General features: G+C 36.4%; 1 protein-coding gene and 1 long non-coding RNA gene across 2 annotated transcripts; both read right to left on the minus strand.

Annotated features, from left to right (window-relative positions):
• Positions 1-33673: 33673 nt before the first annotated feature.
• On the minus strand, positions 33674-34193 carry LOC126700523 (uncharacterized). The gene is made up of 2 exons (XR_007647211.1): positions 34027-34193; positions 33674-33926 (listed from the first exon to the last, which is right to left on the minus strand). It is a non-coding gene; the product is annotated as an uncharacterized LOC126700523 (long non-coding RNA).
• Positions 34194-43666: 9473 nt separating this feature from the next.
• Positions 43667-46464, minus strand: LOC126701198 (uncharacterized). Its single transcript, XM_050399314.1, has 2 exons — positions 45264-46464; positions 43667-43977 (listed from the first exon to the last, which is right to left on the minus strand). Exons 1-2 carry the CDS (start codon positions 46462-46464, stop codon positions 43667-43669), a joined length of 1512 nt encoding a protein of 503 aa, XP_050255271.1.
• Between the last annotated feature and the right edge of the window lie 17168 nt (positions 46465-63632).

A 63632-nucleotide genomic window follows, 5' to 3' on the forward strand; every position in this document is an offset into this window, starting at 1 on the left:
TCTTATTTAATTTTTCGTTGTGCATGATATTGATGTTTGTTTGTTTTAACAAGGTTCAGTCATAATAAATCTAATTAACAACTTGGGATTAAAACTTGTTAATTCTATCAACCGGAGTCTAAATTTCTCATCAAATATGATGCTAAAGAGAATTAGGCACTTATGAAGATAATGGAGAACCTCTTCAATTTCGCTAAAATGCTAATTGATAATATATATATATATATATATATATATATATATTTATATATATGGGGGTAGCATACCATGGTAAACTTATGTTTGGAAAATTTTATTTTTCTTAGCCACACCTTAGAAATGATGACCAGATTGAGTTATGAAGCATTGCCCATTGCTGCATGGGCTGAGGTGGTGCCGTGACATTGGATTCACACGGGTGCCCAGGGAATGTGAAGATTTTTCTCTGCTAAAGTTAATAACCAGTGGGGAAAAGTGTTAATTCGTCTGAGGTGGGGCTATTATTATTAGACCATATCCATTTCATATCACTATCATCATTTGTTTTTCAACATATCTCTCTCACTTGTGAATAAAAGTTGTGATAGAGCTTCCGGTGAGAGTGTCCTCATTTTATCCCATCTAGTGTATTGGAAGATTAAGATTATCGAGCAAAAATAAAGATCATCTAGAATTTACACACCTATTGCACACTTACAAAAGGAAAAAGTTTGTTCTAAACATGTTCGGAGTTTTGGACTTCAACTTTCAATAGAAAGTTGATATTTGTCTTTATCATATGCATAAACATGACTTAATTAACCAAATTTAATACAACCAATCAGGTGAATCATGTGCATTGCATATGATGAAATGCGTGTCATCTTCGTATTGGAAGTTGAAATCTAAGGCTCCAAACATATTTGCAGGCAAATCTTTTTTCATATAAAATTAAGATTATTTGGAGTTCTTATGCAGTAATTAAGTTAATAAATTAGAACAAATATATATATATATATATATATATTTTTAAAATACATTTCAAATCAGTACATGTAACAAAGTGAAGGAAAAATAAGGTTTTGATATCATTGAAAGTTGAAACATAAAAATAAAAACTAAAAAAAATTTATTAAAAAAAAAGGAAGAAGAAGCCATAAATTAGAAGAAAACAATTGGGGTATTTCATACGTAAAAAAGAATTAAAAAGAAAAAGAAAAAAAAATTGGAATAAATTATTCATTTTTTTTTTTGTTTATCCAAAGAATTTGAAACAAATAGAGATAAAGTAGTTGGTAACAACAATTATATTGTTGTTTTCATCTAAAATTTACTACAAAGAAATGATAACGCAAATCTCAAAGGCTCCTTTTGCATTTTGGCCTAAACAAAAACATGAACGTAATAATGAGATACATGAAAAGTTTTACAATTATTTTTCTTTTTAAATTATCAATATTTGCAAAACTATAACACTTAATATGTCATAACTAAAATTTCAATTGAAGTGAAAGTGGAAATGTAATTCTCTCTCTAAGTCTTTTCTATTTGATTAAGAGAAGACATTCCGTCCGGCTGGGGTGTAAAACCCCCACTTTACACCACCCAATAAAAATATGTCAAATTAGTAGCTTCTCCATGGGATTGGACATTTGAGGTTGGCGTCTGTGGTGTTGTTCTCAATTGCAGCTTTTCCATGGGATCTAAAAATGGGGTTTTTTATTATTATTATTTATTTATTTATTTATTTTTTAAAGAATTTTTTGAAATTGGCTTTTAAGGATTTACTATGTGTAACATGTGTATTTTATTGTTAAGTGTAATGCTTATGTGGTGTGTTTCTATTGGATGGAGTAAAGTGGGGGTTTTACACCCTATCTGGACCAAACGTATTCTCTTTGATTAATATTTTTTTAATAGTTAATGCCATATGCCAAATTATAGCATCACTTAATATAATGAAACCTTCCAATAAACTAAGCACGTGCCTTGCTTGTGTCACCAATACTAATCATAAGAAAGAAGCATAGTTTATAAACTAACCACAATCTCTTATTGAATAGTGTAAAACATAAGTTTTACACCTCATTCTTATCAAATTCAGACTCTTATTAAAAACAAGCATAGTTTATTTTTGTCTATCATTGATAGAGTTCCCGAGCAAGGTGTGGAGTGGGAAGAACTTCAAGGGGAGTTGCCTTGGGTAAGGAAATGCCTAAGCCTTCAGTCATGTCAATTGGCATATTAAATGGTATCATGAACTCAAATCCCTAAAGAAATCGAGCTAGTGTCAAGGGAGATACTTGCAAGGCAAATGTGTAACCTGGGCAAGATCGTCTACCAAACCCAAATGTTACGAACTCAAAATGTTGCCCTGAAGCATCTATATTTGCATGTTTTATGAGGAACCTCTCTAGCAAGAACCTATCTGGGTCATCCCAAACCCTTGGATCTCGATAACTTCCACAAATTGACAAAAACATGAGTACCATTTGGAACATAATAGCCACAAACATGACAATCCTCCATGGCTTCATGTGGAGCTGATAGGGGACCTGGTGGGTACAAGTGCAAGGTTTCCTTCACTATCGCTTGTAGGTAAACTAGATCTTTGATATCTTGGTCATCCACCTATCTCTCTATACCAACCTTGAGATCAAGCTCTTCCTAGGCCTGCTTCAATGCATGCTTGTTGTTCAATAATATAGACAAGAGCCATGTTAAGTGAAAAGATGTAGTTTCGAAGCCGGCCAACATGAGATTCTACATGAAATTGAGACCACACTTAAAAAAGCAGAGTTTCTTTAAACTTTAAACTGTTCTCCCCCTTAAGATAGGCTCCCCCTCAAGAGCTACTCCATACTACTCCTCCTTTTTTACTGGAATGACCAAAGGGCTAAGGTTGGTTTGTGAAGCTATCAAACTTGGCTGTAAGCAAGTTGATTTGGTCTTGAATGGTGGTCAGCCTGTTGGAGTGCTTAGTTTGGACTTCCCTTAAGCCATCAATCCTCTCAAGGATGATCTAAAAAGCATCTAGAGGCACTGATGAAGACGATGAGGCTTTGCTCCTTCCTCTACCACAACCTCTTTGTGAAGAAGATGGTTGTCCTTCCGCTTCAGTCTCGGTGTCCATAGGATGTTCTTGTCTAGGATCATCTGCTTCCTCATCACTTGGAATACGAACTTTGCTCCTTAGGATTGTTTAAACGTTGGTAGCAGAAGGTACACTCATGAGGCTTATGTCCTGTGGAGTCTCTACACCTTTTTCATGGAGGAACCTCATGATTAGACTAGGGAGAACAAGCATTGGCCTTGAGGTTGTCCTTGTTTCTTTGGCAATGATGGAGAATACATGAGCACCAATGTCAATGTAAGTTATCTCCTGAAGTTCCATGAGGAAGATGGCTCTAGCATTGTTGATGGTGGTCATCTTCCTTACTGGATGGAGGTTGAACAACATGATGTAGGTAAGGCATCTCAAATTCGGGGGGAAAGTGGTTGTGTTGAGGGATTTCCCTTCCCTAGCACCACAAATATGGGATTGAGCCGTCTCTATAGAGAGCATCCTGTTCTTGAAGAGAGTGAAGACTTCATGATCTAAGTCTCCATGTCCAAGAACATCATCAATGTCCCCTACTTCAGGAGTGAATTCATTGCCTCTAACCCAACAATCGACGTAATCATTTCTGTGTATGGCATTGGCATAGAATTCCCTAATTAGTGGTTCACAAACCCCGAGAAGATTACCAAGCAGCTTTTCCTAACCTCTTTTTGCAAAACAGCTTGGGATGAAGTAGTCCTTGAGATCAACAAGATCCACAAATTGCTCCTAAATAATTTGAGCCTTCTCAAAGTGCTGGTTGTATCGCTTAAAGTGTTGGGTGGAGTGAAATCAAGTCGCATCCATGTGTTTCCTCTTGTCACCACGCTGAGCAGTGGTTTTTCCTCTTGCCATCTACAAAACAAAGCAACAAATAACACAAAATAGAGCACAAAATCCGGTAATAAACTTGATTAGTAACCAGTACCAAAGCAATAAACTTTGAATTGAAACCCTAAAAACTGAATTTAAAGAGTAATTCAAAAAGAATTGACATGTGAGGATGTGAATCATCAAAACATGATAGAATCATGGCATTAAACACTCAACATGTCAAAAAGTGTGTGTGTGTGTGCATCATAAGCAAAAGTGTGCAAACTAGGGCAAAGTGTAAAAAAACATAATCATTTGATGTTTCAAAATCAAAGAAACATGATTATCCCTACAATCTTTGTATTCAATGGAAAGAGACACACAAAAATATCTAAGAGACATTTTATCATGAACATGGTAACACAACACAAAACATAGATTCCAATTGAAATTCAATTTATAATCTAATTGGATTTGAACTTTTCGATTTTTACCTCAATAATTCACTTGGCACAAAATTAAAAAGTAAATGAGACATGTGACGCAAAATTGAGAATTCAATTAAAATCTTCAATTAAAATCTATATATAAAGGGATAAATGTGCTTGATTGTCTTGATTCTTAGCAATCCGAGCCGAGTATCACAAATGGTAAAGTGGTCATTTTGAAGATACCCGTGTTGCATTAAAACTAACAATTTAAGGGAGCCTAATGGGGTTTCCACAGAGAAACCACAGTATATATGTGGATGAGCGTATGTGTTGTCTTTATTTTATATTATATTTAACCTTCATCAAGTTTTGTTGTTTAAGGAGAGTATCATTTCATAAAATCTCAAGAGAGTGGGTAGCGAAATATTTTTTCAAACAAAAAATAAAAATTTAAAAGACAAAAGAGCTATTGAAATTTATTTTTAACTAGTCGCATACCCGCGCGTTGCGCGCGGTAATTTTTTTAGGATGGTCTCATTAAATATTTTATTAATACTATAATTTTAGTTATTAACCATTTGATTTTCATTAGTTTTTAAGTTAACAAAAACCTTAAATATACCTTTTTTTTTTTTTTTTTTTTTTTTTTTTTTTTTTTTTTTTTTTTTACCTTTACACACACATAGTGAATCTTTACACATACCTTTAAAAAAACTCTATATATTCCACTTTTTTGGATGTGTAAAATTGTAGACTACTACTCCATAATGATAGTGGCTAATTAATTTTATATTTTCTTTTAGTGATCTCATTTGTAACGCTTCTTACCATTATCATATATTTACTAACTGATGATTTGCATAACAAAGACGATAAATGAGAGGTAGCATTGTTCATTAGATTTTCGAAAGTAATAGTGCATGAAAATTATATATATATATATATATATATATATATATATATATATATATATATATATATTATAAATAAGGTTAAATGAAATGTCAAAAAATGGATTTTTAAATTTTCTAACTTTATTTCTTATTCAATTTCTACTACTATCAGAGAACATCTCTTTCTTATTTATGACTAATATGGTTTCCATAGTTAGAATTTGATTAGTTTTAAATTTAAATTTAGTACTATGATTGTATTTAATTATTAATTGTTGATTTAATTTTTTAAGTGAATTAAACAGTTTATGTTACTACACTGTAAAGTTTTTAATGTTCTCCACACAGTAATCTTTATTTTATTTTTTACTTCTTCTAACAACCTCTTTGTTTTCCAATCAATGATTACTAATTGACGTTTGGTTTTTTTTTTTCTTTATCTACTCTTTATTACTTTGTATTGGTTTTTTTTTATACCATCTCTCTCTCTCTCTCTCTCTCTCTCTCTCTCTCTCTCTCTCTCTCTCCACTGGCAACCTATCGTTTTCCAAAATTTGATGATGGTTCTATGACATTAAATATGCATTATTAGTTTTTTTTTTTTTTTTTTTTTTTTTAATTTAGTGTTTCTAACTTGATTTGTTTTGTATTTCATTCTTCCTTTGATGCATTGGGTGTGAGAATGAGTGTTTCCCTATCATTACTCCATTTAATGTGGACAATTTTATTTATTTATTTAAGGCAAAATATTATATTTAAAATTTTTATAAATAAAAAAGGAGTGGAAATATAAATAATTTAATGATATATATGGGGGATGTGGTTGAATTTAAATGTAAAATTAAATGATATGAGAAAAATAATAAAAATAAAATACATAACAATAAACACTAACTTATCCAAATAATTCTATGTAATATAATAATAGTACATTCTTATATACTATTTTTAATTATTTATAATGAAATATGATAATATTTAACAATCAAAGACATAAAAAATAAATAAATAAAACTTAAAACACAAAGCTAAATCCCATAAACCAAAATAGAGCTCTAAAGAATACAAAACTTTATCAGGCTAAAATAGAGATGCAAGAAAAATAAAAATAAAAATCTACCAAAAAATTGAGGGAGAAAGAGTGGGAAATAACCACTTTTCTGTGACATAAAATTATGTAAAGAATAGAAGAGTGAATGATAAATTTATATTAAGAGGATGATAATATAAAAAAAACAAAATAAAAGAAGATAAAAGGAAAGAGGAAGAGTGATATCAAGGTAGAATTTTTGGGGAGATGAAAAGGTAAAGAGAATGAGAAAGGTTGAAGAAAGTGTAAATGTTAAAAAAAAAAGAGTACAATTTGATGAGCACAATTTTATTTTATTTGAATTTAAGTAAAATATTACGTTTTTTATTTTTTTAAACAAAAAGAGAGAAAATATAAATAATTTAATGATAAGGAGGATGTGGTTGAATTTCAATATTGAGTAAAATGGAAGAGAAGAAAAAAATAAGAAAAATTAAAAGACATAACAATAAACACTAAATTATCCAAATTATGCTACGTAATGGAATACTATTTTATTTTTATCTACTATCTTTAATTTTTTATAATGTAATCGGATAAAATTTAACAATCAAAGAGAAAAATAATAATAATAATAAAAACTTAAAACACAAAACTAAATCGTATCAACATAAATTAGAGTTCTTAAAAATACAAAATTTTATCAACCTAAAGCGGAGATGCAATAAAAAACAAAAATCCACCAAAACATTGAGAGAGAGAGAGAGAGAGAGAGAGAGAGAGAGAGAGAGAGAGATAACCTTTTTGTGAGAGAAAACTATGCAAAGAATGGAAAAGAGTGACAAATTTATAGTAAGAGGGAAGGGATAAGAAGAGACAAATAAAGGAAAATGAAGAGAAGGATGAATAGCAATATTAAAGTAGAGGGGAGTGGGGAGATGAAAAGGTGAGGGAAGAAGAAAGGTTGAAGAAAATGTAAATATTTTAAAAAATAAGTGAATGTAAAAAAAAAAAATTATAGGAAAATTGGAAATAAAAAAGAAATATTTATAGATGTTAAAATCGACAAAGATGAATATGTAAAGTCAATAATCTATTTATATATATATATATATATATTTGTAAAAAAAATAAGAATAAATATTAATTATGTGGCGAATGACGTGGTGATGAGGTGGCGCAACAGGAGCTCAGCAGCTATAAATGCTACTATCTTTAATTTTTTATAATGTAATCGGATAAAATTTAACAATCAAATAGCAAAATAATAATAATAATAATAATAACTTAAAACACAAAACTAAATCGTATCAACATAAATTAGAGTTCTTAAAAATACAAAATTTTATCAACCTAAAGCGGAGATGCAATAAAAAATAAAAATCCACCAAAACAATGAGAGAGATAAAGATCCACCAAAACATAGAGAGAGAGAGAGAGAGAGAGAGAGAGAACCTTTTTGTGAGAGAAAACTATGCAAAGAATGGAAAAGAGTGACAAATTTATACTAAGAGGGAAGGGATAAGAAGAGACAAATAAAGGAAGATGACGAGAAGGATGAATAGCAATATTAAAGTAGAGGGGAGTGGGGAGATGAAAAGGTGAGGGAAGAAGAAAGGTTGAAGAAAATGTAAATATTTTAAAAAATAAGTGAATGTAAAAAAAAAAATTATAGGAAAATTGGAAATAAAAAAGAAATATATATCGATGTTAAAATCGACAAAGATGAATATGTAAAGTCAATAATCTATTTATATATATATATATATATATATATTTGTAAAAAAAATAGGAATAAATATTAATTATATATAGATGTTAAAACTGACAAAGATGAATATGTAAAGTCAATAATCTTTATATATATATATATATATATTTGTAAAAAAAATTGGAATAAATATTAATTATGTGGCGAATGACGTGGTGATGAGGTGGAGTAACAGGAGCTCAGCAGCCATAAATGCCACGCTTCAACTTTTAGTAATATATATATATATATATATATATTTGTAAAAAAAATAGGAATAAATATTAATTATGCGGCGAATGACGTAGTGATGAGGTGGGGCAACAGGAGCTCAGCAGCTATAAATGCTACTATCTTTAATTTTTTATATTGTAATCGGATAAAATTTAACAATCAAAGAGCAAAATAATAATAATAATAATAATAATAATAATAACTTAAAACACAAAACTAAATCGTATCAACATAAATTAGAGTTCTTAAAAATACAAAATTTTATCAACCTAAAGCGGAGATGCAATAAAAAATAAAAATCCACCAAAACAATGAGAGAGATAAAGATCCACCAAAACATAGAGAGAGAGAGAGAGAGAGAGAGAGAGAGAGAGAGAGAGAGAGAGAGAGAAAACCTTTTTGTGAGAGAAAATTATGCAAAAAATGGAAAAGAGTGACAAATTTATAGTAAGAGAGAAGGGATAAGAAGAGACAAATAAAGAAAGATGAAGAGAAGGATGAATAGCAATATTAAAGTTGAGGGGAGTGGGGAGATGAAAAGGTGAGGGAAGAGGAAAGGTTGAAGAAAATGTAAATATTTTAAAAAATAAGTGAATGTAAAAAAAAAATTATAAGAAAATTGAAAATAAAAAAGAAATATATATAGATGTTAAAATCGACAAAGATGAATATGTAAAGTCAATAATCTATTTATATATATATATATATATATATATATTTGTAAAAAAAATAGGAATAAATATTAATTATGTGGCGAATGACGTGGTGATGAGGTGGCGCAACAGGAGCTCAGCAGCTATAAATGCCACTCTTCAGCTTTTAGTAATATATATATATATATATATATATTTGTAAAAAAAATAGGAATAAATATTAATTATGAGGCGAATGACGTGGTGATGAGGTAGTGCAACAGGAGCTTAGCAGCTATAAATGCTACTATCTTTAATTTTTTATAATGTAATCGGATAAAATTTAACAATCAAAGAGCAAAATAATAATAATATTAATAATAATAACTTAAAACACAAAACTAAATCGTATCAACATAAATTAGAGTTCTTAAAAATACAAAATTTTATCAACCTAAAGCGGAGATGCAATAAAAAATAAAAATCCACCAAAACAATGAGAGAGATAAAGATCCACCAAAACATAGAGAGAGAGAGAGAGAGAGAGAGAGAGAGAGAGAGAGAGAGAGAGAGAGAGAGAGAGAGAGAGAGAGAGAGAACCTTTTTGTGAGAGAAAATTATGCAAAGAATGGAAAAGAGTGACAAATTTATAGTAAGAGAGAAGGGATAAGAAGAGACAAATAAAAGAAGATGAAGAGAAGGATGAATAGCAATATTAAAGTTGAGGGGAGTGGGGAGATGAAAAGGTGAGGGAAGAAGAAAGGTTGAAGAAAATGTAAATATTTTAAAAAATAAGTGAATGTAAAAAAAAAAATTATAAGAAAATTGAAAATAAAAAAGAAATATATATAGATGTTAAAATCGACAAAGATGAATATGTAAAGTCAATAATCTATTTATATATATATATATATATATATTTGTAAAAAAAATAGGAATAAATATTAATTATGTGGCGAATGACGTGGTGATGAGGTGGCGCAACAGGAGCTCAGCAGCTATAAATGCCACTCTTCAGCTTTTAGTAATATATATATATATATATATTTGTAAAAAAAATAGGAATAAATATTAATTATGAGGCGAATGACGTGGTGATGAGGTGGTGCAACAGGAGCTTAGCAGCTATAAATGCTACTATCTTTAATTTTTTATAATGTAATCGGATAAAATTTAACAATCAAAGAGCAAAATAATAATAATATTAATAATAATAACTTAAAACACAAAACTAAATCGTATCAACATAAATTAGAGTTCTTAAAAATACAAAATTTTATCAACCTAAAGCGGAGATGCAATAAAAAATAAAAATCCACCAAAACAATGAGAGAGATAAAGATCCACCAAAACATAGAGAGAGAGAGAGAGAGAGAGAGAGAGAGAGACAACCTTTTTGTGAGAGAAAATTATGCAAAGAATGGAAAAGAGTGATAAATTTATAGTAAGAGGGAAGGGATAAGAAGAGACAAATAAAGGAAGATGAAGAGAAGGATGAATAGCAATATTAAAGTAGAGGAGAGTGTGGAGATGAAAAGGTGAGGGAAGGAGAAAGGTTGAAAAAAATGTAAATATTTTAAAAAATAAGTGAATGTAAAAAAAAAAATTGTAGGAAAATTGGAAATAAAAAAGAAATATATATAGATGTTAAAATCGATAAAGATGAATATGTAAAGTCAATAATCTATTTTTATATATATATATTTATATATATATTTGTAAAAAAAATAGGAATAAATGTTAATTATGTGGCGAATGACGTGGTGATGAGGTGGCGCAACAGGAGCTCAGCAGCTATAAATGCCACGATTCAGCTTTTAGTAATATATTGATTAGTATTCTCAAGAAAAGAGTTGGTAATGGCAACCTAAACAACATGGATATATATGTTTAGATAAGGATAAAGATAGAGCCAAATCTTTATTTAACACTTCAACTAAGACAAGTATATTTCACAATAGTAAGTAACCTTCACAAAGAAGTAGCTTCAAAGGCATTAGTAGAGCTCCTTAGGAAGACGAGGCTTGAGAATAACATTTAGTGGATCTACCTTTGGCAAGTCAAGTCCTGATCCTTCACGCATTTCCACCTCTGCACCACCCACAGTCATGAAATCAAATCCTTAAAGCAAACGAGCCAGTGCCAAATGAACAACTTGCATGCCGAAGGTAAGTCCTGGGCATGACCTTCTACCAAAACTAAATGGAATATACTCAAAATTTTGGCCCCTAACATCAACATTTGCATGTGTTGTCATAAACCTCTCTGGTTTGAATTCAGATGGGTTGGACCACTCGTGGGTCTCGTTGTACCTTCCATATATTGATGATCAAACGAGTTCCCTTAGGAACATAATAGCCATCAACATTACAATCATCCATAGCTTCACGCAATCCTGTGACGGGTCCAGGCGGGTACAAGCGTAAAGTTTCCTTAACAATGGCTTGGAGATAGTTTAAGTTCTTGATATCAGATTCTTCCACCCATTTATCTTTCCCAACGTGCAAGTCTAGCTCTTCTTGGGCAGGCTTTAGCACACATGGGTGGTTTAAAAGTAGGGAGAGTACCCATGTTAGTGTAATAGATGTACTTTCAGAGCCTGTTAGGATGAGAATCTGCACACACAAAAAGTCTAATGTGTTAGGTTCTAAGACTTTAGGAACTAATGTATTAGAACTTCAATTTTTATTTTGTTGGCAAACCATGATCAAAACATAGAGTCTAGGTTTAGGCTTGCTCAAAGTATTTTTATTTGTAAAATTGGAATCAAGTGATTGCAAAAATTATTGGACTAAATCTACAAGGCTCGATTGATCGAAAATTCGACTCGATCGATTGAACCACGTGTAGATTAATTTTTCTGCAGAATTTCTAATTCAGCCCAAGCCTGGTTTGACGTGTAGGGTTTTATGTTTTATTCCAAGTATAAAAGGAAAAACCCAAGCTGCATTTGATGGAAAAATGTATATGCGCAGCAGAAAATTAATGGATCTATTTCATTCGCAATTGATAACATGTACTATGTAAATTTCAGAATTCAAGAACAAGAGAGTGTACCTTGGTGTGGTGAATTTCAAAACGAAGATTATAATCACTTGGGAACACTTTTAATCTTTACTCCAATTCCACTAACGCCCAAGATGTGTGGTCTCTTAATCAGTTATATGAAATGTTTAAGGGAGAATTAGAGAGTGTCCAACATTCACATACACCATTTCATGTAAGTTGTTCATTCCAAAATTCTGTATGTTTCTCTCCTTATAACTAATTATCTAATTGGGCTAGCCTTTTGGGTCTTTCCAATTGGGCTCTAGTATGTCGCTTGGAGTGGGACCAAAAGAGACCAATAGGACACTAGCTCCAATGGGCCTTAGGCTTTTCTATCAACTCTTGACAAGTCCAAAGTTACAATTAACTATATTTAATACCACTATATAGATATAGTTGTACTCTAGGTCTTATCTATAAATTATATCCCAAGACTTTATTGTACATACAACTCCTTTATAAAATGTTCGTAGTAATACAAAGTCATAAATCTAGACTTCCACGTTGTAGATTACTACATCTTAATCCTTTGAGTACCCAGTTTAATCATTTTAAGTTATTCATCATATATTTATGAAATCCAATTTCATAAATATATACTTTAGTAATTTTTTACCAAGGTGGTTAGACCTAACTCTCTGAATAACAAACCCATTAAACTTATCTCAAGAGAATATTTTGTATCTCCGTTACGAGAATATGAATTCCATCTTGAGAATACATGTTCCATCAACACTAAATGTGGCTGCCCAACATACTGATATATCTAAGCAAACTCACTTTATGATCAGGTCCATTATTCTCTCAGGATTAAGAGTTCATGTAAATATAAGTCGTGAGATTTATTATTTATTTGACAGTCGTTAGGAGAATAATAAATCTCACAATGGTCCAGTTCAATATGTCTTAACTCTTAAAACATATCTACATATCAACTAGAAGTCTCCACTTCCATGATCACGACAAATCATCGTAGTTGATATGTTATAGTCTTCGCAGATGAAATGCCCAATTTCATCACCGACTACGAACTAAAATTCTGAGTTTACAAAGAACTTGTGACTTATATCTTCTGTCACTAAATTACATAAATCACATACTATGCATCTTATAGACTATATATAATGTCCAAATATTCATGTTACCATTATTTCAGATAATAATAAAACAAATTTATTAATCATAATATTAAGTCATACATAATGTCATACTTAATATCATACATAGCATCATACAATAGGATTTAAGAGCACTAATCCTAACAATGTTTTAGAGGTCTTTGGTGTGTTGTGTGTTAAATCTTTTGTGAGATCTAGAGGTGTTTACCTTCATACACACTTAGGGTTATGAAGATCAAGATTCATGTCAAGAACTTGGTGATCTCTTCAGTTGCTACATAAAGAACTTAAAGAAGATCTAAAACCTATGAGTGGAGTCTCAAAGTCACAAGTAGGAGAACTTGTGGTTGTAGTAGATCAAGGAAAGAAGTTGTTTATGGACTCGGAGCTGTCACGTGGTCATGGTAGTAAGTTTTCTACTCAAACTAGCAATAGGATATTAAAGGTCTAAGTTATATTGTACAAACTTCAATCCTTTCATAGTAGATCTGTTTTACCTTGAGAATAGCTAGGTTAAATCCTCCCCAGGTTTTTTACCGGTTTGGTTTTCCTAGGTCATCATATCTGTGTGTTCTTTATATTTTCGCATTATATCTATTTTACACATATTGTTTTAACCTAGATCTTATTAATGAACTTGTTAATCAACTTGGCTAAATATTATGTTAAACAACTTGTGTTAAGGGGTCTAAAAACGTACAAGTGATATCAGAGCAGGTTATCTTGTGTTTTTAGATCTTTTGATCTAAGAGTTGATCCTTGACCCCTGTTGTCATAGATTCTTTAAAGTTCTTATAGCTAAAACTCCAACTTGTCTACTTTTGGTTTGTGTCACTTGTTGCATGTGTTAAGTCTTTCCTTGAGTATCTTAGTATAATTACATGTGATGATAATTATGTATGTTATACAGCTTTAACCATCTTAAAGGCACGTGATTCTTGTCTTTGGTATTTGGATAGTGGTTGTTCTAGGCATATGACAGGAAACAAAACTCTATTCAAGTCACGTTTAGAGATGGAAGTAAATATATGATCAAAGGCATTGGAACTGTGGACATTCCAGGGTTGTCAATATTTGAAGATGTTTGGTATGTTAATAGACTGAAGGCTAACTTACTCAGCATCAGTCAGATTTGTGACAATGGACTGAATGTTCTCTTTACCAAGTATGAATGTGAAATACTTGATAGAGGAGGTGACTGCATGTGTATTGGTGTTAGGACAGCTGATAACTATTATGGTATAACACCAAGTATAAGCAACAAGTGTTTTAGTGCGAAGATCAATCAAGTAAACTTATGGCATCAACGGTTGGGACACGCAAGTCACAAGCAATTAGAGAGGATTTCCAAGTGTGATGCAGTTATTGGTTTGCCCAAGTTTGAAAAGATAGAGAAGTGCATATGTGGACCATGTCAGATGGGTAAACAAGTGAAGTCCAAGCATCCGTCTGTAACTGAAGTTCAAACCTCAAGATCTCTAGAGTTGTTGCACATTGATCACCTAAGTCTTGCTAGAGTTTATAGTTTAGGTGGAAAGAAGTATATTGTAGTTGTAGTGGATGATTTCACTAGATATACTTGGGTTATGCTTTTGAGAGATAAGGCTGAAAAGATGATACACTTGTGCAAGAAATTGCAAGTTGAAAAAGGTACTGTGATAGCCAAAATTAGAAGTGATCATAGGAGAGAATTTGAAAACACAAAACTGGCTACTTTCTACAATGATCAAGGCACACATCAAGAGTTCTCATCACCCAAGACACCACAACAAAATGGAATAGTGGAACAGAAGAATAGGGTTATTCAAGAGATGGCTCGTGTCATGCTACATAACAAGAAGATGCCCAAGTCCTTATGGGGAGAAGCAATTAACACTGCTTGCCATACACTCAACCGAGTGTATTTCAGACCTGATTCCAAGAAAACTCCTTATGAACTCTGGAGAGAAAAGAAGACTGTTGTCAAATACTTCAGGATATTTGGTAGTGACTGTTATATTCTGTGTGATAAGGAGAACCTAGAAAAGTTTGATGCAAAGAGCGACAAGGGATACTTTCTGGGATACTGTTCTAGCTGTAGAGCATATAGAGTGTACAATCTGAGAACTAAAATAGTCATAGAGTCTTCAAATGTGGTGATCAATGATGAACTATGTTCAGAAAGTCATTCAGAAAACACTCCTTTAGTTCAAGAAAAGACTATGGAGGTTGATGATTCTATTCCTAAAGATTATGTTGGGAAGCATAGTGATGAAGAACTACACTTATTCAATGATGCTGTTTCAGTACCATCGAGTTCAAAACCATCCACACCTGTTCGTGAAATTCAATAAGAACAAAATGAGCCTAGTTCTACATCTGAACAAAAAGGTACCTCCACATCTCTGGTCAAAGGTCCATCTTCTAGAGTAAAGTTAAATCACCCTGTCACAAACATATTGGGTAGTCTGAATGATAACATGAGATTGAGGACCAAAACCTTGAATTGAATTACTCACTCATGCTATCTATCCTAATTTGAACCGAAGAAAGTGGATGAAGCACTTCAAGATGCTGATTGGGTTAATTCCATGCATGGACAACTTCATCAATTTGTTCGAAATGATGTGTGGGAATTAGTTCCTAGACCAAATGGAGTAAATATGATTGGAACTAAGTTGATTTTTAAGAACAAGTCTGATGAACATGGTACAGTCATTAAAAATAAATCAAGACTTGTTGCTCAAGGATACACACAAGTGGAAGGGATTAATTTTGATGAGACTTTTGCACTGATAGCAAGATTGGAATCCATAAGGATACTCTTGGCCATAGCTAGTCATTTGAATTTCAAGTTGTATCAAATGGATGTCAAGAGTGCGTTTTTGAATAGGATGTTGCAAGAAGAGGTGTATGTTGAACCACCAAAAGGTTTTGTTAATCTTCATAGACCGGATGATGCCTACAAGTTGAAGAGAGCACTTTGCGGGTTGAAACAGGCTCCTAAGGCATGGAGTGATAGGTTAATTGCCTATTTCACTAAGCATGGATTCAAAAGAGGATTCACAGATACTACTCTCTTCATATGAAAGGATAAAAATTATTTTGTAGTAGCTCAAATTTATGTTAATGATATTGTTTTTGGTGCTACTAATGATTTTCTTGCTTAATCTTTTGCAGATGAAATGAAGAAGATGTTTGAAATGAGTATAGTTGGTGAACTAACTTATTTCTTGGGATTGCAGTTGAAGCAAGTGGATTTTGGAATTTACATCAACCAAGCAAAGTATGCTAGAAATATTGTTAAGAGATTTGGACTTGAAAAAGCTGCACATTCTAGAACACCAATAGCTACTAATGCAAAGCTAACCAATGATCCTTCAGATGAGTCTGTTGATGTTACATTATATAGAAGCATGATTGGTTGTCTTTTGTATTTAACTGCAAGTCGTCCTGATATTGCTTTCAGTGTTGGTGTACGTTTTAGGTTTCAATCTAATCCTAAGGTTTCACATTTGAATGTTGTTAAAAGAATCATAAAGTATGTTAGTGGAACTTGTGATTATGGATTGTTTTATAGCAAAGATTCAAATTTGTCTCTTGCTGGATACTCAGATTCAGATTGGGCTAGCAATGTCAATGATAGAAAAAGCACCACTGGTGGGTGTTTTTATGTAGGGGCCAATCTTGTTGCTTGGATGAGTAAAAAGCAAAATTCTATTTCTCTGCCTACTTAGAAGCAAAATATATTGCTGCTGGAAGTTGTTGTTCATAGCTTCTTTGGATGAAAAAGCTTTTAAGTAATTATGGGATATCACAAGACACCATGGTTATCTATTGTGATAATTCTAGTGCTATTAATATCTCTAAGAACCCTGTTCAACACTCTAAGACTAAGAATATAGAGATTAGATATCACTTTATTAGGGATCTGGTTTAAAGAAAGATTGTGGTTCTTGAATATATCCTTACTGAATGTCAGAATGTTGACATCTTTACCAAACCTCTTGATAGAAGTAAGTTTGAGACACTTCATAAAGTAATTGGTGTGATTCTGTGTCCCTAGTCATCCTTGGCTCTCATGGTCCTTGTGCTCCATCTCAATACTCTTTATGACCATTCTTCTTTTGCTGTTTTGGTTTCTTTTTTATTTTAGGATTTGCATTGCATAACATTCATGCATTTCATGATAGGTTGTTTTTGCTATTGCTTTTGAAAATTAAAATAATAAAAAAAAGGAGGAAGGAAAAATGTGTTTTGTATTATATATCTTGGATTTATAATCAGGGTTAGCCATATTATTTTTACATAACATGCTTGTGTACTTTGTTTAGCTTGGATGAGCTTATTTTTATTGCACTTGGTAGTTTTAGCTATGTAGTGCATGTTGTGTGAGAGTTGTTTATAGTTTTTGATCACTTGATCTTGATTTTGAAGTCACATGCTTTTGATTGTTAGGACTAGAACTTAATGAGAAAGACATAAATAACCATCTCACCACTGTTTACTAGCTAATCATAAACACCTTAGTGCATATCATAATATTTTGTGCTCGAAAAAGTGTAGCACATGCAAAAAAAGAATATAAGGTATAGCCTCGGATTAATACTAAAATTGGTGTGTACATTATTGGGTTATAATAAATTCAAAATGCAATAAAATTGGCGTGTACATTATTTGACTAATCAAATACATTCACAATGAAATGAAATTGGTGTGTACATTATGAGGCAAAACAAAAAACTTACATGATTGAAAGCTTGTTTTCTAGGAGATGTAAGAGTTATTTGATGTAACTCTTTAGGTGATAGTCTCTTTAAACTTATGTGATAAATTTTGTAGAATTTGTGATTGATTACTATCTACATATCACCTCACATGTATCTCATGCTATTGCTAGTTGCACACACTATACAAGTTATTCTTTACTAAACTTAGTACATGATATTGTGTGTGAATTTGTTTTGGCCATCCAAGATTATATGGTCCTTGATTTTGATGCAAAATGTGTTTAATTTTTGAGTTTTTGGGGACAAATTGGTTGAAAATCTTGTTTTAGGAAGATCTAGGTTGAATTCAAGTGTTTTTGAAAAACTTTTAAACTCATACTCATGCATTTCATTCATGAAATATTGTGTTTTAAGGAGTTTCTGCATAAAATTGCTTTGTTTTTCAAAAATTTATGTTTGCCAGATTTCTAATCGATTCAAGATGTTTCTCGACTGATCGAAATTAAGATAAAAACATTGGTTTGAATCTGCCCAGCTTGATTGGTGCTCGATTGATCGAAGCTAAATTTCGGTCGATCGAAATTTAGTCAGTGAGTGTTTTAAAATGAACTTTTCTCATGTGTTCTTCATTTTATCCGAACTTTTCAAACACTCTTCTCACACTTTTCTTCCACCAATCCAATCTAAGCCTATTTTGTCGTTTTCTTCCACAAATCTCTTAAGGATTTTTCTCCTCAAACATAAGTAAGTCTCTTTTACCCTATCTTTTTTCAATAAAATCACATGTTTCATGCATTTTCATGCATTTTTTGTGAAAATTTCGAACCAAGCATTTTAGGGATTTTTGTTTATTTCATGTGTTTTTTAATCATTTTTCATCAATGGGTTTTTTTTCTTAGATGATATAAACATGATCCTCACGCATTAGCTGATCAATTTTGTGATTTGGGGAAAATTGAAATTTCTAGGGCTTGGAACTTTGTGAAATTGGGGATTTTGTTCAATTGGGCTATAATTGATGAAATTGACTTGTGTTATTATTCCATTTAATCATTATATGATGTTTCCTAACTAGTATGATGATTAATTGATCAATTTGTGTAATTTTTGAAATTGGATTTTTCAAAATTTGGGGTTTTTGAACTAAAACTCTTTGTTCAAGTCAATTGATGGTTTATAAAGTAAAATTGAATAGATTTCAATGCATTAGAGCATGCATCATATGTGCATTCATTACGTGCATCATATAGATTGTTATTTATTGAGTTTTTTTTTTTTGTGCTCTAACCCTCTCTAATGCAGTCTGCCCTTGGTTTTTCTTTCTTTGTTTTTGTTTCTTTCTTTCCTTTCCAAAACCTAGCATCATGGTTAGGAAGACTAGAGCCAAGAAGACCACCACTTCCTCTACCCCTGTGTTCGAGACTGATAGGTTAAGAACCGAGAAAATTTAGGGTTTTTCAAAATTTGGGGTTTTTGAACTAAAACTCTTTGCTTAAGTCAATTGATGGTTTATAAAGTAAAATTGAACAAATTTCAATGCATTAGAGCATGCATCATATGTGCATTCATTACATGCATCATATAGATTGTTATTTATTGATTTTTTTTTGTGCTCTAACCTTCTCTAATGCAGTCTGCCCTTGGTTTTTCTTTCTTTGTTTTTGTTTCTTTCTTTCCTTTTCAACACCTAGCATCATGGTTAGGAAGACTAGAGCCAAGAAGACCACCATTCCCTCTACCCCTGTGTTCAAAAGTGATAGGTTAAGAACCAAGAAAAACCCATTGCTAATAGGTATTGGGAACTCTATAACGAGATAGGAGGAGGGAACGAGTAGGTCGCTGCCAACACTTTCTGGTTGGGTCTCCCCGAGGATTCTGAGTTGAGGGACTCTTTAACCATGCAACCCCTTGAGAGCATGCATCAACTAATGAGAAGAATTGAAGAGTATAAGAGATTAGAAGATGATTGCTTATAGGGCAAAGGCAAGGCCCCAGCCTCCTCATAGTACCGTAAATAATATCACCTCGATAAGTTCCAACAGAGATCTAGAAAAGAGCCGAGGGTTCTTGGCGATGATTCGGCACAACGACCCGAAGGAGTTAACCTAACATTCAAGGAGCCCGTTTATAAGATCCTTGAACATATCAAGGGTAAGCATTATTTTTGGTGGCCCGGTAAGATGGGCGATGACCCAGCGAGGAGGAACCAAAGTTTATATTGTACTTATCATAGAGAGCAAGGCCACACCACTGAACAATGTCATGTTTTGAAGGATCACTTGGAACAATTGGTAAAGCAAGGCACCTCAAGGAGTTTTTGGTTGGTTAAAGGGGAGGGAATGTAGGCCAGGGGTTAGGTGGCCAAAACAACCGCGCCCTTCCCCCTCTATTAAGAATTATTGAGGTTATTCATGTGACCTCACAGGGCATAAGTTGGAGCAATCAGAAGGGGGTTTTAAGTGTGGTGTCTTCCTCTGCAGTAGACGACGAGGGTTGGCCAGAGAAGAAGCTCAGGAGAGCGATTGCCCCGATCACTTTTGGCGAAACTGATCTGGAAGGGAAATCCCAGGCACATGATGATGCTTTGGTGGTGATATGTAGGGTTGGTGGTTTCTTGGTTAAGATAGTAATGGTGTATCAGGGGAGTGGACCCAAAATTATGTACCCTGACCTCTATAAGGGGTTGGGACTAAAACTTAAGGATTTAAGTAAGTGTGACATGCCTGAAGGGGAAATAAAGCTCCCAGTACTGACCAAGGGAAAGGAAGTGGAGGTTAACTTTATAGTGGTTAATGCCTATTCACCCTACATGACGATACTTAGATGTCCCTGGATTCATACAATGAGGGCAGTTCCTTCAACGTTGCACTAGAAGATCAAGTTCCCCATTGAAGATGGAGTTGCGGTAATTTATGCCAATCAAAAAGTAGCGAGATTGTGTTTGGTAGCAGCAATAAACCACGAGATAAAGCAGAAAGAGCAATTGGATCGGGAGCAATTATAGCAATTACCGATAATTGAGAGTCCGGTAGGTGTGGATAGTTCAGAGGAGTTGGTCCAAGTTAGAATATTGTCGTATTCAGGTAGGTATTTTTGAATTGGTAAGAGTTTATCGGTGGAGGATCGAGTGGAAATCCTACTGTCATTAGTGCAAAATTCGTTAGAGCGCTTGACGAATTCTAGTAGCTTGTATAGGAGGGTACGCAGCCCAAAATTAGATGGGAGGCCCTTAGCTGACCGTCGTAGTGCACGAAAATCTCCTAGCATAGAATGAAGTTGACTCCTTCATACGCACCACTCTGACGTCTGGCTGGAACTTCTTAGAAACTGTAATCGGGGAAAAGGGAATATGTAAATGAAAGATAACGAAAGGTAATGAAATGAAACAAAAAGCAAAGAAGGGGAGAGGGAAAGGGAGACTTGGTTGGTGAATGCAAAGAGATCGGTAAAAAAGGTACCGACCTATCTGACGGGGAGAGGTCAGACAGGTCATCTCTCCATTCAGCCAGTTCCCGCTCACTCTCACATATTCTCCCGCCGAATTCCTTTTGGAATCAGGGAGTTAGGATATTAACCTAACCATGGTGTTTCGAGTTTGAAGGTAGTACCCGTGCTTCAGACTTCCCCGAATGGCATACAGGAAGTTGATGTCATGATGGGTCAAACTCAAGCCATACAAGTGGTTGAGACGCCCTACAAAGTTAACTACCCTATAAAAATTAGGTAGGCATTGATCGGGGCTAAGACCATAAAAACTGAGGGTCCTAAGCAATAAAGGATCTACGGGAAACCTAACCCCGTCCTCAAGGATGGACATTAAAGGAAAAACACAACATGGGGAAGCCTATGATCTGTTATCTCTCCTTTGTGACAATATGAAATCTTTACATCACGAGGGATGTTGTACTTAACTCTAAAGGATTCTATACCTTCCCTAGTTTTCAATAGGTATGCAAAAGGCATATTATCGAGTTTGACTAAGATAGGAAGAGATTGTCAAAGAGAAGAGGACTTACAGATTGATTTCTTGTAGAGGAGAGTGATCTTGTAGGGAAGTTAAGGACTCAAGAGCAGAATAAGACAATGTTTAGAACTTGACATGAACTAAAGAAAACGCAATGTTGATTATGGGTAGTATTTATAGGAACAAGGGTCATTAATCATAACTACCCAACTGCAATAAATACGCACCATCATTTCCCTTTACGCACACCTTAGTAAACGAAGCGTCAGGCCATCTGAGCCATCCGATATTTCAAATACTGCTATATGCGCAGAAAGAATGTGTTGTCTTGTCTGTTGCATTAACTAGTTGACCGTTGGCCTTTCCGAGGTGCAACCACTAGTTTTATCTCAAACACGTGATGAGGTGCCCTTGAGCATCGGGTGAAGAAACCTCAATCCCATCTTCACTTTACAGAAATAGGATTGGGGGGGGGGGGGGCAGGGGGGAGGCTATTGTGGGGTATGGGCCTAAAGGGATCTGGGTGGCCCGTCTGCAAGGGTTTGGACCTAAATGACCCAGAATAGCTCACATGACCAAAGCCCAAGATTGTTGGGCTAGAACTGTCCCATTGAGTGGCACGCAAGGATCAGGGCACAATGATCAGTAGAGCCACTTTAACTAGGGTCATGTCCGGCCCAGCAAAGGTACTGACCATTGGGCCCGCTAAGAAAATAAGGGTAGTTTGGGTCGGTGACCGAATGCTGAACAATGCCTTTGGGGAATTCACCGTCGAGCACTAGATGGTGTCTGGAACAAGTTATGAGGGAATCCTCTAAAGTCATGAGGATCCTCGGTGATTTACATGGACATGGGAGGACTTGTATTGCAGGAAAATAATGATGACCAAACCACTAACCAAGTGTTATAAAAGGGGGAAGAGGCAAAGAGTGAGAGGGTTGGAAAAAGTTGGGAGGAAGAAACAAAGGGAAGGAGAGAGTGTGAGCAAAGCGAGAGGGAAACACTTGGGAACTGAGGAAAGTCAGGGGGAGGGTCTCAAATTAGGGCTAAGAGAGGACAAACCAGACTAAGTTGAGAGCTCCATTAGTAGGATCGAAGTATAGCCCATGTATAAATTAATTGGGGGCCCAATTTTTGTCTTGCTAAGAGGTATTCGGTGCCCACAGAAGACATTGCTTGAATGTGGAATGGCTAACAAAGAATTTGTCAGATAGTTTCAGATATTACAAAAAAATAACTCAAAAATTCAAATATTAAAACTTTTGAAAGATAAAAAAATATTAAAGAATCAGATAATTCACTGCTTACAAATTATTGAAACAGAAAAAAAAAAAAAATATATATATATATATATATATATATATGACTAAACAATAGAGAAATATAAGAGAAAGATGGGTTACATTCGAAAGAATAATTTCAATTATTGCAGGCTTTTTTATCTTGTTAAAAATGGTTAAAGAGAGTTTGGTGGTTCATGTCCGAAAATTACTTTTTAAAAAAATACATGAAAAAACATAATATAATATATATATATATATTTATATATATATATATTTTTAACAAAGTAGAGGAGAAGAAAATAACATAAGAAGAGTTCATATCTCTACTTGACTTAAAAAAAAAAAAAATATATATATATATATATATTGGGGTTTGCTTTATTTTTATAGTGTTCATGATTAACCTCTTAAATTTGGAGGTAATTTACCAATGTTTGAGTTTGAACTTAAGTTGGACTTGTTAGAGAGATAGAGTTTCACTCCTTGTTAAGTTTGGCCTAAATAAAATGATAGTTTTATTTAAATATTGTGTTTATGTGAAAATTTGTGAGAGTTTTAGAGGTTTCGATTATATATATATATATATATATATATATATAGAGAGAGAGAGAGAGAGAGAGAGAGAGAGAGAGAGAGAGAGAGGTTGAATAGTAGATGACTAAGGAGTAGGGACTCTAAAGTTTAGGAGTCAAAGATAACTGATAAGATTTTAAACTTTTCGAATTTAATAAGGAGATCACTTCTAAATCTCTAATATAGCTTGGAAATTGATCATGATGAGTTGTGAATTGGATCTCTTCAGAATATTTTTCTTCTTCTTAGAAAGTATCTCTTCCGAATATTGTTTTGTTCTGTTTTTATTTCTTTTGATTTTTTTTTTGTTTTTTTTTTTGTTTTTAATAGTTTTTGGAGATAAATTATCAATGTTTGAGTTTGAGTTTAAGTTGGATTTGTTAGAAAGATAGAGTTTCACTCCTTGTTAAGTTCAAATTTAAAAAAAAAAAAAATATATATATATATATATATATATATTTAAATGATAATGATGAGTTTGAATTTAAGTTGGACTTATTAGAGAGATAGAGTTTCACTCCTTGTTAAGTTTGGACTAAACAAAAATAATTTTATTTAAATATTGTGCTGACGTGGAAAATTGTGAAAGTTTCAAAGGTTTCGGTTATATATATATATATATATATATATATACATATTATAAAGGATCCTTGGCTGTGTAGTTCCGCTACTGCAAAAGGCCATAGACTCTACTCGACTTGAGGTCTCCAAATCGGTTAGTTCATTTCTTAGCCTACAAGTGGGTTAATCACTTCAAATATTAACATGGATCCATTTGATCCACCAGTGGGATGACACAATGGTCACCCTAGATTTGCTTAACCTTGCATGTGTTTATGTTGTGATTTAAAGTCCATGCATGTGTAAGTGTAACCCAACAAGGCCCGCATTAAGAGTAAGGCATGAATTATGTAAGTAGAAGTAGAAGTTTCTTTTGTCCATACTAGAGTCTAGAGGATTTTTTTCTTTTCTTTTCCTTCAAACACCTCTAGGATATGGGTTGGCTACACATAAATTTGAAAGGTTGTTGTTTTTCCTGACATTAGTTTTTTTTTTTTTTTTTTTTTTTTTTTTTTTGGAGTCTACAAAACTTCTGTTCTGGTTTAGTGCTCTTTTATATAGTTCAAAATCCGAAGAGATTATCCATTGTTAGAAATACTGAATTTAATAGTATTGTATTTCACAAGGTATACATAAGTGCTTTTATGTAGAAGGCAAATTGTGTAGTACAAGTAAGTGGGCTCTACAAGTAGTGTGCTCTACAAGTAAACAAGGTTGGGCCTAAAGCCCACAATCCATTACACATTAACAGCTGCCTTCAAACTCAAGGTGGGTGTGAGACCAATTTGAGGTTGTCAACCAAAGTACGAAGGTGTCCCTTAGGATGTGAGTTGGTGAAGATATCTGCAAGCTAATCTTTAGACGAGACTGAGAACAGCTTGAGAGCACCATTTGATAATGGATAAAATGACAATTGATCTTGATGTGTTTAATTCATTCATGGAAGGCATCATTGTGTGCAAAATGAATGGCTCTCTGGTTGTTACAAGAAAAAGGAGTAGCAAAGGATGTGGACACACTTAAGTCCTTCAGAAGCAATCGTAGCCAAAGGAGCTCAGATGTGGTATCAGCAAGGGTACATATTTTGCTTTAGTACTTGAGTAGGCCACAAGGGTATGTTTCTTGCTTTGCTAAGAAATTAGGGAAGAACCAAGGAGAAAGCAATAACTAGTGGTGGACCTGCGATCAGTGGGATCTTCTGCCCAATCAGCATTAGAGCATGCATGGAGAACAAGAGGAGATTGAGTAGAGTAGAAAAGACCATGGAAGAGACTGCCCTCTAGATTTCGAAGAATGTGCAGAACAATAGTATAGTGAGTCGGTTATGGAGCAAACAGATACTAGCTCACCTGGTGAACAGCATAGGAAATGTCTAGATGAGTGACAGTGAGATAAACTAGACTACCAACCAATCGTTTATAGAGAGGGATTAGACAATGGTTCCCCTCTCGAGGGAGTCAGATGAGCATTAAATTCAACTGGAGTGTCAACAGTCTTGCTATCAGTGAGTCCAGCGCGAGACAAAAATTTAGAAGCATACTTGGCTTGAGTAATATAAAGACCATCTAGGGAATTAGTGCTTTCAAGACCCAAGAAGTAACTAAGATGTCCAAGATCTTTCATCTCAAATTGCTGACTGAGAAAATCCTTGAGTTCTTGAATGCCACTAAGGTCATCACCCGTTATGATCATATCATCTACATATAGAAGCAAAATGGTGCCTTTGTCAATGCGACAAAGAAATAAGTTAGAATCATAAGGACTAGCAGTGTAACCCAAGCGAAAGATGGTGGAGCTGAACTTGGCAAACCAAGCCCTTGGAGCTTGTTTAAGGCCATAAAGTGCATGTTGAACGCGATAAACCTTAGTTGATTCAATAGAGAGACCAATAGGAGGTTGCATATAAACTTCTTCACTTAAATCCCCATTAAGGAAGGCATTTTTTACATCCATCTGAAAAAAGTCCCATTTATTAGCAGCGACAATAGCTAAGAGGGCATGAACATATGAGATATGAGCAACAGGTGCAAAGGTCTCTTTATAATCAATCCCATACTCTTGTGTAAAACCTTTTGCAACAAGACGAGCCTTATAGTGCTTAATGGACCTATCAAAGCGAGTCTTGATCTTGTAGATCCATTTACAACCAACTACAGACTATCTAGGAGAGAGAGTAACCATTTCCAAGTATGGTTTTTGGATAATGCATCAAGTTCCTCTTTCATTGTAGTCTGCCATAAAGGGTCAGTGGAAGCCTCGCGATAGGTGTGAGGCTCGTGTAGTATAGCAAGGGTAGTGTAACAATGATAGTCAAGTAAATGTGTAGGAATGGATCTTACTCGAGTTGAGTGACGAGGTGGAATGTTTTGTGAAAGTTTGTCAAGTAGAGCAGGAGTAGGGGACCTAGGCTCAAAGTGGGATAACTCGTCATCGATCTGTTCATCTTCCACCTATTCATGAGAGGGTGATCTAGGAGAAGCATAAAAAATATCCAGTGGTTGGATAGAGAAATCCAAAGGAGGATCAAGAGTATTTGTAGAAGGAACATGTGACTCGTCTGGAAAGATTTCTAAAACAAAGGAGGTAGTTAGGGAAGAACGGAAGTGAGAGAGTTCAACAAATGAGCGGTGTTCCCAAAAGACAACATTACGAGAAACATAAAAACAATAAGAGACAGGTGTTAGGATTAGTGCCCTTAAATTCTATTGTATGATGCTATGTATGATATTAAGTATGACATTATGTATGACTTAATATTATGATTAATATATTTGTTTTATTATTATCTGAAATAATGGTAACATGAATATTCGGACATTATCATATAGTCCATGAGATGCATAGTATGTGATTTATGTAATTTAGTCACAGAAAATATAAGTCACACGTTCTTTGTAAACTAAGAATTTTAGTTCATAGTCGGTGATGAAATTGGGCATTTCATCTGCGAAGACTATAACATATTAACTACGATGATTTGTCTTGATCATGGAAGTGGAGATTTCTAGTTGATATGTTGATATGTTTTAAGAGTTAAGATATATTGAACTGGACCGCTATGAGATTTATTATTCTCCTAACGACTATCAAATGAATAATAAATCTCACGACTTATATTTATATGAACTCTTAATCCTAAGAGAATAATAGACCTGATCATAGAGTATAGGTTGCTTTGATATATCAGGAGTGAGATCTAAAGTAACGGTCAAAACCTCAGTATGTTGGGTAGCCACATTTAGTGTTGATGGAACATGTATTCTCAAGATGGAATTCATAATCTCTTAATGGAGATACAAAATATTCCCTTGAGATAAGTTTAATGGGTTTGTTATTCAGAGAGTTAGGCCTAACCACTTTGGTAAGAAATTACTAAAGTATATATTTATGAATTGGATTTCATAAATATATAATGAATAACTTAAAAGGATTAAATCGGGTACTCAAAGGATTAAGATGTAGTAATCTACAAAGTGGCAATCTACATTTATGACTTTGTATTACTACAAATATTTTATGAAGGGGTTGCATGTATAATAAAGTCTTGAGATATAATTTATAGATAAGACCTAGAGTGCAACTATATTTATATAGTGGTATTAAATATAGTTAATGGTAACTTTGAACTTGTCAAGAGTTGACAGAAAAACCCAAGGCCTATTGGAGCTAGTGTCTTATTGGTCCCTTTTGGTCCCACTTCAAGCCACATACTAAAGCCCAATTGGAAAGGCCCAAAAGGCTAACCCAATTAAATAATCAATTATAAGGAGAGAAACATACAGAATTTTGATATGAACAACTTACATGAAATGGTGTATGTGAGTGTTGGACACTCTTTAATTCTCCCTTGAACATTTCATATAACTGATTGAGAGACCACACACCTTAGGCATTAGTGGAATTGGAGTGAAGATTAAAAGTGTTCCCAAGTGATTATAATCTTCGTTTTGAAATTCATCACACCAAGGTACACTCTCTTATTCTTGAATTCTAAAATTTACATGGTACATGTTATCAATTGCGAATGAAGTAGATCCGTTAATTTTCCACTGCACACATGCATTTTTCCATCAACAGGATCATAACACCGATACTCCTTTTGAGTTTTGTCATAGTCAAGGAAACAACAAAATCTAGATCGGGACTCAAGTTTGTTATGCTTATAAGGCTGTAGAAGAATGAAACAAGCAGAACCAAAGGAGCGTAGGTGATGATAGACAAGGGGTGACCCAAAAAGGTGCTCATATGGAGTTTGATTATGCATGACAGTGCTTGGAATGCGATTAGTAGCATGAACAACATGAAGAGCAACTTCACCTGAAAATGGGGTAGGAACTTTGGCAAAAAGAAAAAGAGCACAAACAGTGTCAAGAATACGATGAAGTTTTTGTTCAGCTCAACCATTTTTCTAAGAGCTACTTGGACAAGTTAGGTGATGTGTAGTGCCATAGGAATGCAACAGAGCTTGAAAAGCATATTGAGTATATTCAAGAGTATTATCAGATCGAAATTTTTTGATACGTTTGGAAAATTGTGTTTCAACCATTTTTGCAAATTTACTGTAGATTGGTAATAATTCAGAGCGAGATTTCATAGGAAAAATCCAACTATAATGAGAATAATCATCAATTAAAACCAAATATATATATATATATATATATATCAAGATTCACCAATACTAGTAATAAGAGATGGTCCCCAAACATCAAAATGAATTAACTCAAAAATACTATTAGATATAGATTCACTATTATTAAAAGGCAAAGCTAACCATTTTCCTAATTGGCATAAAGTACAATCAAAATTATCTTTGGACATAGAACCTAATAGACCCCTAGAGGCTAACTGTTGTACCGAAGAAGAGGGTCCATGACCAAGATGAGAATGCTGAACTACAAGAGTAGGTAAGGAAGAAACTACAGCGGCTATAGCAGCAACTGAAATAGGAGCAACTGGTGGAAGATGGAGGTTGTCCACGGGAAACTTATGCCCAACTCTAGGATCGGTCCCAAGCTCCTGCCCCGTCCTCGGATCCTGCATAATACACTTAGAATAGTAAAAAATAAGGCGATATCCTAGTTCAGCTAATTGTCACATAGAGCATAAATTATAGGATAGGTCAGTTACATGGAAGACCCTAGGAACTGAGAGGTTGGAGGTCTAAACATGACCTAGACTATTACCATGCATGGTGGAACCATCGGCTATATGAATATTAAGAGGATGTGGTATAGGTTCAAGTTTGGTGAACAAGGACGAGTGAGGTGTCATGTGATTTCAACAAGCAGAATCAAAAGGCCAAGAGTGAAACTTACTAGGTAAAACTAAGAGAACAGTGGAAAGAGATGCATTACCAGCCAAAATAGCCTGAGTTATGATGTCTTGTAGTTCAGTGGAGAAGAGGTTGATAGTGGATCCAAAACACTAGGACTCAGCTGAGGCGGAAGACATTGGTGGAGTAGACTTAGTATTAGCAACAACAGCAGTAGATTTGTTGTGACGATAACAAGTCTCAATAGTGTGGCTAGGACGCTTGCAATAGTTGCAGAACTTTTTGTTGGTCTGTTTGCGACGATTGCCAGAGCTAGACGTATTAAACCTTAATTGCGGGGTTGCTCTATAGGTGGAGCAAAAGGAGCAAAAGCTAGAACATTAAGCTTATTCTTGGCTTGAAGGGTTGCAAGGCGAGCTTTTTCTCCAACCAACTCATTTACAGCAGTATCAAGAGAGGGAGGAGGACTGTGATTAAAAAGGCTAGCCTTAGTTGGGCTCATAGTCCTTGTGAAGTGACATCAGGAATTCATAGAGACAAGATTCATCTCTAACAATAGCATATTGCTGAGCATCCTTTGAGCATGCCCAAGTTGGATCAGAAAGGTCAATTTGGTCCCAAATGAAGCGAAGCTAATCATAGTAATCATTAATAGATTGCCCTAGTTCTTGCCTGAGTTGATGCAACTCAACCACTAACTGATATTTCATGGATCCGTGAGTAGTGGAGTATCTTTTGGCCAACATATCCCATGCCAATTTTGCATCATCAAAGCTGCCCAACAGATTAGAGATGGAGAAAATGGAAGTGTTCCGGATCCAAGGATCATGTGGTTGTGACTATCCCATTCAATCATGCGACTAATGAAGGTAACATCTTCTTCACTTGCCCCTTGACAAGAATAGTGATTGTACCAACACAATATTGCTAGAGCATGCGACCCTTAAGAAAACTACGCATAGTTTGAGATCAAGATAAGTAATTTTTATTCCCCTCCAATATAGTATTGATGGGGCAAGGAAGAAAAATATCATTTTTATCCATTTTAGAGACAAAATATGCAAAAATAGATTGCAAAAGTCAACTCTAGAGAAAAGTTAACGGTTTGGTCAAAGTCAATGGTCAAATCAACGATTTGGTCAACGGTCAAAGTCAACACAATGAACGATTAGCGGAGATGACATCAGCAAGATGATGTGGCCTAATATTAGCAGATGACTGGATGCTAACGTAAGCTAGGTTGATGTGGCACTGTTGACGTCATGGGTGACATTAACCTAGAGCTGTTGACGGCATGTAGGGCGCATGAGCTTTGGCACATAATGTTTAAGCGGCGCGTGTGGACTCCGATGGCTGCGAGGCTTCCGCGAGTGAGTAGATTGGCACAAGACGATCACAGTGGTACCTGCAGAAAATTAATCGGAGCAATATTCGCGGTGGTGATGAAAAGAGCAATGGTCTTGGTGGTGTGGGACTCCTCAACAACAGTGGCTGTAGGTTTGGAACCTAAGGACGACGGTTGGGAGACGTCGAAGGTTCAACAACGAGGGGCTATAACAACAAAAGCGATGTTGAGAATAGAGTAACACCAATAGAGACAGGATTGCTAAGAAAAGCTCAAAGCAATGGCTCTGATACCATGTTAGAAATACTGAATTCAATAGTATTGTATTTCACAAGTAATAGAATATATATAAGTGCCTTTATATAGGAGGTAAAGTGTCTATACAAGTAAGTGTGCTTTACAAGTAAACAAGGTTGGGCCTAAACCCCAAAACCCATTACACGTTAACATCCATTGTTTTGATCCAAAATTTCTAGAAACCTCTAAATTCTTCCTCTCTTATATCCATTGATCTCTGAAGGGATTTTTTTTTTTTTTTTTACCTTCCTCATGCTTATCTACAAAGGTTGTCCATCTTCCCATCAAAACACAAACATCTTACCTCTTTCAAGCCAAAAGTCTCTAAAACACTAAATTGTTACTTCATAACATGTTATTATTGCTAATAGAATAAAAAATGGTCCCCGAAAATCCAAAACATGACTCACATCTTTTTACCAAAAAAAAAAAAAAAAGACATGTACTAAACTATTTTAATTTGACGCACTTCATTTTTTATTTTTCCTTTTTAGAAAAAATAATATTAATAATATCGCATTGCACAGGTTAAATACTATTCTTAATGGTATTGCCAACATGTTATCTCATCATATATTTTCAATTGACAGGATATTGTTTATATGTACTTCTAAATAAGGAGTGCATTTCTAGCTTTAAACTATTCATAGCCTGTGAATTTCGATGATTCTATTCACTTAGAATTTTTAAAGGAAACATTGTTGAGGCAAATCTATTACTATATATAATGGAAGAAGCCTAATTCACAAACCCTCCCGATAAGACATGTATCTATTATAAAACACAGATTAAGCAAAACAGTCTAAATTTTAATTCTCATCCTGAACCATTTAAAACTTAAAACAACTATCAAAAGACAAAATCAAGATCTCTAAGAGTTCTTAGCATACTATACCACATAAAGTTATTTTAATCTTGACCTTTCATTTTGAAATAAGTGGTTCAAATTATACAAAGTCATTAATCCACTAATAAAAATATTAAAATAAAGGTGCCATGTCAGTTATTGGAGAAAAATAGATTGACACATCAGGTCACAACAGATGACCAGTCAAGACTTAACATTTATTTATTTATTATTTATTTTTTGTTTTAAGAAAATTAGAAATTTTAGAAATCCCAAAATCAGAAACCATGTCACCGCTGCCACGTCGATGAAAAATTACTTTAGAAATTAAAATGAAAATCCCAAGAAACCAAGATGGCAAGGTAAAACACAGCAACAAGAGCCATAGAATGCAATCACATTTTGTTTTTGTTTTTGTGGATTTGGTAACAGTATGAAGCATTGGTTTGGCTGTGCAGAGGTTTAGCTTTTTCGCATCTTTAGGATTGTTGGCTCATGACCGTGTGTTACGATAAAATCTCTAAGAAACCATTTTATAAGTCAAGTAGGTCCAATTTAATTTTTGATTTTGTGTTTTGATTTTTCTATGATAATTGATAATTGATTGTGGTATTAACCCAGATCTAGTAATCCCATATCACAAACAAAGCTAACAGATGGTCCAACTGGTTTTACCTTCATGTTTGCAAAGCCACTCTCACCACCATCCTTAATCCAAATCTTAGTTGTTTGAGTTATGGAAAATGAAAAGTGGGTTCCGGTGCAATAGCTGGCAAACCTGTGGGGGCCTAATAAGCTCGATGGAAGCCAATAACGGGAGTTCTAAACCTCTGAAAATTGCATTCAATGGAGGTCAAGTTCTATGCCATTCTCCAGCAAGATCCCAAGAAAAAAGAGGAGAGGAACGAAATTGGGTTTCAAATTTTGGGTATTCTAATTTTCTAAAAATTAAAATTAATTAAAGGATAAAATATCATTTTTATCCCTAAACTTACACAAAAGTTTGTATTTGGTCCCTAAACTTTACACAATGTTCTACTTTCGACCTTCTGTCAATGTCTGCTAGTTTATGTCCTATGTGATTTAGTGACTTAATAGAGTGCTGAAGTGGTATTTGATATTGAACAAACTAATTTATTTTTAAAAATTATAAACACGTGGCACACAATTATTGGCCCACATGAATTAAACAATTCTACTAGTGAGACAAATTTACCTTTGCACGACACCTAGACAACCCAATCCAAAACTCAACCATCCCAAAAATCCCTAAATCTAAAATGCTTTTAAACTCCAATGCCACAATCCCATGGCCTCAATCGGCAACTCTAACTGGAGACCCCAACCTAGAATCGGAATATTGGCGATGGAGCGTAATCAAATTTAGTCACAAATTAAAAGAGAACAACATAAAATAATAACAAACGTTTATATAATAATAATAATAATATTACATTTTCTTTTAAATGAAGAATAATTTTTCTTATAATGAGTCTACTTATAATATTTATAAATTAATAAATTAAAGAAAAAATCGTACAAAGCAAGGGCCAATAACTAGTTTTTGTTAGTAATTGAACGTTAAGTACCAAATAAGTGTCATTCATTAAAATATGTTGTCCATACTCCATATTTTACCAGGTGTCATTAGATAGTTAATGGAAATAGGCAATAGAAAAATGGATTCAAACATAATGGGCCAAAATTAAAATTTTAAAATGTAAAGAATTAAAATGAAAACAGCCCAAACTTTAAGACCAAATGTGTACTTTAGTCTAATTATTACATAACTATTCCCTAAATATAGCCAGAATGTTAGAAAACTATTTAGTATTTATGGGATACAATAAGCCAGTACACTCTTATTTCATATAAATAATAAATCTCATCATGAATCAATTTCATGTGAGAAAAATGAGTATCACATCCCACAGGTATTAAAGAATTACACAACCATCTTAGCAATGTCAAGGATGATGGTGAGAGTCAATTGGTGACGGCACATCCGTAGGCAGCGATTTAAGTTTTCTTTGGACAACAATTGCTCGTGGCAAGGAACTCTTCTTTTCTGCAAGCGTAACAAGAAATTGGATAAATATAAAACTAGTTCATAAAAAACTTTTAAACCACGCACGCGAGAACACACATAGATTAATTAAACGACTCACTGGCTGGTGGGACGACATTGCTTGGGTCAGCAATCACCTTTGCAGATGAGAGAAACAGAAAGAAAAGCATCGAGATTATGATAAGCCTAATGGAAGTCTTGGAATCCATTTATGGCTCAATGGCTATAAGAGACCAGAATTAACACTTCATTACTTCTGTGATATATATACACACACACACACGAAGGACAGCACTGTCTAAAGTCAAGAAAACCAATGTCAACACACGCTATTCTTTCTCTCCTTTTTATTTTTTTATTTTTATTTTTATTTTTGGAATAATCCCGAAACTGCATATTCGATTACTAAAAAAAAGGGGTACATACCAATAAATAACGTAGACAATTACAGATCATAAATAGTCATGATGTATGAGTTCTAACAAGTTTAAACGGCCCATATGCAAGTTTGGCTCCATAAGAAGACTTAGCGCGCGACCTAGCGTACATGTTTTACACCAAAAAATAGTATCCTTAGAATTTTCCTTTTTTTTTTTTTTTTGAAAACATAATTATCCTAATTATATTTAAATGTGCTTAGATTTTATTATTATTTAATAATATGAGTGGCTTAAAATACCCATATGATGAGCATTGTATCAGTAAAAGGGTAGATAACCGTTAAGAATAAGTGGTTTTGAACATTTATTTATTTATTTTTTTTGAAGATGCGCGTTTTAGCACTTTCAGTGGGTCCCGTGCATTGTTCACAGGACCCACAAACCTCATTTTTTTAATAAAACTTTCATTAAAAATAGGTCTCACGACATTATTCACACATTTAAAAATTATTTTCTTATAATGTTTTCAGTTTTCAGCAAAATAAACGGTATTCAAACGGACCCTAATTTGTTAATAAGCTCTTGGACACCCTCTCCTTCCAAGCCGGTTTTCAAAGGTGAGTTATACTCATGGGTTTGTAACGTCAATCAATGCAATACTCTAGAGTTAATAATCTATGCAGCAATGCTTTAGCATACTAGGGGATAAGTTGATGTGCTCAATTTATCTAATTATTTGTGATATTATTAACCGTAGAAACTCATTTCGATGCGTTTACTAAAATTTATAAATTGTGCATTTTTTGATCTAAATAACATAGTTCACATGAAAAGACAAAGGACCGCAACATCTAATATCCAATACATGATATGTAATCTGCTAATATCTTTCCACAAATTGTTTGCAGAAATTTTCAACAGCCTTATCTGTAACTTTGTCTCCATTAGGAAACTTAAGGTAGTTCACATGAAAAGAGGGCCCAAAATTTAGGGTCTAATCTCAAAGTCAGGTAAACCAAGCAAGTTTAAACGGCCCCGTATGCAAGTTTGGCTCAATAAGAAGACTTAGCGAGTGACTTGGCATCTATTACACGAAAATAGGATCTTTAGAATTTTCCTTTTTTTCTTTTTCTTTTCTTAAATCAAAATTATCCTAATTATACTTTTTTTTGAGAAGAATCCTAATTATACTTAAATGTGCTGAGATTCTATTAATTTGTTTAATAATGTGAGTGGTTTAAAATACCCATATATATGTTGAGAGGTGGTTTAAAGACAAAGGACAGCAACATCTAATATCCAATACGCGTTATGTAATCTGCTAATATTTTTTCCGCAAATCTTTTCAGAAATTTTCAACAGTTTTATCTATAACTTTGTCTCCATTAGGAAACATAAGGTATTTGCCATGAAAAGCAGGCCCTTAAATTTATTGTATCTTGATTTTTCTTCTTTGGACAGTACTGTCTAATCTCCAAGTCAAATAAACCATGCAAGTTTAAACGGCTTTGTATGCAAGTTTGGCTCCATAAGAAGACATAGCGTGCGACTTGGCTTGTTTTACACGAAAATAGGATCCTTAGAATTTTCCATTTTTTCTTTTTTTGTTTTTGAAAAAAAAAATTTATCCTAATTATAGTTAAATGTGTGAGATTTTATTTATTTGTTTAATAATGTGAGTGGTGATTTAAAGACAAAGGACAACAACATCTATTATCCAATACGCGTTATGTCATCTGCTAATATCTTTTCCACAAATCGTTTGCAGAAATTTTCAACAGTTTTATCTGTAACTTTGTCTCCATTAGGAAACTTAAGGTAGTCGTCATGAAAAGCGGCCCCTAAATTTATTATATCTTGATTTTTCTTCTTCGGACACTACTGTCTAATCTCTGTTATTGCACCTTTTTTTTTTTTTTTTTTACACCTAATTTTATTTGAATACCACCTATTTATACCGCTAATAAGTTATTGGGTTTTCCCAAATATTTTTTTGCTCTATCATTATATTAATTATAAATATTTCATATTTCATTATTTAAATTGGGTCATAATATAAACTATCACAAAAAGCTTAAAAACTCATATTTTAGCCAATTTTATTATCATTATTTAGCTAACTCAAAACCGACCCTATTATCTCAATACACACATCCTATTCTATTAAAGCCCAAGAATACTTGTGCTTGACAATATTTGAAAAGCCCATGATTCAAATCCATGGCAAAAGAATTTCATCAATGGAATTGAAATCCATAATCAAAGCCTATGGTTTAAACCCATGACAATTTATTTATACAAAACCCAATTCACATTGACAATATCAAAGCCCAGTTCTCACTGATAATATTTAAAACCCAATTTTCATTGGCAACATCAGAGCCCAATTCTCATTGGTAATATCAAAACTCAATTCTCGCTAACAATATTTAAAACCCAATTCTCATTGGCAATATCAAAAGCCCAACTTACGTTGGCACTATTAAAAGTCTAAGCTAATTACTTGGCATTATTTTTTCAAAAGCCCAAGGTTATTAATACTTAGCAAAATACTATATCATAGTTGTTTCACTTAAAAGTCCAATAATAAACAATACTTTAGATTCTTAAACCTATTACTATAATATTACAAGCTCATGGAATTTATGAATTATCTATTCTCGAAATCCATGACAATCATTTTATAAAAGTTCATGGAAAGTTATGATTATTAGACCTGTAGGGTCCGTTTTTGGGGCCCAGGCCCCGCAAGTAGGTGATTCTGGCCCAAAGAACCCTAGACAATGAATTTGTAGAGAGTGGGTTACAGAACTAGAACTTGACAAAGTGAATGTTAGTTAATTTTAAACCATGCAGCGATTTGGAAGTAAGAATACCTCTTTCATGTCCACTGGATACTCGGTCCGAGGAGACGTATAGGTGCGCCTCTGTTTCTGATTAAAGGCTCTAATCTTTTTCCCTCTCTCTATATCCTTCTTTCTTTTCTTTTTCCAATCCCTTCTTCATAGGGATGCCCTTCTCTTATATAGCCTCCTTAAAGTAATAAGGGCCTTACACTTGTTGATCATCTGGACCTTCACTTGAGTGCCTATCCCATCGAACATCCACCCTACCTTTCTGTGAGTTGCAGTGGCCAAGGTAACACTGTTCGCCTGTCCTCTCCATATTAATGCGGCCAGAAAAGTAGTTTCCTTGTATTTAATGCGGCAGTTGTGGTCTCCCCTTGGACATCCTATACTCTCGTTCTTCTGCTTGCTTTGTGAGGCTCATCCTTACTACCAATATTTGTTTGGAATGATTCCCCATTATGGATAGGGTGCACGTTGGGCCCATATTTGGCACGTCCGAGGAGACATTCCTCCTCGGACGTCTTTTTAAATAAGTTTGGACTTGTTAGGGTTGGGCCAGAAGTCCTTTTGGCGCCCCATTTTCTCCTCGGTTGTGGCTGGACTCTGCATGGGCCTAAGGCCCGTTGTTTAACTTGGGAATTTTACCCTTACAATAGTCTCTCAAAATTCCGGTTCTTTCTCTCTTATCCGAGAAGAAAAGGCAAGATTTTGACATTCATAGGGTCATTTATTATGGATTCCTGTTTCTCCCGTGTGGAGGTATGCTCCCCACGTGCCTCATTACTGCCAAAGGCGTTTTGTAACCCACGAGGCACTAATTATTGCGCTTTGTGGCTTTATACCCTTTCAATCCAACGGTGGGGTACCAGATCAACGGTTGATATTCTTTCCATTTCTCTAGACGGGAGTAAGTCCGTTCAGCTTCTCCCGGGTATATAAGATTTTTAAAGGAACTTACTCCCATTTTTTGGAAAAGCATTCGAGCACCCAGAGCACTCCAGTACCTTCTCTTTCAAAGCGTTCAAACCTTTGCAGACATTCCCTTGAAGATTCCTAGGGAGTTCCTCACTAGTAAGTGTTCATGTCCTTTCCGTTGCCTTTCCCGGCATTCTTCCTTAAGTAAATCGTCTTTGCGTCACCTAGGATTAGGGGGATGGGTAAGCTTGAGAAAATGGTAGGCTCTCTGACCGGTATGGAAGGCTTCAGGGCTAAGTACCGTATTCCACCGGAAGTAGGTCTAGAGTACTCCTCTTTGGAGGAAATCTTGATCAAGAGAAGGACGGGGCAGGTCGCCATTCCAATGATAGCCTTTGTGAAAGGAGGAATGACGATCCCTATGGAGAGGATAACTAGGGATTATTTGCGTGGCCATAGGTTGGCCCCTCACTAATGCGCCGCGAACATGTTTCGGATCCTGGGGTGCGTAGACGCCTTGAACGATCAGATGAACCTCGGCCTTTCATGGCATGAAGTGGTTCATCTATATGAATGCCATAGCCTCGGTGAATCATATTACCTAAAATCCAGGTCCGACGAGGTGAGGTTGATATCCTGCATTCCCAAGTCCAATAAAGGCTTGAAGGACGACCTTTTAATCGGCTCTGGACCATGGCATGACGGTATTCACTGCCCGGTCAAGGCAGGAACACTAGGTGGGGCACCGTAGAATTAGATCCCTTGGAGGGGACCTTAGCCTTAAGTTTTCTTTTCTTTGTTTTAGTTTTGGTTTTTCTTAGTTACCTCATCGGACTAACGTAACCCTCCCTTTGGGCTTTGCAGACAAAGAGCGAACGACTCCTCGGCTAAGTTTGGTCAACATTTCGACACTCAATTTCCTCCTGAGGTCTGAAATCTTCGTGAGCGTGGACGGGCAACTGCGGGCTACTCCTCTAATCTTGGACTACGAGCCCCTTTCGCGCGCTCTAGTTGACACTAGTCAAGCCATCAGGGCTGGTAGTCCGCAATTAGCACGCATTGATGTCTCCATACCAGGATTTCTAGCTTCGAGAGACTTACCTCCCGTCCAACTGCCCGCTCATCGCACTCTTCCCGCAGCAGTTGTCCCAGGGGAAGAAGTTGGTTCCTCACACTCATCCCTCAAGGATCAGATAAACCAGTTCCACTTCGCCGAGGAGGGAGAGGTGTCGGCCAGGCCAGTAGAGCTCTTGGACTCTGATTCAGATTTAGACTGCGCCTCGGCAGCCCCCAATCTTGGTTTGGTAATTGCACAAGTTGATACCGGCCAAGAGATTGAGGAAGAAGGCATGGATCTGAAACTAAGGTCTGGTCTCAGGGGCCTCCTTTCCAACAGAAATAAGGGGCAGTCTTCCAAAGATGCCCCAAAGGAATAACCGATCTCCAAGGCTCCTCCTCCTCTTCCTCCCACATCTGATGCAGCACTACAGCCTATGCCCAATTTGAGGTGGAAAAGGCCCGTGGAAGACTTGGAGGAGGGCGAGATCAGTCCTAAAAAGGCCAAGCACTAGAAGAAGGGCAAAGAGCCTAAGGAGAAGAGGACCAGGCCCGTTGACAGCCGAGACGAGGCGGTTATTCGGAGGGAACAGCGGACCTGGTCACCATAGCTTGAGTTGGACGACGCTCCGATTTCTTGGGACGCGACTCTAGGGGAGTCCTAACGAGGGCAGGTGTCATTCCTGACTGAGGCCCTACAACAGCCCCTTATTTTGCCTCACAATATAGAGGGTCTCCGGGCTACTCGGCAACCAGACCTTTTCATGTCGCTGAAAAGAGACATGGCTATGGTAAGTGAAGACTTCTCCTATCTAGTTTTCTGATTACGTATCTGTGTATTCGTCATTTTCTTTTAATTAGGCCTCTATTTTTTCTAGTGCAGGTCACTTAACAAATTTTTGTTGCCAAGGAGTGGGCCAAGAAGGCTCGTAAGGACCTGCACAGTAAGGCTCAGTCTCGCCTCGCTGCTGAGAAGGCTGCCGGCGCCTTTAGGCAGGAAAAGGATCGCCTGAGCAGCGAAGTGAAGAAGGCGCAAAAGAGTCGCGCGAGCGCCGAGGCTGGACTTAAAAACACTACCAAGCAGGCTGAGGATCTGCACCAACAGCTCCATCAGTTCGAGGAAAAACTTGCGACAGAAAAGCAGGCGATCTCAGATCTTAAGGCCGAGCTAGTAAAGGTCAAGGAGGCAGCTCGCGTGGTTAGGGAGGCGGTCGAGAAAGCAGTGGCGACCTCATATGATCATGGGGTCAGGGACACCGAGATTAGGCTGACTGAGGAGGTGGCCACCATATGCAGGGATTACATCACAATGTCTTGGGGTGTAGCCTTGGATCGGGCGGCAGTTCCAGCGGACTCCGATCTCCGGAAAGTTGAGAATATCTTTTTTCCGGAAGATATTCGTGAGATTCCGGACTCGGCTGCTCCTGAGAAGCCTCTCCCTATGAAGGCCTTAACTTTAGACTCCCATATGCCTAAAGCTAAGGACACGCAGCCGCCCGCAAAGGAAAAATCGCCTGAGGACAGTCTCTCAATCAAGGATGTTGTCGCGCAAGCTAAGGAGGCTGTTTCGGGACCTCAGGCAGAAGATGATCAACCTGAGCCTACTTAGGGTTAAGACTTAGGAAAGTAGTGTAGGACTTTATTTTTAGCTGCTTTCTTTTACCCTTTACATTTTGTTCTGTTAATGTTTGTAAAAGAACGCTTTTGGATTTCAATGAATGATGTCTTTTTCCTTTAAATTTTGTTGCACTACTTCCTTTTCTGCTTTCATCATGAATGAATATCTATTCTGCCACTAACTGTTGAGAACCAAGCATGAATGAATGTGTAAAAAAAAAAAATGATAGTCAATAATTAGATAAGACTGCTTCGAGGTTAATTTCCCCCAAGCTTGTGGTCCGATGAATCAGGCAGGACTTGGTTTCTGTTTAACACTTACCGAAAATGGTTGAGTTGTTAAATTCCCCCAAGCCTGTGGTCCGAGGAATCAGGCAGGACTTGGTTTCTGTTTAACACTTAGCGAAAATGGTTGAGTTGTTAAATTCCCCCAAGCTTGTGGTCCGAGAAGCTAGGCAGGACTTGGGTTCTGTTTAACACTTAGTGAATATGGCTTCGAGGTTAATTTCCCCCAAGCCTATGGTCCGAGGAGCCAGGCAGGACTTGGGTTCTGTTTAACACTTAGTGAATATGGTTTTGAGGTTAATTTCCCCCAAGCCTATGGTCCGAGGAGCTAGGCAAGACTTGGGTTCTGTTTAACACTTAGTGAATATGGCTTTGAGGTTAATTTCCCCCAAGCCTGTGGTCCGAGGAGCCAGGTAGGACTTGGGTTCTGTTTAACACTTAATGAATATGGTTTCGAGGTTAATTTCCCCCAAGCCTGTGGTCCGAGGAGCCAGGTAGGACTTGGGTTCTGTTTAACACTTAGTGAATATGGCTTCGAGGTTAATTTCCCCTAAACTTGTGGTCTAGAGAGCCAGACAGGATTTGGGTTTTGTTTAACACTTAGCGAAAATGGTTTCGAGGTTAATTTCCCCCAAGCCTGTGGTCCGAGGAGACAGGCAGGACTTGGATTCTATTTAACACTTAGTCCAAGTAGCTGTACAGTAATATGGCGCCAAGAATTATGTCTTTCATTAATAACAGTACATTTTCAGGTTATTTACATTCCAAGAGCGTGGCACTACACGTTCATCCAAATATTCCAAAAAGTAGGCTCCTATGCTGGCAATGGAGGTGATACGATATGGGCCTTCCTAATTTGGTCCGAGTTTTCCCTACGCAGGGTTTTTTGCAGTGCCCAGGACCTTCCTTAGTACCATATTCCCGGGCACCAAGGGCCTTAGCTTCACCTTGGCATCGTAGCCTTGCTTGAGCTTTTGCTGATAGTGGGCAAGCTGGACCATTGCGCTTTCCCTTCTTTCCTCGATGAGGTCCAAGCTTTTTTCCAGAAGTCCGTTGTTGGCACTAAGGCAGAATGCGGTGGTCCTTTGTGTTTGGAAGTTTATCTCTAGTGGAATAATAGCCTCGACCCCATAGGTCATCGAAAAGGGGGTTTCCCCTGTGGACCTGCGAGGAGTGGTGCGGTATGTCCATAAGACATGGGCAACCTCTTTAACCCACCTCCCTTTCGCATCGTCTAACCTCTTTTTCAGCCCATTCACTATAGTTTTGTTGATGGCTTCCCCCTACCCATTGTCCGAGATCAGTGTGTGAGGGATCCCGAATCTAGTGACGATATTTTTCCAAATAAATTTCTTAGCATCAACGTCCCTGATGTTTGCCAGCGCCTCAGCTTCGACCCATTTTATGAAATAATTTGTGTCGACAAGGAGAAATCTCTTGTTCCTTGCTACTTTGGGGAATGGTCCTAGGATGTCTAGGCCCCACTGTGCAAATGGCTAAGGGCTGGACAGCGGGTTAAGTTTTCCGCTAGGCTGGTGTATGTTCGGGGCGAACCTTTGGCACTGGTCACACTTCTTCACATTTTCCTGCGCCTCTTTCTGTATGTTCGACCACTAGTAACCCTGCGTTATGGCCCTATGGGACAGGGACCTATCCCCCGTATGACTTCCACAAATTCCTTCGTGCAATTCCTCCAGGATGAGTTCAGTGGCATCTGGGTGCACACACAGCAAGTACGGCTTTGAGAATGAGCGCCTGTACAGTTTGGAGTCCTCGGACAACCAGAATCGAGAAGCCTTCCTTCTAATCTTGTCGGCCTCGTTCTTATCGTTTGGTACGGTGTCGTGCTTTAAGAATAGCACTAGAGGATCCATCCAACTAGGCCCAGCCCTGACGTTGTGAACCAGTATTTTGTTGGCCCTCGTCATCGTTGGGTGGTAGAGATCTTCTACTAGAATAACCAGGGGAAATGGCTGAGCCGAGGAGGTGGCTAGTGTTGCAAGAGAATCAGCATGGGTGTTCCCGCTTCTGGACACGTACGCTAGATTAAAGTGACAAAAATGGGTCTGCAGGCGTTTAACTTGTACTAGGTACTCTAGCATTCTTTCATCCTTCGCCTCAAACTCCCCATTTACTTGTCCCACGACAAGTCTCGAATCCGAGAACATGTTTGCAGATTTTTCACCCAGTTTCTGGATCATTGACATTCCTTCCAATAGTGCATCATACTCTACTTCGTTATTCGTGGCCGAGAAACCAAGCCTTAACAATTTTTCAATGGTGATCCCTTCGGAGGAGACCAAAACGAGCCCCACACCTGAGCCCCTTTGGTTGGTTGCACCGTCGATATGTGCTTTCCATCAACTGGGCTTTTGCTGAGAGATTACGCTGATCAGTTTTCTGTCAGGGCTTAGTGACCCTCCCCCTCCTTCTGGTGTGGGCTCCGCAAATTCAACTACTAGATTTGCGAGGACCTAACTTTTCATAGCGGTGCGAGGCATGTACCTAATGTCGAAGAAGCCCAGAATCGTTCCCATTTTGCAATTCTACCCGTGTAGTCGGTGCTCCGGAGAATGGACCTCAGCAGAAGTTGGGTTAGTACAACTACAGTATGTGCTTGGAAATAGTGGGGGAGCTTTCACATGGCTTGTACGATTGCCAAGACGCCCTTTTCAAGGGGGAGGTAACGGGTCTCTGCCTCGTGCAGCGATTTGCTTACGTAGTAGATAGGCCGTTGTGTGCCATTGTCTTCTCGGATTAGTACTAAGCTTACTGCATGAGAGGCTACAGCGATGTAGGCGAACAGCATCTCGTCGGCCTCAGGACTGGACATAATTGGTGGTCGGGTAAGGTATTCCTTAAGCTGTTGGAAAGCTAAAGCACACTCCTCAGTCCACTTGAAGCCTTTCCACTTGTTCAATAGGAGGAAGAAAGGCTTGCATCTGTCCGCTGAGCGGGAAATGAAACGGTTTAAGGCAGCAATCATGCCGGTGAGCTTTTAGACCTCTTTGGGATTCCAAGGAGGCTGCAGGCTATGTATAGCTCTAATTTGGTCAGGGTTAACTTCGATACCTCTGTGGGTCACCATGTAACCTAAGAATTACCCGGACCCTACCCCAAATGAACACTTAGACGCGTTTAGTCATAGCTTGTACTTTCTCAGAATTCGAAAGATGTCGCCGAGGTCTCTGACGTGGTTGGCCACTAATTTGCTTTTTAATACCATGTCGTCTATATAAACTTCAATGCTCTTACCCATCTGCTATTCAAACATCTTGGTCATCATCCTTTGATAGGTCGACCCGGCATTCTTTAACTCAAAGGGCATCACCTTATAATGATAATTTCCAACAGGGGTGACAAAAGCAGTTTTTTCTTGGTCCTCAGCAGCCAGGGGTATCTGATGGTAGCCTTGGAAGGCGTCCAAAAAACTCATTCGAGGGTGTCCGACGGTCGAATCCACCAATCGGTCTATCCCGGCATGGGGAAGGGATCCTTCGGGCAGGCCTTATTTAGGTTCGTGAAATCTATGCAGACTCGCCATTTCCCATTCTTCTTTTTCACTACGACTATGTTGGCTAACCATTCGGGGTAGAATACCTCCTTGATAGCCCCCGCTTTCTTTAATTTTATGACCTCCTCTCTCACGGCGTCTGCATGTTCTTTCGACGGTTGCCGAAAAGGCTGCTTCTTAGGTGTTACAGCCGGGTTAACATTAAGGTGATGGCAGATGAAATCTGGGTCAACCCCAGGGGCCTCGTATGCTTCCCAAGCAAATACGTCCACATTCTATCTGACAAAATCAATTAGTGTTGACTTCTCTTGGGGCGGTAATTCTGAGCCGACCTGAAAAAACCTTTCTGGGTCTAATCTGACAAGTACTTTCTCCAGATCCTCGTAACTCACCTCCATGGCTGGTCCTCCACTACCCGAAGTTGGGACCGGGGTCATTAATTGCTATAAGCCGTTCTCTGCTGAGGTGGAGGGTTCACTATTTGGTCGTCGTGAGATTGCTGACACCATGCATTGCCTGGCCATCCCCTGGTTCCCTATTACTTCTTTCACTTGACCTCCTGACGGATACTTCACTTTTTGGTGTAAGGTTGATGACACAACCCCTAGTGCATAAAGCCACGGTCGGGCCATGATGGCTGTGTAGGGGGAGTATGCATCTACCACAATGAAGTCCACCTCCACCACGTCCGAATCTGTTTGTACAGGCAGCCTAATCATGCCTTTCGGGGTGACGGTTTTTCCTTCAAAACTGACCAAAGGGGAGTCGTATGCCGACAGGTCCCCTGGCTTCAGGTTCAATTCCTTATACAAGTCAGGATACATTACTTTCACGGCGCTGCCTTGATTAACTAGCACCATCTTCACGTCATAGCCTCCAATTCTGAGTGTGACGACTAGGGCATCATCGTGGGGTTGAAATGTTCCCTGTTTGTCTTCATCCGAGAATCCGATTAACAGCGTGGCAATTGCTCTGGCCTTCTTGGATTCCCTGTCGTCCGCTTTAGCCGGGAGCCTGCTCACTGACATTACTCTGAAAGGATTGGAACTGGTCTTTCCAGGTGCAGCAAGAATGACATTTATTATGTCAATGGGTGGCCTTAATGTGCTTTGTCTGGTTTCGGTGTTTGACTGTTCCTGCCATCCCACAGGGTGATGTAATAGATGCATCAACTTCCCTTCTCGGGCAAGCCAGTCTAAATGGTTTTTCAGATTCCTGCAATCATCGGTGGTGTGACCCGGCTCTCGGTGGTATGCACAATACAGATTCTGGTTACATTTCGAGGGGTCACTTGCCATCCTGCTTGGCCATTGAAAGAATGGTTCGTGCTTTACTTTCTCTAGGATCTTGTGTAATGGTTCTTGGAACACAGCGTGGACTGCTTGCACCCCAGTGAATCCAGACTGTTCCAAGTAATCTCTTCTCGACCTGTTACTATTGATAATACGATCCAACCTGAAGTCCCACCTCTCCTGAGGGACAATCTTCGCTTTGCCCTTTCCTGTCTGCTGGTCTTCCTCGACCCTTTTGTACTTGTCGATTCTGTCTATGAGTTGGCGCACACTAGTGACCAGCTTCCCAATTAGGGACTTCCTTAAGCCATGCTCTGTTGGCAGGCCCCTCTTGAACGTACTAATGGCGACGTCATCGTAATTTCCCTCTATCTCATTATACATTTCCCAGTACCTGTCTGAATAGGCCTTCAATGTTTCTCCTTCTTGCATGGACAAGGATAGGAGGGAATCTAAGGGCCGAGGGACTTTGCTGCTGGTAATGAAGCGGGAACCAAAAGCCTGTATCAGCTGCTTAAAGGAATTTATAGAATTTGGCTTAAGGCCATCAAACCATCTCATCGCCATAGGTCCCAGGCTGGATGGAAACACCTTACACATCAACGCCTCATCCTTGAAATAGACAGTCATCCTCTGATTAAACTGGCTTACATGCTTTACTAGGTCAGTCCAACCATTGTATATGGCAAATGTTGGTTGATGGAACTGCCAAGGAAGCTTTGCCCCCTCTATTTTACGTGTGAAAGGCGATTAGGAGATGCGATCCAGGGCCTTGCTCATGGCATCATTGGCCAGGCCTTGGTAAGATGGGCTTTTATGGCTGCGTTTGCGAGGTTGCTCTTCCTCATAGGAAAAAGTCTCGCTTGGAGGGTTTCTTGATCTCCGCTTGTATTCATTGTCCTCATCACTGCTAGCGTCTAAGCCGAGTGAAGGACGTTTTCGCTGCGCTCGGCGCAACTTCTTCTTCAAGTCATCAATTTCTTGTTGTAAAGTCTTTTGATCGTTTCGCTTATGGGATGCATGTCCTTTCCCTTTCGAGCGGCTCCTGCTCATGTGGGAGGTGTTCACACTGCCCTCTCGCTGTTTGTCTTGATCTTTCTCCCGTTCGAGATTCAAAAAGTTGTCCTGCCGTTGGGAATCTACGCGTCCGATTTGGAGCGGACCTGATCCTTCCATTTCTTATGGTTTCACTTGTCGAGACACAAGTTCTCCCCATAGACGACACCAATTGTAGGGTCCGTTTTTGGGGCTCAGGCCTAGTAAGTAGGTGATTCTGGCCCAAAGAACCCTAGACAATGAATTTGTAGAGAGCGGGTTACAGAACTGGGACTTGACGAAGTGAATGTTAGTTAATTTTAGGCCATGCAGCGGTTTGGACGTAAGAATACCTCCTTCATGTCCACTGGATACTTGGTCCGAGGAGATGTATGGGTTTGCCTCTGTTTCTGATTAAAGGCTCTAATCTTTTTCCCTCTCTCTATATCCTTCTTTCTTTTCTTTTTCTGATACCTTCTTCATGGGATGCCCTTCTCTTATATAGCCTCCTTAAAGTAATAAGGGCCTTACACTTGTTGATCATCTGAACCTTCACTTGAGTGCCTGTCCCATCGGACATCCACCCTACCTTTCTATGAGTTGCAGTGGCCATGGTAACACTGTTCGCCTGTCCTCTCCACATTAATGCGGCCAGAAAAGTAGTTTCCTTGTATTTAATGCGACAGTTGTGGTCTCCCATTGGACATCCTATACTCTCGTTCTTCTCCTTGCTTTGTGAGGCTCATCCTTACTACCAATATTTGTTTAGAATGATTCCCCATTATGGATAGGGTGCACGTTGGGCCCATATTTGGCACATCCGAGGAGACATTCCTCCTCGGACGTCTTTTTAAATAAGTTTGGACTTATTAGGGTTGGGCTGGAAGTCTTTTTGGCGCCCCATTTTCTCCTCGGTTGTGGCTGGACTCTGCATGGGCCCAAGGCCCATTGTTTGACTTGGGAATTTTACCCTACAAGACCTATGACATTTATTTATTTCATATTATAAACTCATGTTTACTATCTATCTTATATCACAACATTCATAATATTTATTACCAAAACTCATGGTAATTATTCATCCTACATGTCCATTATGATTATCTATAGAGAAACTCATGAGAACATCTCATTATTCCATTATAGTGGTTGTTACTATATTTATTTAAAACTCATGATAAATATTATTCTCAAGAAAATATTTGAGGTCATTATTTAAAAAGCCCCAAAGAAAATATCATTTACAAAGTAATCCATAGCAAAAATTATGAGAAACTATACAAGTTGTTATATAAAGCCCAAGGAAATTAATACCCAAAATCTATCATAAATATTTATTAAAGCTCGTGGATTTATTTTATTTCTACTAACAACTAAAGCCCATAAGGAGTAAAAAACCCATGGCAAAGCATGTCTTTAATGCCCATTTTGTAGGCCTAAGAATCTCATGGAGTAGGGAACAAGCCCAAGCAAAGACAGGCCATGTGGCCCAACTAAAAGTGCTAAAATGGGGCAAATTTCTAGCCCAAAGAGGTCCCAGAAAGAGACTTTATAGTGGGCAACTAGTCCTTATTCATCTCTAATGAGAGTACAGCTAGAAGCCTTTACAAGAGAATCAAGTCTTTGAGGATGAATTAGGGGCTGTCCCATTAGTTTTTCTGTCACTATCTACCTGACGTGAACAGTGCCCAAGGGTTGTGATGTCAGCTGAAGTCTAAAGGGTGATGGAACTCCATCATCTTCCTCAAGACTGTACCTCTAGCGGAAAGGGGGCTGAAACCAAGTTATCCAAACTTCAACAAATTGATGCTATAAATGTAAAAACATGCAAGACATGATTCATGTGCCAAACCCATGAATCCTAAAAGGGAAAATTTGGGAACATGTGGTATGGAGGGTATAAAGGGATCTCCAGTGGAACCCTCTGAAGTAGACTTAAACTTTGACACTTAGCTTGGGGTGTTGAATCCTACTTCCTAGGGACCAAATCTCAATTGCAATACTAGGATTCTTCCTTAATACTTGCCTTAATCCCATTGGTTGAACACAATCTCAACAATCTTAGCATTTAATGCAAGATTACCCCAAATACAACCCATATGTGACATTGCCCAAAGAAGCAAAACAGTTCCAAAAGCAAATCTCCCATTTTTAGGCCAAATCCAGGTTATTAATTTAGCTAACTTGATCCCCTAAATCAGACCTACATATTTTTTGGATTCTTGTTAATTAATGCTTCTCTAAACTCCATTATAAAAGCATGAGCACCTCAGCCCACAAGGGGACGGCCACTTCCTCTCAAACTCTTGATTTGTTGGCCATTTTGTTTGTGGTTTAGCTCTCCTTAATCTCACCACTCATTCCTCTTAGGCCACACTCACCTAACCTCAGATATTCCTTTCCCCCCTCTACATAATTACAGCTCATAAATGTCTTCCAATAAGTCATAGACAACCCACCACCCACTAAAGCCTTAACCTTAGTATTAATCCTATCCCACTCACTCAAAACAGCCCACATTACCCCATTCATGCCTTATGCACACATACTCACCAAAATCTTAGTTTAATACTTGCTACACTGAGCAAGGATCTCTCCCTCCCTTCATACCATGCCAAATAATTCTTTTTTCATCACTATGCAGCCACTAATATTTACTTATTGTTTTACTATGGGAGGCTATAATGTATTAGAGATTTTTGGAATTTTTTCTTCATATTAATGTAATGATGGCTGAGAGTACTGTGAACCCTATTGAGCAAAATACACAAGAATTTCCTGAAGTTAATACTTCATTAAATTTATTTAATAATTGAATATAGTTTATTCTACCGCAATTACCCTACTGTTGTAGGACTGATTTGAACTATGATACTGCAAGAGGACTAATAATATAACAAACTAACAACAGTAACGTGTTTAATGGGCTTTATTGTTGTCTTCTTGTCAGGGTGTAGCCTCTATCTCGTACTTGGGCGGGCTTACACGGCACCGAAAGCCTTTGGGCTTTATTTCAAGGGACCATCGTCAAGTTTCGGCTTAGCTACCCCATATTCTATTTTGGAACATCAAAATTTTCCCCTCAACATTTTTGCGACTCCGTTGGGGAGCCAACCGTGGTGAAAGTCTATCATGCCCTCAAGGTTTCATAATAGCCAACAAGAAGCAAGTCAACATGATGTATATTCGTGTATGTATATATATATATATATATATATATGTATGTATGTATATGTAAGTGAACACTCTATTTTCTTTCCTTCAAAAAGGAAACAATTTTTTTTTCTTCAAAAAAAAAAAAAAGTTGTCCTTTGCCATAAACAATACAATATTTACACATGGACAGTCAAAAAGAAAAAGATAACAATGCATATATGTATGTTTATATACATGCATAAAAGAATGGGCACTATTTGTTTTCGTTCAAAATCACAAAACATTTTTTTCTTTGCCATGAAAAGTATAATATTTACACGTAAATGGCTAAAAGAAAAGGGTAATAATGCGTATACATATGTTAGTATACATGTGTATACATATACATAGGTGAATGAACACTATTTTATCACAAAACATTTTTTTTTTCTTTCCTTCCCTTTTGGCTCAAAAAGAAAAAAATCATTCTTGCAAAAAAAATGGGCACAGTAGCTACGGTTGGAGGTGTCCTCTGCTGTGAACAGTGCAATATCTTCACATGAACAGTTAGGAAAAACATGTGCACGCATAAAAAAGTAACAATGGGTAGCCCCTTTTACACAAAAATTTCCTTTAAGCATGAACCTTTTACAAAACAATGTCCATAGTCAACTAGTCCTTCTTTCGCGTGTAATATTGGTACCTACAATTGAATGACCTTTTGCACGCATAAAAAAGTAACAATGGGCAGCCCCTTTTATGCAGAAAAATTTCTTTTAGGTATGAACCTTTTACAAAACAATGTCCATAATTAACTATTCCTTCTTTACCATGTAATATTGATATCTATAATTGAATGACCTTTTGCACAAATAATAACAGCACTTATAGCTGAACAAGTCACAACTAAGTAAGCTTTTCTATAGCTGAATAGTTTCACATACATGAATAGTAATAGCGCCGTTTTCTTTTTTCCTCCTATTACATGGACAAAAAAGAAGTCTTTATAACTAGAGAGTCTCAAAACATGTAGTAACACATTAGATACATATTACATCCCAACAGAGTTGCCCACTAGAAAAATAAACTAAAGCATGAGTAGCCTAATCCAATAAGCCACCAAAGGTTTCCGCGGAGGAGGAGCCACCGCTGGTGGGTAAGGACAGCATGATGGAATTATTTTGACTTGTCAAAAGGGATAGTTCCATTGACTTAGCTGCAATTTCTTTCTCTAAATCTGCAATCTTCACCACAAGCTTAGCCAACCTCATCTCACCATCACGAACTTTCAAGATAAGTCATTACATTGCTATCTTTAAATTTATATTGAGTATATGTTACTCTACTATGCTCATATCACTCAGTAAAAATTACTTCAATATTATATCACATTCATCATTCAATTAAAACAATCACATTAAATGTATATTACTTTATCTTTACCCTTATTTCAACCATTGATCGAAAATTATTATGTGAAACATATTGTTTGTTTCGACCATCGTTATGCTTCTAATACTTTGGAATTTGTCCATTTTGTAGACATGAAACCCCTGATCATAACTCCTTGCAACTGAAATCATCAATATTATCCTAATCGCTAAAGGAAATCCTTCTTGTACCACCGGTGAACCAAGTAGATTGGTAGTCATCCCTTAAAGAAGCTTTGTCGTCATTGAAGCCATGTTAGCCCCACACATATTCAGGACCATGGTGACTCCATAATGTTACTAGAATCATTATATTCACATCATTGGAACCCTTGGAATCTCAAGCATCATCAAGGGTATAAACTATCCCACACTTGGGGGCTTTGATCTAAAGTGCCTAATCAATCTAACATCCCTATATCCAGGGACATTTGTCTTGAAAAAGAAGTCTATAACAACAGCTATTATTGTCTAGCCATGGCAGAAGGGGAAAATCTCATGAAACCTATCAATGGCAACTGGCTGGAGCTATATCATACTTAACTCAATAATCATATTTTCTGCAAAATGCTTTGAAAATAGAGAGTAAGCGTTATCTTTACTCTAAAACATGAATATCTTACATTTATTTCAAAACTACAAATATTTTAAGATACATTTTTACATAGATATTTATATTTCAATCTCACTTGCAATGATGACCTTTGGCAACTTGATATCTCCAAAATAAATTATCATGATTCTAACAAGTTATTTTTACAAAATAAAATGAATAACTTCCATTACTGCATTTTGGTTTAAGTGCATCAATTTTTTGATGATCAAAACATGTGTCAAACTTATAAATATTCAAATTTGATAACAGCCTCTATGGCTGGGCCTCTTCAAAATAAAATGGTCATGTGATTTCACAAATAGATATTGCCTCCATAACCATACTTTGAATTGTTTTTTGAGCCTAAGTATAGTGATTTTCTAACAATCAAGATATCTTGACAAAAGAAATTTATGATCAAAGAAAATATTGCCTATACGTTTGAACCATTTTCAAGTCATTTCATAAAAAACAACATATATGACTGGACTAATTTTCAAAACATCACATAAAATACAACATTTACGGTTGTATAAGCTTACAACATACTTCACATTACATAGTGATTATGTTACATTACACCACAATACATCACAAAAAGCAAATTTTTGAAAAGATACACCTAAAAAATATAAGAATCTACTCCAACAAAGCCATTGCCAAAGATCTCCACTAGAAGGGAAACACCGTTGAAAGACTCATACTCTCATCCCTCTGATCAAAGGATAAAGTTCAGCCATCATTAAGGCAATATTCTCCTCGGATCGGCTATCTTCATCATCACAAGTAGTACGTGATTTAGTTGCACAACACGTACGATATAGCAACCTACAGCTAGAACAATAGTCCTCTCATACCAACACCGATCTTGCGTCCAACCATTACATTACATTACATCACAATACATCACAATACAACACAAAAAGAAAATTTTTGAAAAGATACACCTAAGAAAATATAAGAATCTACTCCAACAAAGCCATTGCCAAAGATCTCCACTAGAGGGGAAACACCGTTGAAAGACACTTGATCTCATCCCTCTGATCAAAGGATAAAGTTCAGCCATCATTAAGGCAATATTCTCCTCAGATCAGCTATCTTCATCATCACAAGTAGTACATGATTCAGTTGCACAACACTTATGATATAGCAACCTATAGCTAGAACAATAGTCCTCTCATACCAACACCGATCTTGCATCCAACCATGAAACTAGAATGTTTCTTTACAATATCTCCAAATACCCTTGACGATCAATCTTTTCAAGAGCAATGACAACAAATTTTCTGTGCACCGCCATGAAGTAAGAGAGCATAGTTAAATATCTAACGTTAACAACAAAAGAGCAAATGAACAGTATCAAGACATAATTTCTTCTAGTAGTATGAGCAATTTCAGATCATACTTGGAGATTTTTTATTCTAAGGAACATCATGAAGATATGGCAGAATCAAAGTTGGAACTCTTCAAAAGCAGTCTTTCCAGTCGTAACAAAATCAGTAAGGCTTTTGTCAATTGCCATTATGTCTTCAACGGCAAAACCTAAAGTGAAAATGCATTAGTAGTAAATATACATGATAAGAAAGAGGGAAGGGGCATAAAATTACCGAATTCTGTATCTGTATCCTCAAATCCATCATCATACTTCCTTGGCTATGTCTTGTTATTATCACCAAGCTGTTGGAACCACAAGGGCAGAAAAATGCAAGTCCATGAATGAAGACAAGGAATAGAAGAAAAAGGAAAGAAAGGATGTAAGAAGATAAGGAGTTCTTGAAGAAACCTCTTCCATAGGTTCATAAATCTTCATCCTACCAGCAATTGTCTTCCCCTAAATTGCTCCATTATGACAGTTGGATTCTGGAACCAATAGTTGGATTAACAAAAGTATCAATTTGATTAAATAACCATCATCAGAGGGTCTAGATTCATCACGATTGGAATTCTCACTAGATTAGATTTGGGGGCTTCCACCACAATGTTATTCTCATAGTCCACTTATCTGGATATCTCCTCCATTAACCAAACAACTATTAAATTCAACATCTCTAGACTCAAGTGGCGCATTAGATTATGGAATACAATCTTATAGCGGAACAATGTCACATCACCAATGATATTGGCTTTATGAAAGGGGGTCAATAAAACACTTTATTATCAATCTTTGAGCTTATTCAATTAGGCCAATCAATAATGGGCCCACAAAGACCCATAAATCGAATGGGGGTTAGCAGAAGCTCTTATCGCTGGGTACAAAACACCAGTAGTGGCTGGAGCCCATGCAGTTTCGTTACTAGAATATCTCTTCGTAGCACCCACTTCAAAGGTGCACTAATTGGATTATCCTTCTCAATTACCATTGGAGGGCTCGTATCACCTTGCCAGCGGCTCCAATTCTACCAATAGTTAAATTCTCTTTATCAACCACAAATGCAAAAGAAAAACTCAATCAAGAAGAGTTGAATCAGAAAAGGAGGATGGGAGAAGTTCGGAATGAGATAAAAGGGTTCTCTTAGTCTTAGAAAAGAGGAAGAAGCTCTCTCTTTCAGGCTCACCATCTCTCTCTCTCTCTCTCCCTCTCTCTCAACCCACGCAACACAAGCTTATGGACTTATTCAAACTCACATGTGCGACCAAAGGCAGGTTGATCACACATAATCAAGGGGCTAAAGGTTAAGGTACAATTTTTTCACTCATGCCACATGCTCTAATCCTATTTAGTCACTTTTATTTATTCACCAAAAATACCAGAATATCACCCATATATCATTTTGGGCCTCCATGAATATTTCTCAATGGCCCACAAATATTTCCTATCTCATTATCTATAATAGGCCACCATTTTTCCCAAAAAAAAAAAAAAAAAAAAATCACACGTGTAAACCTAATATTTTTCTTTCAAAAAAATATAGTATCACTAATAACTTGATCACACGTGACTTGGGGGGTTGAATGTTAGGCTACTTTTTTTTTTTACACCTAATTTTATTTGAGTACTACCTATTTATACCACTAATAAGTTACTGGGTTTTCCCAAATATTTTTTTGCACTTTTATTTCGTTAATCACAAATATTTCATATCTCATTATCTAAATTGGGTCATGATATAAACTATCACAAAAAGCCCAAAAACTCATATGTTATCCAATTTTATTATCATTATTTAGCTAAGCCCAAAACTGATCCTATGAACCTAGTACACACATCCTATTCTATTTAAGGCCTACGAATACTTATGCTTAGCAATATTTGAAAAGCCCATGATCCAAATCCATGGCAAAACAATTTTATCAATGGAATTCAAATCCATAATCAAAGCCCATGGTTTAAACCCATGGCAATTTATTTATCCAAAACCCAATTCACATTGGCAATATCAAAGCCCAGTTCTTGCAGGAAATATTTAAAGCCCAATTTTCATTGGCAACATCAAAGCCCAATTCTCATTGGCAATATCAAAGCCCAGTTCTCGCTGGCGATATTTAAAACCCAAATCTCATTGAAAATATCAAAGCCCAATTCTCATTGGCAATATCAAATGCCCAACTTACGTTGGCACTATTAAAAGCCCAAGCTAACTACTTGACACTATTTTATCAAAAGTCCAAGGTTATTAATACTTAGCAAAATACTATATCATAGTTATTTCACTTAAAAGTCTAATAATGAACAATACTTTAGATTCTTAAACCTATTACTATAATATTATAAGCTCATGGAATTTATGAATTATCTATTCTCAAAACCCATGACAATCATCTTATAAAAGCCCATGGAAAGTTATGATTATTAGACCCATGACATTTATTTATTTCATATTATAAACTCATGTTCACTATCTATCTTACATCATAACATTCATAATATTTATTATCAAAAGTCATGGTAATTATTCATCCTACATGTCCATTATGATTATCTATAGAGAAATGCATGAGAACATCACGTTATTCCATTAAAGTGGTTGTTACCATATTTATTTAAAACTCATGGTAAATATTATTCTCAAGAAAATATTGGAGGTCATTATTTAAAAAGCCCCAAAGAAAATATCATTTACAAAGTAATCCATAGCAAAAATTGTGAGAAACTATACAAGTTGTTATTTAAAGCCCAAGGAAATTAATACCCAAAATCTATCATAAATATTTCTTAAAGCTCATTGATTTATTTTATTTCTACTAACAACTAAAGCCTATGAGGAGTAAAAAACCCATGGCAAAGCATGTCTTTAATGCCCATTTTGTAGGCCCAAGAATCTCATGGAGTAGGGAACAAGCCCAAGCAAAGACAGGGTCATGTGGCCCAACTAAAAGTGCTAAAATGGGGCAAAGTTCCAGCCCAAAAAGGTCCCAGAAAGAGGCTTGAAAGTGGGCAACCAGTCCTTGTTCATCCCTAACCAGAGTATAGCTAGAAGCCCCTACTAGAGAACCAAGTCTTTGAGGATGAACTAGGGGTTGTCCCATCAGTTTTTCTGTCGCCCTTTACCTGACATGAACAGTGCCCGAAGGTTGTGATGTCAGCTGAAGTCTAAAGGGTGATGAAACTCCATCATCTTCCTCAAGACTATACCTTCAGCGAAAGGAGAGCTGAAACCAAGTTATCCAAACTTCAACAAATTGATGCTATAAATGTCAAAAACGTTCAAGACATGATTCATGTGCCAAGCCCATGAATTCTAAAGGGGAAAATTTCGGAACATGTGGTTTGGAGGGCATAAAGGGATCTCTAGCGGAACTCTCTAAAGTGGACTTAAACTTTGACACCTGGCTTGGAATGTTGAATCCTACTTCCTAAGGACCGAATCTCAGTTGCAACACTTGGATTCTTCCTTAATACTTGCCTTAATCCCATTGGCTGAACACAATCTCAGTAATCTTAGTATTTAATGCGAGATTATGCCAAATACTAACCATGTGTGACATTGCCCAAAGAAGCAAAACAATCCCAAAAGCAAATCTCCCATTTTTAAGCCAAATCCAGGTTATTGATTCAGCTGACTTGCTCCCTTGAATCAGACCTACGTTTTTTTTCGGATTCTTGTTGAATGTTCAAAATGTGTGTAAAACACCCTTGAACGTTTAGACCCCCAAAATACAAAATACCAATTCAAGCTTATCAACAAACAATGTACGTGTGGAAAATGTAAATAACCTAAAGCAGAATTGACAACATAATCTAAACCAAATAAAATCACATCTACAGCAGAAATTATATGGCAAAGATTAAGGGAAGAGAGATGCAAACACAAAGACAACACTGCGATGTGTTATCAAAGAGGAAACCGAAACCCTCGGCATAAAACCTCTCTACCGCCCTTCAAGTGGTAAATAATCCACTAAAAAATCAAGTTCGGATACATGAACAGCAGAAGACCCTCCAAGCCTAATCTACCCAGTGTACCTAACACCTCCAAGCTCCTACTCGAACAAGGTTCCGCCGAACCTATTTCTTCTTTAGCTTACCAGATTCCGCTATAGCCCATAGCATCAACCAATATGAAATTGGTCCCTTCCTAACTACTTCCCAAGCACCAAATAGCCTCCTCATAGATATGTGTATGGTGAGAAAAGGATTTGGCTAATAAATCTCTCAAGGATGTAACAATGGAGAGGGTGAGAGTTGAGGAATTTGAAGAGTCACTATGTAAAGATTATGGATAAGTCAATCTTGTTTTACTCTAAGGTTTCTCACTCAAAATTCTCTCTGGAAGCTCTTAATATTTCGTGGGTATTAGGGGTATTTATACTGGTGTGTGTTTGGAATGCGAAGAATCAATTTTTCCAAAACAGAGCTGGCTGGCAGCTTGGCCTCGCGACTTGATTGAATCACGAGTTCAAGCCGCGAGATAACTGAATGGCCAGTCTGGAGTTTTTGTCCTGTAGTGCTCCAACTGGCATGACTGTTCAGCTTCTTCGCATGCTTCACTCGTATGCATCTTCTGATGGCTTGCAAGTCGTGAGGCACCTGCGAGATCCAATCGCGAGTCCCTGCTTCACTACATAGTCCTAAGCATTTCTTCACATTCTCTCACACACTACCCTTGCATGATTCCTACCTAAATATAGGGTTACTAATTGCTAAATTACAAGCAAATTTGTTTGCGGTTTAGCTCCCCTTAAGCTCACCACTCATTCCTCTTAGGCCACACTCACCTAACCTCAGATATTCCTTTCCCCCCTTTACACAATTACAGCTCATAAATGTCTTCCAATAAGTCACAAACAGCCGACCACTCACTAAAGCCTTAACCTCAGTATTAATCCTATCCCACTCACTCAAAACAGCCCACATTACCCCATTCATGCCTTATGCACGCATACTCACCAAAATCTTAGTTTAATACTTGCTACACTGAGCTGGGATCTCTCTCTCCCTTCATACCATGCCAAATAACTCCTTTTTCATCACTATGCGGCCACTAATATTTACTTATTGTTTTACTATGGGAGGTTATAATTTATTTGAGACTTTTTGGAATTTTTTCTTCATATTAATGAAATGATAGCTGAGAGTACTGTGGAACCTATTGAACACAATACACAAGAATTTCCTGAAGTTAATGCTTTATTAAATTTATTTAGTAATTGAATATAGTTTACCCTACCACAATTACCCTACCACTGGAGGACTGATTTGAACTATGATGCTGCAAGAGGACTAATAATATAACAAACTAACAATAGTAACATGTTTATTGGGCTTTATTGTTGTCTTCTTGTTAGGGTGCAGCCTCTATCTCTTGCTTGGGCGGGCTTACACGACACCGAAAGCCTTTCGGCTTTATTTCAAGGGCCCATTGTTGAGTTTCAGCCTGGCTACCCCATATTCTATTTGGGAACATCAAAACTTTCCCCTCAACAATCTCCAAGTCAAGTAAACCATGCAAGTTTAAATTGTCCTGTATGCAAGTTTGGCTCCATAAGAAGACTTAGAGCCCGTTTGGTAATGTTGTTCTAACAACGTTGTTTAAGTTTTTTGGAAATACGTGTGGGTGAAAAAGTGTTGTGAAAATATGTGTTGTGTTCGTTAAACAACGAAAACTGTTGTTTAAATAACCCTACGAAACACCCCCTTAGCGTGTGACTTGGCATGTTTTACACGAAAATAGGATCCTTAGAATTTTTTTTTTCTTAAAACAAAATTATCCTAACTATAGTTAAATGTGCTGAGGTTTTATTAATTTGTTTAATAATGTGAGTGGTTTAAAATACCCAATATATGTTAAGAGGTGGTTTAAAGACAAAGGACAACAACATCTAATATCCAATACGCATAATGTAATCTACTAATATCTTTTCCACAAATCGTTTGCAGAAATTTTCAAGAGTTTTATCTGTAACTTTGTCTCAAATAGGAAACTTAAGGTAGTCATCATGAAAAGCAAGCCCCTAAATTTATTGTATCTTGATTTTTCTTCTTTGGACAGTACTGTCTAATCTCCAAGTAAAGTAAACCATGCAAGTTTAAATGGCCCTGTATGCAAGTTTGGCTCCATAAGCGTGCGACTTGGCATGTTTTACACAAAAATAGGATCCTTAGAATATTCCTTAAAAAAAAAAAAAAAAAACAAAACAAAACAAAACAAAATTATCCTAATTATAGTTAATTGTGCTGAGATTTTATTTATTTGTTTAACTAGTCGCTGACCTGTGCAATGCACGGAAAAACTATTAAGTATATGAAATATTATTTAATTTCATTTTACAACAATCATCATATCATAAATGCATAGTATACTTAGAAACATGAGGTAACATTAATAATATACAAATTATTTTATATAATTTTATTATATAATTATTTTATAAAATTTTATATAATAAATTAAGTTCTATCTAGCAAATATTTTAACTCTTTAAGTACTATCTGGCAAATATTGTAACTTTTTTGGGAATGAATGTTAAGTGAGCACAATTTTTAATTTATTTTTCTAAGATGTAAATGAATGTTTTGCAAACATAACTTTCGTTGATTTTTGTAAGAATATTTAAACAATTAATTTTTTCTTCTTCTTTGATTGCAAAGTAGGATTTCAATCTCAAAAATTCCTAACCTCAACGAAAATTAATAGTATAGTGATGCATGGGAAAATTAATAACTAAGTTCTAAAATAGTGTTATTTATTTATTTTTAATAATGTTAAATAATACATGAGTATTTATAAAAGTTCAAATCTCTTAAAACACTATACCAATATGAGAAATTCGATTGCTTTGTTCTACCCAAGTACAATGTTAAAAACAACATCTAACTTTGTATAACTTATTTGTACCTTTAATTAACAACCTTAAACTACTGGTAGGCATCCTACGTCTATTATCAATTGCATCCTTTCTTTCATGAACTTTAAGGTCTCTATCATTTCTTTTAACATAATCCCTTCTATACTTAACATAGAATTGCACATTTCCATCATAATGCAAATCACCTTATTGAATTGTTTATCAAATCCATTATTTCACTATGTTCGAAGTAAAGACATATATGGTCTCTGAAACATAAAATAGCTCAAATTATGAAAAATCCATTATTTTTTCTCTATTTTTTTTTTCTTTTTTGGTTCTAAATTGATGAATCAGAGAGAATATGGTATTATTTGAGTCCAATAATAGAAAGACCTATCTGAGTCCAACAATAGAAAGATACTTTGGTTTGCAAAGCTTGAATTTAGGACCTACCCCAATCCAACCACACCGTTTTGTCACTGGAATGAACCAAGAAGCAAAGGCTATAAAGATATTAACTTACCTCTCGGCACAGAGGGCATTTTCCTTTAGGCTCTGCTGACTTTCGCTTATCAACAATTGACACTGATGCAGATGAGCAAGCACACATGTAGCAGAATATATGGCCACAAGTGAGGGAATATGGATCAAAGACTGTGTCCTGTTAGAGGAAAAAAATCAAATAAAACCAATTAATGAAGGGCCTCACTGAATAATGACAGAGTACTGTCCCTCCATAAAACTAATAATCATGGATGTTTTACACTGACCAAATATGATTCTTTAAAACTATAGGATAGGAGAGAATTGAATCCAGACACAGTGTGTTGGAGCCTGAATATCTAAAACCCAACCATATTATTGCATTGAGGCTAGAAGGGAAATTTATAATAAAGCACAAGAGTTAATATTAGGAAGCAGATAGGGCCTAAGCTATTTCATGATCAAATTTGTGTTTTAAAAAGGGATCTTAATAAGGCTTTCAGTATTGGTAGTGAATGTTTTGTATTAGAATCAAATAAATCTTATCATAAAACATAAAACTAAAATTGACCATAGTATGTTATCAATCCAATGAATCAAACCCATATAAGCCATTCAGACAATCAAATCCAATACAGTGGTTACTTTCATACTTTAAAAATAATCACTTTTCCACTAACCCCTGAACATATAATTGAAATTAATAAAACCCACTACGGGCTCCAAACCCATCAATCTAAGCTAATCATTCAAAAGAAACACTCCCAAACGAAACCCTAAATCATATTTAACAACTAAAAACGAAACCCTAAATCATATTTAACAACCCGAATTATAGAACAAAATAATTAAAAAAAAAAAAACTTACCGGTAATGTTTGCGGAGAGAATCTGGTCTAATGGTAAAGTCTCAAAATCAAAAACTTTCTGCCATTAAAGGAGTGGGAGGCTAGCGCCCGTGGACTATAGTTTAGGGGTTTGAGAATTGAGAGAGGCAGAGAGAATGGAAGAGGCAAAGAACCAAAAACGAAACCCTAAATTATAGAACAAAATAAAAAACTAACCGGTAATGTTTGCGGAGAGAATCTGGTTTGATGGTAAAGTCTCAAGATGTCGTTAGTGCTCAAAGGTGGAGATTAGTGATGCCTTCTTTCTATTTTGGACCTAACAGTGTGGGGATGGCTTCTTGGCAAGATTGATTTTCAGTGTTGGGTTTTGGGGAAGAAGACGGTAGAGAAATAGAGAAGAGAGAGGAACAGCAGGGGTTTGCGTTTTGAGGAAGAAGAAGGCTGGTTTTGTTTATCGGGTTTTGGAAATGAATTTTTTTGCGTTTATTTTATTTTTTATTTTTGGTTTCAGAAAAGTTTTTTTTTTAATGTTTTTTTTAAATATTATGCTGATGTGGAAAATTGTGAGAGCTTCAAAAGTTTCGGTTATATATATATATATATATATATATAGATAATGTGTGTGGTTTGAAATACCCATATATATGTTGAGAGGTGGTTTAAAGACAAAGGACAGCAATATGTAATATCCAATATGCGTTATGTAATCTGCTAATATCTTTTCCATAAATCGTTTGCAGAAATTTTCAACAGTTTTTTCTGTAACTTTGTCTCCATTAGAAAACTTAAGGTAGTTGTCATCAAACTTTGCTTCCTTGTGTTGCACAAGTACACCTGTGCTCTTCCTCAACCTTTTTCATCTTTTTCATAGCAAGATTAGCAACTTTGGTATATTTGCCACAATCTTTCAGCAAAGAATCATATGCTTCTTGGAGGTTGTTCTCGCCTCCATTTTGGCATACATCTTCATCTTCAGATTCTTAAACTTCCTCATCCTCGGAAAGATTACCAAGATCATCAACCAATTTGCTCAAATCATCCTTTGAATCAACGGAGGCAATTGCCATAAAGGCTCTATAATTTCCTTCACTGTCACATTCTCCTTCTGTATTTGAATTTGAGCTTTCAGAATTGCTAAGGGTAGTGGCAAACACTTTACCCTTCCCTCTCAAATAGTTAGGACAGTCCTTCTTGAGATGTCCATGACCATTGCATTTGTAGCACACAATTCCTTGAGGGGATTGAGAATCCTTCCCATCTCTCTTCTTGAACTCCCTCCTGTCACCTTTGGGGAATGAAAACTTTCCTTTACTGAATGACTTCCCACTATTTTTCATCTTCAAAAATTTGCAGAAGTTCTTTGCAAGGAATGCTACCTCCTTCTCCACATCATCTTCTTCGGAGGAGTCATCCATTCTCTCAGTGATGGTTTTAAGAGCAAGTGATTTGCTCGACTTGTGGGAAAGCAGTCCAAGCTCATATGTATGGAGAGATCCAATGAGTTCTTTGATCTTGATCTCATCCAAATCTTTACTTTCTTCTATAGTTGTGACCTTCGCACAGAAGCTCTCTGGTAAAGACCTCAAAATCTTTCTCACCACCTTGGCATCCTCAATCTTCTCTCCAAGATTCAGCTTAGTGATAAGAATGCAAATTGTCATATTTTTCTCCCTTAATATTTAGTCTTTTATATTTATTTGGTGCCTAAATGTACTCATTATTCTTATATTTTGATTTAGGATGCAAATGGAGGCATTAAGTGCAAAACGTAGCTAATTGGGTGATTCTGGACAACTTTGACATCGCTTCGTAATCTGGGCATAACTCTTTCATCCAAGCTTCGATTGAAATGATTCTAGATGCTATGAAATGCCAAGACAAAGCTCTACAACTTTCATGTTTTGAGTTTTGAGAGATACGGGCTGCATCAAGGTCGAAATCGGGCTTGAAATTGCTGCACCTGCACTGTTGACGTTCTGGAATGTTCCTTTGCCTGAAATTCTAATACGCGTATCTGATATGGTTTATTTTTGGAAGCCTCCAG

The sequence above is a fragment of the Quercus robur genome, chromosome 9 (genome assembly GCF_932294415.1).
Source record: "Quercus robur chromosome 9, dhQueRobu3.1, whole genome shotgun sequence".
Taxonomy (NCBI): domain Eukaryota; kingdom Viridiplantae; phylum Streptophyta; class Magnoliopsida; order Fagales; family Fagaceae; genus Quercus; species Quercus robur.

Bases quoted from the DNA above. Each gene is read 5' to 3' on its own strand.
- LOC126701198 (XM_050399314.1), bottom strand. From the start codon at position 46,464: ATGACTGTCTATTTCAAGGATGAGGCGTTGATGTGTAAGGTGTTTCCA. The intron at 43,978-45,263 runs GCATGATTAGGC...TTTCCCGCTCAG, and splicing joins AAAAACCGTCACCCCGAAAG to CGGACAGATGCAAGCCTTTC.